Source organism: Dendropsophus ebraccatus, chromosome 13 (genome assembly GCF_027789765.1).
Source record: "Dendropsophus ebraccatus isolate aDenEbr1 chromosome 13, aDenEbr1.pat, whole genome shotgun sequence".
NCBI classification, from domain to species: Eukaryota; Metazoa; Chordata; class Amphibia; order Anura; family Hylidae; genus Dendropsophus; species Dendropsophus ebraccatus.
This window is the reverse complement of record NC_091466.1, coordinates 64,595,437-64,667,525: the sequence shown is the minus strand read 5'-3', so window position 1 is coordinate 64,667,525 and position 72,089 is coordinate 64,595,437. Positions and strand designations below refer to the sequence as shown.

Here is a 72,089-nt window from a genome sequence, read left to right as displayed (position 1 = left end):
TATCTTGGGGTGTGGTGACCATTTTGACCCCACAGGTGTTAGAGGAAAGTATTCAAAAGTAGACAGTAAAAATGAAAAACTCGAATTTCTCCAATAATATGTTCGTTTAGTTTGAAATTTCTCAATTTCACGAGGAACAAGAGAAAAAAATTACAGCACAATTTATAACGCAGGTTCTCCTGAGTACAACAGTACCCCATATGTGGGCATAAACCACTGTATGGGCACACAGCAGGGCCCAGAAGGAAGGGAGCGCCAATTAGCATTTTCAGTGCAGATTTTGCTGAAAAAGTTTCTGAGCGCCAGGTGTGTTTGCAGAGCCCCTGTAGTGCCAGCGGAGTAAAATCTCACCATAAATCACCCCATTTTGGAAAGTGCACCCCTCAGAGAATTCATTTTAGGGTGTGGTGACCATTTTGACCCCACAGGTATTAGAGGAAAGTATTCAAAAGTAGACAGTAAAAATAAAAAACTCGAATTTTTCCAATAATATATTCCTTTAGTTTGAAATTTCTCAATTTCACGAGGAACAGGAGAGAAAGTTCACCCCAAAATCTGTAACGCAGGTTCTCCTGAGTAGAACAGTACCCCATATGTGGGCATAAACCCCTGTATGGGCACACAGCCGGGCTCAGAAGGAAGGGAGCGCCAATTAGCATTTTCAGTGCAGATTTTTCTGAAGAAGTTTCTGAGCGCCAGGTGCGTTTGCAGAGCCCCTGTAGTGCCAGCGGATTAACCTCCCCCCCCCCCATAAGACACCCCATTTTGGAAAGTGCACCCCTCAAAGAATTCATCTTGGTGTGTGGTGACCATTTTGACCCAACAGGTATTGGAGGAAAGTATTCAAAATTGGCCAGTAAAAATGAAAAACTCAAATTTTTCCAATAATATGTTCATTTAGTTTGAAATTTCAAAATTTGACGAGGAACAGGAGAGAAAATGTACCCCATATGTGGGCATAAACCACTGTATGGGTACACAGCAGGGCTCAGAAGGGAAGGAGCGCCAATTTGCTGGAGCAAAACCGCAGCTAGTAATAGTTATTAGAATAGCGCAGTTACTAAAATACAATAAAGAAAATGAGATTACAGGTAACGTAAGGTGGTTACGGACAGTCTGGGGTGGTTACGGGTAATCTGGAGGTGGTTACGGACAGCCTGGGGTGGTTCCGGGTTATCTGGGGTGGATATGGACAACCTTGGGTGGTTACGGTGAACATGGGGTGGTTACGGGTAATCTGGGGTGAATACGGACAAACTGGGGTGGTTACGGTGAACATGGGGTGGTCACAGGCAACCTGGGGTGGTTACGGGCAACGTGGGGTGCATACGGACAACCTGCTGTGGTTACAGACAACCTGCTGTGGTTACAGACAATCTGGGGTGGTTACAGACAATCTGGGGTGGATATGGTCAACATGGGGTGGTCACAGGCAGCCTGGGGTGGTTACAGGCAACCTGGGGTGGTTTCGGGCAACGTGGGGTGGATACGGACAACCTGCTGTGGTTACAGACAACCTGGGGTGGTTACAGGCAATCTAGGGTGGTTACAGGCAACCTGCTGTGGTTACGGTAAACATGAGGTGGTTACAGGCAACGTGGGGTGGTTACGGGCTATCTGGGGTGGTTACGGATAAACTGAAGTGCTCATAGGTAATCTGAGGTGGGTACCTGTAATCTGGCGTGGTTACGGGCAATCTGGAGGGGGTCATTGGCAATTTGGGGTGGTCAGTGGCATGGTGCGGTGGTCAGAGGCAATGTGCGGTGGTCAGAGGCGACCTGCGGTGGTTGCGTGCAATCTGGGGGGTTACATGTAATCTGGCATGATTACGGCAACCTGCGTTGGTTACGGGCAACCTGGGGGGTTACAGACAATCTGGCATTGTTACGGATAAACTGAAGTGCTTATAGGTAATCTGGGGTGGGTACATGTAATTTGGGGTGATTACGGACAATCTGGAGGGGGTCACGGGCAACGTGCGGTGGTTACGTGCACCGTGCGGTGGTTACGGGCAACGTGCGGTGGTTACGGGCAACGTGCGGTGGTTACGGGCAACGTGCGGTGGTTATGGGCAACGTGCGGTGGTTACGGGCAATGTGCAGTGGTTACGTGTAATCTGGGGGGTTACGTTCAATCTGACATGATTACGGACAACCTGGGGGGGTTACGGGCAACCTGCGGTGGTTATGGGTAATCTGGGGGGGTTAGGGGTAATTTGGGAGTAAACTGCAATTATTACTATAATAAAAAGTGTGTGTTTTATTTTTTTGTGTGTTTGTCACTTTTTGTACATTTACACAGTCATGTTCACTGTATTTCTATGATTACTGTGATATTTTCTATCACAGTAATCATAGTTCACTGACAGAGACCAAATTGGTCTCTGTCACTTTAAATTTTTAGAGTTGGCTGGTTATGTAGCGCATGTGCACTTCATAACCAGCCTGGACACTGAAGAGGAAGGAGCTCCAGGATCAGGTAACGTATAAGGGGTAGGGGGGGGGGTGACTGGGGGACGGGGGTGACTGGGGGGTGGGGGGCGACTTGGGGGACAGACACTGACACTTTTTATTTCCTGTCACCAATCATTCATGGTGACAGGGGATAAAAAGTGCATCCCTGCACTGGGAACAGGCGATCGGCGGTATATAGTATATACCGCCGATCGCCTGTTCCGGGACCCCACAGGGGGGTCCCCGATCACTGCCCCATGCTCTCCGGTGGCGGAGAGCATGGGGTTTTAATTCATTTTTACATTTCCATCACTGTGAACAGATATACTCTGTTCACAGCGATGGGGGCTGCCATCTTGGATCCGATGGCCGCCAGGGGAGGGGGGTTAGTGACTGGCTACTAGGGGGGGGGGGCTGATCTGGGGTCTGATTCACATATTTCATCTCCCCCCACCGTGGATTCACGGTGGGGGAAGATGAAAAGCACTGCAGCGCCGGCCCATTAGTGACCGCCGTATCGGCAGTCACTAAGGGGTTAACTGCCGGGATCCGGGCTCGGCCCGGATCTCGGCAGTTGCGGCGGGTGCCCGGCTATCACTGACAGCCGGGCCCCGCCGGGGATGACAGGAGTGCAGCTCCTGCGCCCCTGTCATCCCGTAGACGTACCGTCACGTCCATCTGCAGGAACTACATGCAGATTTGGACGTGCCGGTACGTCCAAATGCAGCAAGGGGTTAAATCGTCGGTCGCCCGCCGCGCACCACTATTCCACACAGCGATGCACGGTCGGTGCCCGATGATTTTAGGTTTGCACCTAAATAAACGATCAGCCGATGACACCATCATCGGCTGATCATTGGCTCTATCCCACGGAGCGATAATCAGACCGACTCAGCCGATTATCGCTCCATGGAATAGGCCCCTATCTGTCTATTTATATATCTTATCTATTGTGATATAAGTCACTGGGATCGCCTTTGCTTGGGTCAAAGGAGACGTATCTGGTTCATCCAAATCAGACCACCAGCATAAATAGGTGCAATCTGACACATAGTCAGGTTTATTTAAAAGGTTGCAAGCAGAAAATAAAACAAAACAACAACAAAAGAAAATCCTTGCCTGTCCGGCACTTACTATACATTCAGGTATCCTGACTATCAGCTGGAGAGCTGCTCCCTGCCAGCTTACTAAACACTTAAGCAACCTTTACTACTCACACCAATCTCTCACACAGACAGGCTTTCTGTGTCTCCAGCCAGAGAGATCTATCTACCCTCCTGGCTTCCCTTATATACCCGCCCTCTGAGTAGCATCATTAATTACCCTCCAGGTGAGAGGCCTGGGCTGTTAGCTGACATAGGAGAGGAACCTAGGAGAAATATACCTCCCTTCCACAAGCATTCCTGCATAGGTGTCACACTATTTATTTATTGGTCTCATATCTACCTGTCTATCTGTCTGTCTATCTATCTGTCTGTCTATCGGTCTCATCAAGTATCCTGCCCAGGACTTTAGAAAATGAATATGGTCCTTGTATGTCCTTTATGGAATAGCCCTTACATCTCACATCTGTGGTCACAATCTATTCTGCAGGAAGTAATTTCTTGTGTTGTGGCCTCGCTGTTTGGGATGGCGTCCAGTCCTGTCCATCACATGCTCCACTAGGATGTGGGATTTGGCAGGAGGCGGCGGTACCGACAGCCAGAAATGGAGGATAAACAAGGACCTGAGAGATTTCAGGGGTGACAACTAATGGAAAGAAGAGGAAATGGCGGATACAGGAGTCGTGTACAGTACATTGCACAGCAAATAGAAAGACTCAGGATCATCTTTCTAGGAAAGTTCCTTGAATATAAAGATGCACTCACCAAACAGCGGTATCAGCTGTGACCCCATAACACTGTCAACTACCAGACCCTCAGTGATAGCCTTAAAGGATACCTATCATTTAAACATACTTCTGACATGTCATAGCTTTGTTTCGGTGGGGGTCTGGGTGCTGAGACCCCCGCCAATTGCTAGAACGAAGGGGCAGAAGCGCTTTGTAGCACGCGTTGCAACCCTTAATCTTTGCTCCCACAAGACAGGAATTATAATGGAGCATATGGAACTTCTGACGATTGTGTCTACCAGGTACATGTAGTGTCCCAGAACAGGTGTGCCACTGTTTCTATGTTATCTTTTGAAGGTACTTATGTCAGGTGTCACACTCTGGGCTAAAAGCTACTGTTGGCACTTTCACCACTAGGTGTCTCACTCTCCCCTATTATTTTGCACAGCGGAAGTGTATAAAAGTCCCCGCTAACCTCCAAGTTGCCGACCACCAGGCTCTGCAACCACCTTCCTTGACCAATTCAACACTTGGCTATTGTAATTCCTCTCAACAGATATTCCCACCATCATCATGGGTGACTTCAACATCCCCATCGTCACAACCCTGTGGTCAGTGTCCTGCCGGATTGCTGCTGGGTCCCTTGGGTTAGAGTGATCACGTATGGCCAGAGTGGTGTAGTGACCCTCCCGGACTATCGGAACCGCCTCCCACAGAAAGGGGAAATGTCCCAAGGTTGCGGTGTATGCTGTGTCATTGGATAGTCAGAAATCACGGAGTCTCTTTATCGCGAAGAAGTTTGGTTTACTTGGGGTTCCCTGCTGACACCCACGCTGCTAGAGTTCCTAGGCTTTGCGCAACTTTGCTCTATCCGGATAAGTTCCAAGCTCTTTGGCTTTAGTTGTGGATACTGTCCTGCTCTGTTACTTCTCCTAGTCCACGGCGTGGGTTGAGTTTGTCTCTGGCTTGTCCTCTCCTAAGAGGGGTTTAACAGTGCATAGTGCTGTGTAGCGTCATTAGTAAGAAAGTTGTTAGAGGTTTACTGTCTTGCTTCCTTCCCATACAGGGTTGTACAACTCCACAATTATCTCAGCTCTTGACTTTGTCACCCCTCTCGCTACAAAACAGAACACAACACATCTACAGATAGCCCTGGCACACTGACCTAACCAAACAACTAACACGCGTGTCCAGAGCTGCTGAGCGGCCCTGGAAGAACCACTCTGAAGAAGACTTCTAGACATACAGGTGAACACTCCTTGACTTCAAATCTGCACTTACCTCTGCTAAACAGGACTACTTTACTTCCCTCATATCATCCTTATCTCACAACCCTAGGCAACTGTTTAACACTCTTAACTCCCTTCTCCGTCAACTGCTGCCACCCCCCACATCTCTTACCTTTGCTGAAGACTTTGCTACATTCTTCAAACAGAAAATCGATGGCATCAAAATAAGTTTCACCTCAGCTCCCCCTCATACCTGTTCAGTACTCCTTCCCACTAACTCACCTTTCCACCATCACTGAAGATTGCCTCTCCAAATTACTCTCCACATCACACCTCACCATCTGCGCACTTGACCCAATCCCATCCCACCATATCCCCAACCTTACCTCAGCATTTGTCCCAGCACTAACTCATTTTTCAATCTATCACTAACTACTGGCATCTTCCCATCTCCATATAAACATGCAACCATCACACCCATCGTTAAAAAGCCATCCCTTGACCCTATCTCCTTATCCAGCTACTGACCCATCTCACTTCTGCCGTTTGCCTCGAAACTCCTGGAACAACATGTCTACCATGAACTATCCTCCAACTTTTCATCCAACTCGCTTTTTGACTTCCACCACTCCACAGAAACTGCCTTAACCAAAGTGGCCAATGGCCTGCTAACTGCCAAAGCTTCACGCCAATACTCTGTTCTCCTTCTCCTTGACGTATCTTCTGGCGTCGACACAGTTGACCATTTTTTCTTCCTACAAATTCTTTCATCCCTTGGCGTCACTTGCTCAGCCCTCTCCTGGATCTCCTCTTACCTCTTCAATCGCACTTTTAGTTTCCCACTCCCACACCACCTCCTCATCCCATCACTGTTGGCTTCCCCCAAGGCTCTGTACTCGGGCTTCTTCTCTTCTCCATCTATACCTCTGGCCTGGGACACATCATAGAATCCAACAGCTTCAAGTACCATCTCTACGCCGATGATATTCAGATCTACCTCTCCGGTCTGGATGTCACTTCTTTGCTATACAGGATCCCAGAGTGTCTACCAGCTATATCTTTATAAAACTCAACATGGATAAAACAGAAATAACAATCTTTCCCCCATAATTCTCCTCCCCGCCATCTTATCTGTCAATCACTATCAATGGCTGCACTCTGTCTCCCGTCCCCCAAGTCTGCTGCCTTGGAGTCACCTTTGACGGCCATTGGAGGAACCATGGTTACAGGGCTTGGTCACGTGATCCTCAGCCATTGCATACTATTGCACAGAGTTAAACACATATACAATATACAGGAACCTGAGAGTAATAGGGACTATATAGTCACAGTTGCAGTGCAAATAGTTTCCAGAACAGGCATGGCTGTAATAGCAAAAATGAACTGACAGTGAGAAACAGACAGCGTGTTCTGGGACACTGCATACCTCCCTAGCAAGTTTGAGCCGACCTCGGCGAATCTCGAGGGGTAGCAAACATGAATAGACTGGACAATTAGACAACAGGACTGAATGATGATGGTGAATGCTGAAGTGTGTGTTTCCCACGCTCAAGGCACAGGTGGCAAAGTGAAACTAAGAAGAGAGAAAACCCTGGTGGCAGGACTTCACCTAGGGGTGCCTAACGTACTCTGGTTACAGGTAGTTAGTGCGTGAACCATCTGACATGGAAGCCAGGACAACATCTTTCCCCCATATTGCTCCTCCCCGTCATCTTATCTGTCAATCACTATCAATGGCTGCACTCTGTCTCCTGTCCCCCAAGTTCGCTGCCTTGGGGTCACCTTTGACTCTGCCCTGTCTTTTAAACCATACATCCAGACCCTGACCACCTCAAAAACATTTCCAGGATCCGCTCTTTTCTCACCCCTGACTCCACAAACTGCTGGTACATGCTCTCATCTCCCGCTTGGACTACTGTAACATCCTCCTTTCTGGTCTACACTCTTCCCTCTGCCAATCCCTTCACTGTCTCCCATTGCCTAACATATTCAATTTAAATCGTTGACCATGACGTACAAGTCCATCTGCAATGCCCTGACCCGTGAGGGTCACTTCGCAGTGCAGGTGTTGTGAGCGGGCAGGAACCGGGGCAGCTGCAGGGTATAGGATTGTCACAGTATAGGGCCTGAGGATGGCACAGCTGAGGGATCGGTCTGCAGGTACTGCGCTATAATTGCTACTGGGCATGCGATTCTTCGCTGTGCCTAGTCAGGGCACCAGTAAACGGACACCAATGCCAGGGTTTAGTAACAGCGGTGGTTACACTTTTATTGTAACTGAGGTAACTGGTAGCAACAGTCTCTTCCGGATGCAACCGGGTATATAGCAGACTTGTAAAGACAGAGCTAAGGTGGTGCTACATAGGCTGAGGTGAAACGTGCCGGATGATGGGAGTAGTAGTGAGAGAGGAATAGAGGAGCTGGGTGGATTTAGATGAATCTTGACTTGATGAGGAGATGGATAACAGGAACGACACCCAGATGAGAAGATACTCCAGGCACTTGAGCAGACAGACAGCCAGGTTCTGGTACAGCAGAGCACCAGCCACTCTTCTGAAGGTGAAGAGAGACACAAACACACGATCTCCTTGCTTGGGAGCAGGGGCCGGAACTCACTAGCAAGGGGAAGTCACATGGTACTCCTGGCCAAAGCTCGACGGCCATTGGAGGAACCATGGTTACAGGGCATGGTCACGTGATCCTCAGCCATTGCATACCACTGCACAGAGTTAAACACATATACATTATGCATGAACCTGAGAGTAATAGGGACTATATAGTCACAGTTGCAGTGCAAATAGTTTCCAGAACAGGCATGGCTGTAATAGCAAAAATAAACTGACAGTGAGAAACAGACAGCGTGTTCTGGGACACTGCACATCCACAACCTGTCCCCTCTGTACATCTCTGATTTGATATCCCGCTACTATCCTTCACGCAACCTTCAATCCTCCAATGACCTCTTTTGTGCTCCCTCCTTGTTTGTACCTGACACAACCATCTCCAAGACTTTGCCCGAGCCTCCCCCATACTCTGGAACTCACTAACTCAAGATATCCCGCTCTCATACACCATCAAGACCTTCAAAAGTAACGTGAAAACCCATCTCTTCAATCTAGGCTACAACCTATAACAAATCTGCATCACACTTGCCTGGCTGCACTTTACCTCCTGTCTCTCTCCCTGTACCTTATAGATTGTAAGCCCTATGTACCAGTCGGCCATTTGCCTTCAATGTGTTTTGATCATATAATGTTCCTGTTTTTTAACCCCTATTACTTGTAAAGCGCTCTGGAATTAAGGGTGCTCTATAAATGAATAAATAACACTAATAAAAGGGACCTGGTATATAATAGGTGTATTCTGGACCTGGTCTATAACATGTATACTGGACCTGGTATATAACATTTGTATACTAGACCTAGTATATAACATGTGTATACTGGACCATGTGTACACTGGAGCTGGTATATAACATGAGCACATCATCCTCCTCCTCCTCCTGTTCCTCCATGTGACACATCTCCGCTGAGCTGTCCACATAACTTACCTTCCCCTTCGCGGTGGTGACAATGTGCTGTGCGGAGGGTTGTGGTGTCAGCTGTGTGTCCGCTATCATCATGAACGCAAACTGAACAAACGTTGCGCTGTCTCAGGCTAAAAACACTTTACAGCCGCCTGAGTGGAGTTGGAAAGAAATGTTCTCAACCTGGAGGAGGAATCTTGGCGTTATTGTGTCTTTATATTCCCTGCTAGGAAACCTTCTCCAAGAAACCAGGGATCTAATCCTGCAGATCCGCCATTTAATTCCAATGGCTTTATAGAGACTCTTGGTGGTCCCCTTGGTGCCAGGCTTAATATAAGCCCATATAGTCCTTGCCACACAGCAATAGCCATAATGCAATATAGTCCTTATAATTTCACTGTAACCCCTAAGCCAACAAGTCACATGACAGTTCAGACCTGCATCCTACAATAGGAAACCACAGCTCAACCACACTACATCTCCAAGAAAGCCTACCCACTGGGAGCCAACCAGTCCTATCACCATTCACACCTGCATTCTACAATAGGAAACCACAGCTCAACCACACTACATCTCCAAGCAAGCCTGTCCACTGGGAGCCAACCAGTCCTATCACCATTCACACCTGCATTCTACAATAGGAAACCACAGCTCAACCACACTACATCTCCAAGAAAGCCTACCCACTGGGAGCCAACCAGTCCTATCACCATTCACACCTGCATTCTACAATAGGAAACCACAGCTCAACCACACTACATCTCCAAGAAAGCCTACCCACTGGGAGCCAACCAGTCCTATCACCATTCACACCTGCATTCTACAATAGGAAACCACAGCTCAACCACACTACATCTCCAAGCAAGCCTGCCCACTGGGAGCCAACCAGTCCCATCACCATTCACACCTGCATCCTACAATAGGAAACCACAGCACAATCACACTAAATGTCCAAGCAAGCCTACCCACTGGGAGCCAAACAGTCCCATCACCATTCAGACCTGCATCCTACAATAGGAAACCACAGCTCAACCACACTCCATCTCCAAACAAGCCTGCCCACTGGGAGCCAACCAGTCCCATCACCATTTACACCTGCATCCTACAATAGGAAACCACAGCTCAACCACACAACATCTCCAAGCAAGCCTACCCACTGGAAGCCAACCAGTCCCATCACCATTCACACCTGTATCCTACAATAGGAAACCACAGCTCAACTACACTCCATCTCCAAGCAAGCCTAGCCACTGGGAGGCAACCAGTCCCATCACCATTCACACCTGCATTCTACAATAGGAAACCACAGCTCAACCACACTACATCTCCAAGCAAGCCTGTCCACTGGGAGCCCACCAGTCCCATCACCATTCACACCTGCATCCTACAATAGGAAACCACAGCTCAATCACACTACATGTCCAAGCAAGCCTACCCACTGGGAGCCAACCAGTCCCATCACCATTCACGCCTGCATTCTACAATAGGAAATCACAGCTCAACCATACTACATCTCCAGGCAAGCCTACCCACTGAGAGCCAACCAGTCCCATCACCATTTGATTTGTGCAACCAATATCAGAAGTATCTACTGTACTTTGACAGTATGCTATCTAAAATTGTATGCCACCATTTACTATGTACCATTCAAAATGGAACTCGACTTTACTGATATCTTCCCGTGCATCTGTACAATGTGTTATTTTAAATGATTAAATCCAATAAAACATGTATAAAAAAAACGTGATGTGAGCAGTCCGTGTATTTTTTCTCTCTACCATCCATTGAAGTCACCGGAGTGCACATCAACCGCAACAACCCTGACTCATACAGACACGGCACTGACACCACCACACTCTGCACACCACTAGGGAAATTATACATGGCCGCCGCCTTCTTTTACTTTGCAAAGTCTCTAAAATTATAAGCAGGACACAATGTAACAGGTTGCTCCAGAAAGGATCCTCTCTATACATTATACATGGATGATGATCGTCCCCTTATATTACAATTGACAGCAAGTTCCCCAAGTGAGAAGATGCAAAATGTTAGAAACGTTCCTGGGCTGACCACAGGCTTCCTACAATGTTGTCTACACTGTAGGGGATGGGGCCAGAACTGGGTTGTTTGACCGTACAACACTCAGAGGACTTCCTTTCCTTTAATTCTCTGTGTGAACAGAAATTAAAGGAGCCATAGCAGAATCACAGCAAGGAAAGGGTTACTGAGGCACTAAGCAGAGAAGATTACACTGCAGAGACTAATATTACAATGAATCACTGTGGAGCAGTAGGTACACTGCTACCTTTATGAAAGAAGAAAGCCTTGATTTACCTTTCCGCAAGGGAAGAGTGAGGGACATCTTCAGTAGACAAACTGGTTCAGCCTGCAGGTACATGGCCCAGGCTTTCTCTTCCCCTCACCTGAACATAGCGTGTGCTAAGTCCAGCTCCCATTTCCTGTGATCTGTCTTGCTACCTCTGTTATTAGAGACAGATCTTCCCTGAAAACAGACAGTGAACGGTACATTGCAGGAAAGGGAGACACCTAGTGGCTAGGACTTAAAGGACAACTCCACTAACAGACACAGACCCTATACTCACTATCCCTCCTAAGTCGATCACCATTCGAAAATCCCGCTGGCTGCGGTCCCTGCCAACCCTGTTCGTGTCTTCATCTTCTTCTTTACTTCCGGGGTCCCAAGGCGTTAATGAGAGAGAAAAGGCTGCCGATGCGCGTGCGCACCGGCAGTCTTTTTATTGGCTGTATCGAATCACATGGCTTTCAGCTTGCTCAGCCAATCAGAGCTGTGATGCATTCCATTCCTGATAGTAGGGCCACCAGCAACAGGAATTACTATTACCAAGAGGCCCACTGGGGGATCTTGTGACAAATTTCATTCTGACAGAAAGAAGAATAGAAAAAGTGAGTAAAATAGAGGAGGATGCAGAAAGAAAGTGATCCGGGATAAGAGTGATAGAAAGAAGAGACAAAGACAGCAGGAAGAAAGCAACAGAGGGAACAGCACAGACAGGATGCAGAACCTGAAATAAAAACCATCCAACCATGGCACAGTACGGCTGTCAGGCACTCCGCAGGTGCCAGGGTTCACACGGGAGGTCTTTCCACCCCCCTATAATCATATGACTAAAAGAGAGGAAAGAAGAGAGAAGGTAACTAAGAGAGTACTAGATTGAGGAAGAGAGGAGAAGGAGAAGTAACAGTATTTGGTCAATGAGTGTCTAATTGATTTAGAGTGTGTCCATATCTTGTCATGGGTACATATATACATATATATATATATATATATATATATATATATATATATATATATATATATATATATATATCACACACAATATATATATACACATATATACACAGTATATATATATATATATATATATATATATGCATGCCATGGTATACATCTCATTACCTTTCATCAGTATTGTAACATATAGGCACCATGTATGCTACATCCCTGATCTTATGAAAGCCTTAGCGTGACTCACACATAGGGTGTGTGAAGAGAGCGCCCAGGGCAGCACTGACTATAAATACAGTCCAGGATGTCAGCAATGGAAAAAGAGAGAGAAAGGTAAGAAAATAGACGAAGAATGATGAGAGAGAGAGAGAGAGATGGCGCTGTTATAACTGAAGGGAGAAAAGAAGGTGTAATGAGAAGGCAAAGAGAGTCATATAGAAAAGTGTAGTACAGAGAGAGTTATAGAGACGAAGCTGAGAGAGTTATAGAGAGGAAGCTGAGAGAGTTATAGAGAGGAAGCTGAGAGAGTTATAGAGAGGAAGCTCAGAGAGTTATAGAGAGGAAGCTGAGAGAGTTATAGAGAGGAAGCTCAGAGAGTTATAGAGAGGAAGCTGAGAGAGTTATAGAGAGGAAGCTCAGAGAGTTATAGAGAGGAAGCTCAGAGAATTGTAGAAAGGAAGCTCAGAGAGTTATAGAGAGGAAGCTGAAAGAGTTATAGAGAGGAAGCTCAAGAGGAAGCTGGGAGAGTTATAGAGAGGAAGCTGAGAGAGTTATAGAGAGGAAGCTGAGAGAGTTATAGAGAGGAAGCTGAGAGAGTTATAGAGAGGAAGCTCAAGAGGAAGCTGGGAGAATTATAGCGAGGAAGCTGAGAGAGTTATAGCGAGGAAGCTGAGAGTTATAAAGAGGAAGCTGAGAGAGTTATAGAGAGGAAGCTCAGAGAGTTATAGAGAGGAAGCTCAGAGAATTGTAGAAAGGAAGCTGAGAGAGGTGAGGTGAAGATATATGATGAGGAGAACAGGAGAAAGAGTGTAATGTAGAAGGGGCAGAGAGAGAGTAGGGGAAAGGAGGCTGAGCAAGGTATAAGCATAAAGGAAGAAGAGAATAATGGAATGGAGAGAGAAAGAGTGAGAGAAAGAGAGAGAGAAGAAGCTAAAAGAGAGCTGAATGACGAGGAGCCAAGAGAGAGAGATAGTAGTAGTGAGGAGAGAGAAATAGAGAGTAATAGAAGGAATGGAGACAGAAAAAGTAAAGAGAAGAAAGGAGAGAGAATGAGAGTACAGAGTAACTATAATATTAGTACTATACTTACTATACTAGATATACTAGCAGATATATTAACGCAACTGCAGTATGTATAGTAGACATGATAACAGTATATATAGTAGATATAGCAACATGACTGTAGTATATATAGTAGATATAGTAAGAATATTATAGTAGATGTAATAACAGTACTGTAGTATATAAAGTAGATGTAATTACAGTACTGTAGTATATATAGTAAATGTAATAACGATAGTATAGTACATATAACAGCTCTCTTGCAGATCCTGTAGGTGTGGGGTTATGTTTCCTGGCACAGTTCATTCTCTGCGAGATCTTATAATACTATGTGGCATCCTGGAGCAGCAGACGCCGGGGAACAGAGCGCCTCCAGCACCTCCACAGCCTTATGGGTCAGTGGGTTTCATGGCCCACTCCTGCGCCTCCTGTGATTGCCGACCAGACAAAACCCATTTATAAAACCAGGTGAAGTGCACGCTGTCAGTGATCAGGCCGCAGACTTATTCACCACGTATTTATCGGCCTGGTAGGATTCCGCATCCATGATCTCCGCTATGTGCTCGAATTAGAGTCGTTCATGCACCATCTGACTGCATCTGCTCCAAATGTGTCTGCGACCAAAGACATCCCCCATCACTGAACATCTGCTGCTCCTGAAGTAACACACAGTACAGCGGCCACTGCAGCTCTATCTGGACCCACACTGCACAGCTAGACCCATACTGCAGCTCTGCCCAGACCTACACTGCACAACTAGACCCATACTGCAGCTCTGCCCCATCCTACACTGCACAGCTAGACCCATACTGCAGCTCTGCCCAGACCTACACTGCACAGCTAGACCCATACTGCAGCTCTGCCCAGACCTACACTGCACAGCTAGACCCATACTGCAGCTCTGCCTGAACCTACACTGCACAGCTAGACCCCTACTGCAGCTCTACCTGGACCCACAATGCACAGCTAGACCCACACCGCAGCTCTGCCTGAACCTACACTGCAGCTCTGCCCGGACCTACACTGCACAGCTAAACCCATACTGCAGCTCTGCCTGGACCTACACTGCACAGCTAGACTCATACTGCAGCTCTACCTGGACCCACACTGCACAGCTAGACCCATACTGAGGCTCTACCTGGACCCACACTGCAGCTCTACCTAGACCCACACTGCACAGCTAGATCCACACTATAGCTCTGCCCGACCTACACTGCACAGCTAGAACCACACTGTAGCTCTGCCCGAACCTACACTGCACAGCTAGACCCACAGTGCACACCTAGACCCATACTGCAGCTCAGCCCGGACCTACACTGCAAACCAAGACCCATAATGCAGCTCTGCCTCAACCTACACTGCACAGCTAGACCCCTACTGCAGCTCTGCCCCAACCTACACTGCACAGCTAGACCCTTACTGCAGCTTTGCCCTAACCTACATTGCACAGCTAGACCCATACTGCAGCTCTGCCCAGATCTACACTGCACAACTAGACCCACGCTGCACAGCTAGACCCACACTGTAGCTCTGCCCCAGCCTACACTGCACAGCTAGACCCACACTGCAGCTCTTCCCGGACCTACACTGCACAGCTAGACCCCTACTGCAGCTCTGCCCAAACCTACACTGCACAGCTAGACCCCTACTGCAGCTTTGCCCCAACCTACATTGCACAGCTAGACCCATACTGCAGCTGTGCCCAGACCTACACTGCACAGCTAGACCCACACTGCAGCTCTGCCCCAACCTACACTGCACAGCTAGACCCACACTGCAGCTCTGCTCGGACCTACACTGCACAGCTAGACCCACACTGCAGCTCTGCCCCAACCTACACTGCACAGCTAGACCCACACTGCAGCTCTGCCCCAACCTACACTGCACAGCTAGACCCACACTGCAGCTCTGCTCGGACCTACACTGCACAGCTAGACCCACACTGCAGCTCTGCCCCAACCTACACTGCACAGCTAGACCCACATTGCAGCTCTATCTGGACCCACAATGCAGTTCTGCCCAGATCCACACTGCAGCTCGTCCTAGTACTTAACTAGGTGACAGTCTCTAAAATAAGTTTCTTCGTAGAAAGAATTGAGCTGAGATATGGGCAACTACCTAAGAAACACTAAGTCCAGGAAGGATTAGACTCTGCTAGCGAGGCCCTTTACAGCCTTGGCTTGACAATAGGATAAGACAAGAGAAATTCTGATTTTGCTGTCAAATGACATCGAATGGGTGTGTGCAGGAACACAGTCACCATCATGGATACTAGCTAGGTAGCTGGTACTGTTCTTTGCCTGAAGCCGGAAACAGCACAGCAGGTGGTCACTTCGGCAATTCGCACCTTCTCCAACCCATTACTTGATACTTGACAAACGATGAACCTCCCAGCATGGACTGGTGAAACCTCAGCAGTAGTCATACCCCAGGTGTTTAGCACAGCTTGGCTCTGAGATCTATGTATTATACAGTATTTCTATCTATCTATCTATCTCTCATCTATCTATTTATCTGGCTCTGTAGTTGCTATGAGGTTCTACCATATATAGGTCTTATTTTGCATACAGGTGTTTATTATGCTCCCAGTCTCTCGTATTCACACCTGCCGCAGCTCAAGGACCTTTGTATGGACCTTCGAGGGAAGAAATCTTTATCTCACATTCAAGCAGAAAATGACAGAACATTAAATAATTGATGTTGTACCCAGTGGTAATGCATTCTGTCTGACTCACATCCCTCTGTGCGGACGGCTTTAAATGGAAATGTACGGGTGAATGGAGCTTGTAAATAAGTTTTCTGTCTGCTGACGTCACAGGTTCAAAGGAGCAGAAAGTATCTAATATGGAGGATGATCAAGTGATCTGACAGGAGGCGAAACGCTGATCAATAATGTACAGAAAGTGCCTGGTCCAAAGAGACAATGTACTGAACAGAGAAGTACTGAAAACTACAACTCCAGAGAGACAAAGACATTCTGCTACATATCATGTCCTAATATATTAGGAAAGTATTATATTATTATAGTAGTATTATAGTAGTTATACTACTATTGGGGTTTGGTCCTGTGACATTGGGGTTGCAGGGCCATTCTGTGCCCTCCCTTCCCTGCTTGCGTTTGCTTTGCGGGGTTGGCGTTCACTGACCAACACAGTGTTATTTTAGTGTAGGGACTTATGTGAACCAGGAGACCTGCACGCGGTACACGGGGCAATATGGTTTGATTAAATTATATACCAACATCCTGGCGTTGGTTTTTAAATGTAGCCGAGAGGCATTAGTGTCAGCCATAGGTGTGAGGTGCAGCGCTCCATTCTCTCCATGTCCGTATTATATTAGTTATATTCCTGTATATAGGAGCAGTATTATAGTAGTTATATTCCTGTATATAGGAGCAGTATTATAGTAGTTATGCGGTTCAGGGAATAAACAGAGTGCTGCACCTCACACCTATGGCTGATACTAGTGCCCCTAGGCTAAATAAAAAACACATCAGAATTTTGTGTATGAATTGATCAAGCCATACTGCCCCATGTACCTTGTGCCGGTATCTGATACACATGGGTCCCTACACTAAGTCCACACCGTGCCAGTCAGTGGCCACCAACCCCGCAGGCGTGCACAGCCAGGGAACGGGGGCCATGGGACGGCCCTGCGACCCCCATGCCACAGGACCAGACCCAAAAACAACACACCAGAACCCGGCCAGCACTGCCGGCGGAGAAGGTCGCCCCCAAGCAGCACAAGTCTGGATAAGGAATTACACTCACCATAGCTGCAGCAAACAGAATGGGAAAAAACAGGAGGGATTAAAACCATGTGCACTCAGGTGTCTCCTGCTAATTGCGGTCATGTGGGTCTCACCAGGAGGAGTGCAAAACACGGAGAAAAGAGAGAAACAAAATGCGGTTCAGGGAAGAAACAGAGTGCTGCACCTCACACCTATGGCTGACACTAGTGCCGCTAGGCTAAATAAAAAACACATCAGAATTTTGTGTATGAATTGATCAAGCCACACTGCCCCATGTACCTCGTGCCGGTATCTGATGCACATGGGTCCCTACACTAAGTCCACACCGTGCCAGTCAGTGGCCACCAACCCCGCAGGCGTGCACAGTCAGGGAACGGGGGCCATGGGACGGCCCTGCGACCCCCATGCCACAGGACCAGACCCAAAAATGCCACACCAAAACCCAGCCAGCACCACCAGCGGAGAAAGCTGCCCCCAAACAGCACAAGTCTGGATAAGGTATTGCACTCACCATAGCTATCAAAGATAGAATGGGACAGACAGGAGGGATTAAAACCATGAGCACTCAGGTGTCTCCTGCTAATTGCGGTCATGTGGGTCTCACCAGGAGGAGTGCAAAACACGGAGAAAAGAGAGAAACAAAATACGGTTCAGGGAAGAAAAAGAGTGCTGCACCTCACACCTATGGCTGATACTTGTACCTCTCGGCTGCATTAACAACATCAGAATTCTGTATGTGAATTGATCAAGCCACACTGCCCCATGTACCGCGTGCAGGTATCTGATACACATGGGTCCCTACACTAAGTCCACACTGTGTTGGTCAGCGACCACCACCCCCGCAGGCCTGGACAGTCAGGAAAGGGAGGCCATGGAACGGCCCTGCAACCCCCATGCCACAGGACCAGACCCAAAAATGCCACACCAAAACCCAGCCAGCACCACCGGCGGAGGAAGCTGCCCCCAAACAGCACAAGTCTGGATAAGGTATTGCACTCACCATAGCTATCAAAGATAGAATGGGACAGACAGGAGGGATTAAAACCATGAGCACTCAGGTGTCTCCTGCTAATTGCGGTCATGTGGGTCTCACCAGGAGGAGTGCAAAACACGGAGAAAAGAGAGAAACAAAATACGGTTCAGGGAAGAAAAAGAGTGCTGCACCTCACACCTATGGCTGATACTTGTACCTCTCGGCTGCATTAACAACATCAGAATTCTGTATGTGAATTGATCAAGCCACACTGCCCCATGTACCGCGTGCAGGTATCTGATACACATGGGTCCCTACACTAAGTCCACACTGTGTTGGTCAGCGACCACCACCCCCGCAGGCCTGGACAGTCAGGGAAGGGAGGCCATGGAACGGCCCTGCAACCCCCATGCCACAGGACCAGACCCAAAAATGCCACACCAAAACCCAGCCAGCACCACCGGCGGAGGAAGCTGCCCCCAAACAGCACAAGTCTGGATAAGGTATTGCACTCACCATAGCTATCAAAGATAGAATGGGACAGACAGGAGGGATTAAAACCATGATCACTCAGGTGGTGGCGGTCTTTGGCACCAAGCATCCCAAGCGATCGCTTGGGGCCCCCAACATCCAGGGGGGCCCCCACGCCCCGCTCTTGTGCTCAAGACCGCTGGACAGGGCCGCTGCCCCGCTCTCTGCTGCCATCTGAACTGTAACTATGAGCACTCGTAATGAGCGCTCATAGTTACATGCAGCAGCACTGACAGGGCGGGAGACATTGGCCCCCTTCCTGTCAGTCACTCTTGTGGCCGCAGGAAGGGTTTTCCCTGCGGTCACAAGTGGCAGCTTTGTCCTTGTGGTGCCGGTGTTCGAGTGACATCACTGGAGCATCGGCGCCAGGACAAGGGGAGTGCAGCCTCTTGTGATCGCAGGGAAAACCCTTCCTGCGGCCACAAGAGTGAAGAGAAGAGGAGACGCCCGGACCCAGGTGAGTATAAGTGTTTCTTTTATTGTGTTATATGCTATATGGGAGGGGGAGCACACAGGGGTCTGTTTAGCTGGGGGAGCGCACATCGAGGGTCTATATAAATGGGGGGATCACACAGGGGGGCTATAGACTACTGGGGCTTCACAGAGGCGTCTCTATACTACTGGTGCAGCACACAGGGGGTCTATATACTACTTGGGGCAGCAGAATGGGGTCTATATACAACTTGGAGAGCATACAGGAGGTCTATATCCAAGTGGGGGAGCACACATGGGGGCTATATACTACTGGGGGGACACACAGGGGTCTATATACTACTGGGGGAACATATAGGGGGTCTATATACTACTTGTGAGGCACACAGGTGGTCTATATATAACTGGGGGAGCACACAGGGGTCTGTATACTACTGGGGCAGCACACAAGGGGTCTATATAATACTGGTGGGGCACACAGGGGGTCTATATACTACTGGGGGAACCACACAGGGGGTTATATACTACTGGAGGAGCACACAGGGTCTATATCCAAGTGGGGGAGCACACAGGAGGTCTATATCCAAGTGGGGGAGCACACAGGGGGGCTAAATACCCCTGAGGGAGCACACAGGGGGCCTATATACTAGTGGGGGAGCACACAGGGGGTATATACAACTGGGGGCAGCACACAGGGGGTCTATATACAACTGGGGCAGCACACAGGAGGTCTATATACTTTTGGGGGAACACACGGGGGGCTATATATAACTGGGGGAACACACAGGGGTCTATATACTACTGGGGGAAGCAAACAAGGGGTATATACTACTGGGGACAGGACACAAGGGGTATATACTATTGGGGGCAGCACACAAGGAGTATATATTACTGGCGGTAGCGCACAAACAGCGGTCTATTGTTTTGGAACGCGTGTCGAGGGGGGGGGGGCCCAGACATAACTTTGCTTGGGGCCCCAGAAATGCCAAGACCGCCCCTGCACTCAGGTGTCTCCTGCTAATTGCGGTCATGTGGGTCTCACCAGGAGGAGTGCAAAACACGGAGAAAAGAGAGAAACAAAATACGGTTAAGGGAAGAAAAAGAGTGCTGCACCTCACACCTATGGCTGATACTTGTACCTCTCGGCTGCATTAACAACATCAGAATTCTGTATGTGAATTGATCAAGCCACACTGCCCCATGTACCGCGTGCAGGTATCTGATACACATGGGTCCCTACACTAAGTCCACACTGTGCCGGTCAGCGACCACCACCCCCGCAGGCCTGCACAGTCAGGGAAGGGAGGCCATGGAACGGCCCTGCAACCCCCATGCCACAGGACCAGACCCAAAAATACCACACCAAAACCCAGCCAGCACCACCGGCGGAGGAAGCTGCCCCCAAACAGCACAAGTCTGGATAAGGTATTGCACTCACCATAGCTATCAAAGATAGAATGGGACAGACAGGAGGGATTAAAACCATGAGCACTCAGGTGTCTCCTGCTAACTGCGGTCATGTGGGTCTCACCAGGAGGAGTGCAAAACACGGAGAAAAGAGAGAAACAAAATACGGTTCAGGGAAGAAAAAGAGTGCTGCACCTCACACCTATGGCTGATACTTGTACCTCTCGGCTGCATTAACAACATCAGAATTCTGTATGTGAATTGATCAAGCCACACTGCCCCATGTACCGCGTATTATAGTAGTTATATTCTTATATATAGGAGCAGTATTATAGTAGTATATTCTTTTATATAGGAGCAGTATTATAGTAGTTATATTCCTGTATATATACGAGCAGTATTATAGTGGTTATATTCCCGTATATAGGAGCAGTATTATAGTAGTTATATTCCTGTATATAGGAGCAGTATTATAGTGGTTATATTCCTGTATATAGGAGCAGTATTATAGTTATATTCTTGTATATAGGAGCAGTATTATAGTGGTTATATTCCTGTATATAGGAGCTGTATTTAGTAATCATACTCTTGTACATACTGTAGGAGCCATATTCTTGGAAATTTGCTGGTCTTATATGTCTGTTTTGATCCTTTATGTCTCACATCCTGTCGCTGTTGTTGGTTCAGCCTTTATATAATTGAAGATTTTAATATGTATAGTAATCTTGGCACATTTTTCCCTTTTCACTATTTCCCCTCATAGAAGGAAAATCCTGTATCTGCAGCAGATGTTTCTCTGCCGTCTCCTGCCTTCTGCCAATTTAATTTGCTTTACCCATGTTCTATCATTGGAATAACACTGACGCACTGATTTCAATGTCACACTGGCAGCTGAGCTCTGAATGGGCATCACAGGGCAGAACTGCTCGCCTTATGTAATATTCCAGCCAGACACACACATTGTGACTTACACATCCCCCAACATCTCTTCGGTGGTCCGGGAATCATCGCTATAATTCCTGCAGTAAAGCAAATTTTATAAATGATAACCAGAAATGTCATCTATACAATTGGAATATCACTCACACAAGGCCTGCAGTGCTGTAACATCCCCATAATCTCATCACTGTGATCTATGATTGAGATTTGCAATTCAGTTTTCTCACCATAGGCTTCCAGTCTATCTCCAAGGTCGTAACTGTGTACACATAACATCATCTGTATTGCAGAATGTTCTGGTATTCATGTGTCTTTCTCTTATTTATAGGTTTTACTTATGTAGGATACTCAAAATCATCCTGACTTGTCTTTAGACCCGCCCATGAGGAGGCAGAAACATCCTACGCCTAATAGAAACACATGCACAGTGCAGCCATATCGCTCCTCTCACTGGGGATGTACACATATCAGTAGAGATAAAGCATATAGGGGGAGATTTATCAAACTGGAGTAAAGTAGAATTGTCTCAGTTGCCCCTAGCAACCAATCAGATTCCATCTTTCATTTATCACAGGTCCTTTGGAAAATAAAAGGTGGAATCTGATTGGTTGCTAGGGGCAACTGAGACAATTCTACTTTACTCCAGTTTGATAAATCTCCCCCATAGAGTTCATCCAGTCAGGAACTTTTCTTGCAGTTCTCTAAGGACCCCCCCATCCTGACTTTAGACCCGCCCATGAGGAGGCAGACACATCCCAAACCTTATACAAATACATGCACAGTGCAGCCATGTCGCTCCTCTCCTCTCACTATAGGTGCACACATCAGTAGAGATTAAGTGTATACAGTTTATCCAATCAGGAGCTTTTCTTACACGTGCAGTTCTCAAAGGACCGCCCACCAGGAGCCAGGGAACAAGACAAAGTGCTGCGGAATCTGTTGGCGCTATATAAATAAAAATTATTATTAATAAAATTATTATTAAGATGAGTAAATTTATATTAAATGTTATTTATTCGATTAATTAAAGTGTTGTCTCTCATATAGTTGCCAGGATTGCCCTTAGGGCCAGTGCTAGAAAATTTTAAACTGTGGGCCACTATGCCAGACCCAAAGGTGTAACATAAAGCTTCAAAATTTGTAACAAATTACAAAATTACTACAAAAGTAGTTACGGAGTAGTAGTCTCCCCCTTAGCCTCCACCCCTTAGCCTAATGGGCTATGCATTTGACCAAGCCTCCTAATAATATAAATTTGAACACACCGGTTATTGCCTTTATTTTTAATGCATTGAAATTAAAGAGGTACTCTAAAGAAAAAAAAGAAAAAATCTCCAGTCTTCCAGTACTTATCAGATGCTGTATGTCCTGCATGAAGTAGTGCTCTCTGCTGCCACCTCTGTCCATGTCAGGAACTGTCCAGAGCAGAGGAGATTTTCTATGGGGATTTGCTGCTTCTCTGGACAGTTCCTGACATGGACAGAGGTGGCAGCAGAGAACACTGTGTCAGACTGAAAACAATACACCACTTCCTGCAGGACATACAGCAGCTGATAAGTTTTGGAAGCCTTAAGATTTTCAAATAGAAGCCATTTACAAATCCCCCTCCGGAGTACCCCTTTAAGTGACAACCCTCTAGGACGGGTATTTTTTGAAGAAGGAATTCCTCAAAATTCTCAAAGTGCCCCTAAAGCAATGCACAGGGATACAGAATTGCTTAACCACCAGTGAAATCACACCCTCGCAGTAGAGAAGGCAGGGCTGTGATTGTATACACCAGACAATACATGTTTCCATTTGGATAGAATCGCTTTTACCTCCATTGAATTAGATTTCCTTTTTAGAACCAATTTGGAAACATTTCATTAGAAGACGGAAATCTGCGTTCCTCCAAGACATCATGTTAAATATTGATCGTCCTCAGAGAGAACATCAAAGATGCAAGTAATCAATTAAACATTACGGCTGAAGAGGCGGCCGGCGGCTTCGTGAAAGCCCTTATGGCCAGATGTATGTGCGATTATGGGAACGTGATTCGTCTTGCTGGATACAAAGGAATTTCCTTCATTACGTATTTATGATGTACTTGGATCCTTATTGCGTATGACATTTAAAGGGGAACTCCACTTAAAGTTTAAAATCCTATCGCCGTGTACGTCATAAGGATATATTTGGTGAGGATTCCCTGAGCCGGAATAAAAGAGAGTGGAGAACTTCTGATCCATTCTGACACTGCTTAGAGGTTTCTTCCATTTTGAATTAAAATTAAAGGGAATTCTGCTGGGGAAAAAAATTGCACTCTATTACGCAGAGTGTACATTGTTATTAAAGTCTTTATTGTTTTTTTATTGGATTATATACATAGACACGAAAATACGGTAAAAATTTCATAATTAACAGCACATTTAAAAAAAAAAATCAATTACATGACCTGAAAGTACATTAACCCCTTAATTGCTAGGAATATTTCAAAGTAGAGATTTGGGGAATCCAATGGCAGTGTTGGCACACCATGGTGCTGTGTTGAGGTTTCTTCGAATTATAGTTTTCCTTTATTAAAGAATGAGGAAATGGGGTAAGAATTTAGGCTAAATTGCTGATTCATAAAATAAAAATCACAAAATACGTAAAAACACAAAGAAATTGTAACACTGTTTTGGCGCCTTTAAGGAGTACGTGTGGTACCAGCCCATAATCACTTATATTATTATTATTATTTTATTTATTTTTTTATTCTTTTTTTTTTTTTATACTAAGGCTTGGTTCACACTACGTTTTTGCAATCAGTTTTTTTTCATCCATTTTTTGCAAAAATGGATAAAAAAACGGATGAAAAAAACTGATACATTTGTGTGCATGCGTTTTGATTCGTTTTTCCATTGATTTCCATTATAAGAGAAAAAGGATGCGTTTTGATCCCTTTTTTTTTTATAATGGAAGTCAATGGAAAAATGGATTAAAACGGATGCATACAAATGTATCAGTTTTTTTATCCGTTTTTTATCTTTTTTTTTTTTGCAAAAAAAAAGGATGAAAAAAATTAATTGCAAAAACTTAGTGTGAACCCCTAACTTTAGTACTACTACTACTATTATTATTATTACTACTATATATTTATATTTATAACCGATTTTTCTGTAAGACCTTAGGTAACAACTAAAACAATCCATGTTCTCAACCAATTTTTAGAAACCACCCTTTTCTGATTCTTCTCTCTGGCTATGGGAGACCCCCTTTATGATATTTATGTGCCCTTTTTAAATTGAAGCCCTGCTGGAGATATGTGGTATTACACCCCAACCAGTCAAATAAGTGACAAGCTCTATTAAAGTAACCAATCACAGCTCAGCTTTCATTTCTCCTCCATAGATAAGCTGCAGTGCCCCAATGTCCACATTCAATGGTGGAACTGAAACTTCTGGGCCCTAATGCAAAGTCTATAATGTGGCCCCCACCTACCATGCGTCATTCACAGTACTGGCGTCTTCTTCTGTGTTAGAGAAGCTATTGGGGTCCCTGATCGGTAGATCTCTTCATTTTGGCCTTTACTATGGCTCATTTACTGCACTGCACAAAGACGGCAGCAAAGGGTGGTAGAGGTGGTCCAACGATGGACTGTGCTGCCCTTCCTATACAATAGTCTAGCCTAGTAATAGGCTTGACAAATGAGTGCCGATCTATAAGACTGGCCCTAAGGCACCAGGGTCCATTGCTACCATTGAAACCCTATTGCTACACCCCTGATGATGCTCACACAAAGAGTTTTTGGGACTATGCACAGCTCTCGTTGGTAGGGTTGAGTGGAGATTTCGAACTGTTCAGGTTTGGCAATGTTCTTCAAACCCAAATGCCAGAGATATGGCTGTATCCATGTTTTCCAGGACACTCTAGGGCTTTATTCAACTTCTGCAGCCAAATGCCGAGTGTTCCGGTTCGGAGGGCGTTGCTAAATACGTACAGTTCAGCATCTCTGCTCAACCCTACTTATTGGAAAGAGCAAAGTCATAACAAGGATTTCCTCCACTCCTCTCCCTGCCCTAGCCCAGTATCTAAATGCCCTAGACAATGCACACTTGCAGGTGGGCTACCCCCTAAAAGAAGCACACATGGCACATGCCAGGCCTGTTATGCCCAAATAGCTATGGATTTGGAGACACTAACAAGTTCCCAGTGTTTCAAAAATAAGATGCCTGGAACGACCCATTGAGCTGAGGGACCCATCAAGATCTAGGCCCATACTATATGCTTGTCAGGCTATGGTATAATAATGGTATAGACATTGGGCTCAAAGTTAGGGCCCCATTACATGGAGCGATAATTCGGCCGATATCACTCCGTGTAATAGAGACAACGATCAACTGATGAAAAAGATCATCGGTTGATCGTTGGTTTAGGTTTGGACCCAAAATAGTCAGGCGTTGTGTAATAGCAATGTGTGGCCAATGGCTGACGTTTGCCCAAATACCTAATACCTTTCCTCTCCCCGCTCCCGGTCTTCTCTCCTGTTCTCCGCAGCTTCCCGGTCGTGGCGGCAGCGGTGTCTGACCGGCTTGTCAGCTGACAGGCTGCTCAGAAGCTACTGCCGCCGGGACTGGGAAGCAGCCGAGCACAGGAGAGGAGACCGGGAGTGGGAGGAGGTAAGGTTTCAGGTGTTTGGGCAAGGGCTGCATGGACATTGCTAACAATGTCCATGCAGCCCTTACTGCCCGATTATGGGGCCGTCCACTAGGTTCAGTAAACGAGCGCCTATCTGAGTGGCCTGTCAGCTGACAAGCTGCTTAGCCTATCGCAGGCCGTGGCAGGAAGCTGCGAAGCACAGGAGAGAAGGCAGGAGCGAGAGAGGTAAGGTATCAGGTGTTTGGGCAAGGGCTGCATGGACATCGCTAACGATGTTCATGCAGCCCTTACTGCCCAATTAACAGGGCGTCTAATAGGTCCAGTAAACTAAAATGATCGGTCCGTAGTTGGCCCTTGTAATAGGACCCTTACACTGCTGCCCAAAGAAACAAGTATGCACAGGGCATGACTGCAAGGGTTGATTGATTGATTTATATAATAAATTGGGTTTTTTTTTTCATGTTTTATTTTACAATTTTCTCAATTTCACTAAGATCATAAGAATATGACAACAGAACACACAACTGTAGCTTTGGTCTCTAATGATCGAGTTGGGATTAGTAATAATAATAATAATAATATATGCACCTTAATTTCTATAGTTAATAAATTATCTCATAAAATTCTATACTTCCAATATTCAACGTCATCATTCCTCAAAAACTCTTCAAAATTAGAAAAATTTTTGAATATGGATAATAATAATTGTTTTTGTCATTAATCATTATTCCTAGAAAAACATATTTATTCTTCCAATGTCCAATTTCTTTATAACGTTAAAAACAAGTTTTATTTTAAGCAATTTACAAAAAAAACCTCATAAGCATATAATACAATGACCCTGTAAAGCCTTCTGCGTCCTCTATAGTTACCTGGCATAGAAAATATCCCAGACAAGAAAGAAAAAAGCCCTTGATCATCTTCTACAAATTGGCTTTAGAAGAAATTAATTATTTTTCTCGGCAAAATGACATCAATCAGGGGAAGGACTAGTGACATCATCGGGAACGGTGACATCACTTATTGACACAGGGGGAGATTTATCAAACTGGTGTAAATTTGAATTGTCTCAGTTGCCCCTAGCAACCAATCAGATTCCAACTTTTATTCCTCACAGATTCGTTGAAAAATGAAAGGTGGAATCTGATTGGTTGCTAGGGGCAACTGAGACAAATTCTACCTTACACCAGTTTGATAAATCTCCCCCATAGTATCAAAATCTGTAGGTGACGTGGATAGATTCTTCCTACTCCACTGATTGTACCGGACAGGGACCCATTGCTGGGGTCCCCCTATTGGCATGGGGCAGAATAGAGACCCCACAGATGCTGGACCCTCAGGCACGGCTGCTTTCTACACACCTGACATTCTACCTTAGTACCGTGTAAGAACAGTATCTCACATGACATTCTTCTATCTGACCGTTTTGTCGTTTTTCTTGGAGCCAAATAAGTAAACCGTCACACATGTTTTCCTTCATCCACAGATGGAAATTCTCTTCATTAATAAAAATTCCATTGAGATTTTCCAAAAATAAATTTGTTTCAAAATATTTGTTCTGCGGACTGATTAAAGCCATGTGGTTAACCCCCTCCTCATATTAGTTCATCCCTCCTCATGTCGATTCACCCCTCTTCGTATTACTTCGCCCCTCCGAGTGTTGGTTGACCCCACCTTATATTAGTTCACTCCTCCTTGTGTAGGTTCAGCTCTCCGAGCGTTGGTTGACCCTTCCTCGTATTAGTTCACCCTTTCTGAGTGTTGGTTGACCCCTCCGCATGTTGGTTCACCCCTCCTCCTGTTGTTCACCCCTCTTTGTATTAGTTCACCCCTCCGTGTGTTGGTTCACCCTTCTCATGTTGGTTTACCCCTCTTCTTATTAGTTTAGCTCTCCGAGTGTTGGTTGACCCTTCCTCGTATTGGTTAACCCTTTCCGAGTTTTGGTTGACCCCTCCGCATGTTGGTTGACCCCTCCCCATGTTGGTTCACCCCTATTTGTATTAGTTCACCCCTCCACGTGTTGGTTCACGCTTTTTCATGTTGGTTCACCCCTCTTCTTATTAGTTCATCCCTCCGATTGTTGGTTGACTCCTCTTCGTATTAGTTCACCCCTCCGAGTGTTGGTTTACCCCACCTCATATTAGTTCACTCCTCCTTCTGTAGGTTCACCCCTCAAAGTGTTGGTTCACCCCTCCTCATATAAGTTCATCCCTCTGAGTTTTGGTTAACGGCACCTTGTATTAGTTCACCCCTCTGCTTGTTGGTTCACCCCTCCTGGTGCTAGTTCACCCCTTTACAGTGCTTGTAGTACAGAAAAATAGCACAAGCATTGGGTTGTGTTCACCCCTTCTTTCCCCCATGGCCGTGCCTAAAAAGATGATTTACTTGTACAAAAGAATAGGGTCACCCCGACCCATTGTTCCCTCTTCATGGCCCCCATAAGATCCACAGGGGTCATTTCATTGGCATATATTGCTTAGTCTATAATAATACAACTATAATGCAGTCATTGGTGGCAGTCGGTTCCACTGATGACGGTGCGGTCCCCGCATAGCACTTTAACTTATTTCCTTTGTACAGAGAAACATTGTTTCTTTTTATTAAATGTTTCATGATCTTTTCTTTTTCGGTCTGACAGGATGTAAATTATGAACACAGAAAGAACATCAATAAAAAATAGTCTGCGGCTTGAAGAGTCAGTGTCATCCTTCTCAAAAAGTAAAGGCGTAGACCACTCCGACCACCACAATATTTCCAATGGTGGCAATAATGGCAATCCATAACAATATAGCGTCATTGGAGGACCGCGACGGCTCCTCGGGGGGGCTCTGGACGAATGAAGCAGCATGGACGTTGGCCGATGAATTGAATAGGGAATATTCTGTTCCAAATTCTTCGTTCGGAGAGTCCATAAAAGCTCCTCCCATAACAGGGAGCTGTGGAGGGAAATAGACAGGAGATCAGCATGGCATATAAACTGGAAAACTGCGCGTAAATATAAAAATATACAAAATATAAATTATATTCTCATTGAGTGGTCTCCAGCGTGTGGGTCTATATATATTGCATAACTATTCCTAAGAGGTGTAGTGTTCTGACAACTAGAGAGCCAAAGGGTGGAGACCATAGTCCTATAAGTGTAGTTATATTCCTGTATATAGGAGCAGTAGTATAGTAGTTATATTCTTATATATAGGAGGCAGTATTATAGTAGTTATATTCTTGTATATAGGGGCAGTATTATAGTAGTTATATTCTTGTATATAGGGGGCAGTATTATAGTAGTTATATTCTTGTATATAGGGGGCAGTATTATAGTAGTTATATTCTTTTACATAGGAGCAGTATTATAGTAGTTATATTCTTGTATATAGGAGCAGTGTTATAGTAGTTATATTCTTGTACATAGGAGCAGTATTATAGTAGTTATATTCTTGTATATAGGAGCAGTATTATAGTAGTTATATTCTTGTATATAGGAGCAGTATTATAGTAGTTATATTCTTGTATATAGGAGCAGTATTATAGTAGTTATATTCTTGTATATAGGAGCAGTATTATAGTAGTTATATACTTGTATATAGGGGACAGTATTATAGTAGTTATATATTTGTATATAGGGGACAGTATTATAGTAGTTATATACTTGTATATAGGGGCAGTATTATAGTAGTTATATTGTTGTATATTGGATCAGTATTATAGTAGTTATATTCTTGTATATAGGTGCAGTATTATAGTAGTTATATTCTTGTATATTGGATCAGTATTATAGTAGTTATATTCTTGTATATAGGGGCAGCATTATAGTAGTTATATTCTTGTACATAGAGGTGATATTCTTGAACATGAGGGCATTATAACTACATTTCTATCCATAGTTGTTACAGTTGATCTTTAATACTAAGCGGACACCATTATGGAAATGATCCTGTTGTGTACATTCGGGATCGGGCTGTCTGTCAGTTATTCCAGGAAATCAATAGAAGTTTCTGTTTTGGTAGACAGTGAGTTTTTGAAAACCAAATTAAAATGCGTTTCTCTCTATCGCACCATGAAATGTTTACTGCTCCTGTCTGATGTGCTAATATCCACCTCACCGCCAGATACTATGAATATTTCATCTCTCTGCTAACAGCTTCCAACCTTTGACAGAAAAAATAAATCATGTAAATGACAGCAAAATCCATGACCCCAAAGCTGTGTTTTCTCTTTTTTGCTGAAGGAAAATAATTTCCATAAATTGCTCCTTAAAATAAAAAATGAGAACCGAGGGCAACTTGTTACCATGCAAGTAAGCAGACCATAGAAGAGGCCATGTGGCTGACATAGGCATCCGGGAAAGGTGGAGATCCAGCTCAGTTTGGTGCGCACCACCATTGTGCATCTCTAGACAGCGCTGCTCCTCTCCAGCATTTGGGGTCCTAACAGGTCTACACAATGCACGGACATCACTCCAGATTGGCTAATACTAGAAGTGGGTGCTATTGCAACAGTAGATATAAAAGGGTCATTTAAATGAGTCCCCACTATGCCTCCAGGCTTGGCACCCAGAACAGAGGGTTTATGTGCCTTAACCCTTTATGACCCTTATACCAATTCCCTCTCCCCTTATTTTCTATGAGAGCAGATGGTCTGGTGTAGGGTTTTCAACAAAGCCTCTTAAGAAAATTGAATGGAACCAGCGTGGCCCCTGACTCTAAGGGTCCTATTCCACGGGCCAATTGGGCCCGATCAATAATGTAAACGAGAGCCGATCAGCTAGATCGGCACACGTTTACTGGGCCTATTACAAGGCCCTATAATTGTTTAACGAGGGCTGCAGGGACATCGTTACCAATGTCCTTGCAGCCCTTGCCACCACACTTTACCTAAGCATGTTGCAGGGCTTCTCCCGCGCTCCTTCTTCCTCCCGGTCCTGCGTGCAGCAGCAGCTTCGGAGCGGCCTGTCTGAGCTCACAGACTGCTCAGCCAATCACTGGTCGCGGCAGTCCTGGCCAGTGATTGGCTGATTGGTCCATCAGCTAAGACAGGCCGCACCGAAGCTGCTGCTGCACATGGGACCGGGAGGAAGAAGGAGCGCAGGAGAAGACCTGCAACATGCTAGGTAAAGTAGGGTGCCTGTGGAATTGTCAGTAGCCCGCCGCACATCGCTATTCTGCGCAGCGATGCACAGTCTGTGCCCGATAATTTTAGGTTTGAACTTAAATAAACGATCAGCCGATTACATAATAAATAATAATAATAATAATAATAATAATAATAATAATAATGTAAATCACCTCTATTAAAAAAATCTCCAGTCTTCCAGTACTTATCAGCTGCCATATGTCCTGCAGGAAGTGGTGTATTCCTTCCAGTTTGACACAGTGCTCTCTGCTGCCCCCTCTGTCCATGTCAGGAACAAATCCCTATAGAAAACCTCTCTTGCTCTGGACAGTTCCTGACATGGACAGAGGTGGCAGCAGAGAGCACTGTGACAGACTAGAAAGAATACACTACTTCCTGCATGACACACAGCAGCTGATAAGTACTGGAAAACTGAAGTTGTTTTTTTTTACACAAATCTGTATAACGTTTTACCCCTTTAAGCTTGGCCTTTTTACCAAGAGTCACTATGCTCTAATAGGAATGAGAATATCACTGAAGTCTTCACTCAATTTCTTTGCATGTATTTGTATATACACAGGTGTATACACATACACATCCAGTTTATCATTTCATGCAGTATTCAACCCTGCATTTACACAGGGGAATCCACAGCCTCCGCCTCTTGCTTTGCCTTTCTCAGATAGAGATAATGCTCATAAATCATTTCCATCAGTAAAGTACTATAATAACCGAACATTGTGTCCCCTCCCCCGTAATTAGCCGGGCTTATTTTTAATGTAACTGGAGCACTCCAGCTGGAGTCTCACATCCCAATCACCCAGCGTAATGATGCCGCCTGGTACCTGATCCTTTGTGCTGCTCTGTATTATTCTGATTGAAGCCAGCGCTGGTATTATGTGGGCAAGTGAAATGATTCTGATTGTATCATTTAGATTTTTTAATTTTTTTTCTCTTTTTTTTTTTTGCAGTACAGGATGTTCCCTTCCCTTCTGTGGCCAAGATTTTCCTATTATTAATTTGCAAACCTCTAAAAAGAACAGGACAAAATGTATTGTATTTCTCCATACAGATTGCACATAGACGTTACATAGAATGAGAAAAAGAGAAAGGTAGCAATCCGTTAGGCTAAAGAGTCCATCTTTTTATGGTTGACTCCTTTCCTGGATAGAAAGTCAGTAATATGGAAAATGATTTAGCTTTACTGGATAAGTCGTCAAATCTATGGAAACCGCAGTTCAATGTTTCCAAATGTAAAATAATGCACTTGGGGAGGAGGAATCCTCTATCTGAGTATTATATCGGCAGTTCTGTGTTGGCAAAGACTTCAGGAGAGAAGGATTTAGGGGAAGCGATTTCTGACAACCTTAAAATGAGTCACCAGTGCAACCAGGTGGTGGGGAAAGTAAATTGTATGTTGGGCTGTATAAATATATATGTGGTGTCCTACCATGGGTATTACAGTTATATACACCCTTTGCAAAAGTCTGTATTTATTGTACTTGTGTGGTGATGAAAGTGGTACTTAAGTTTGCCACTAGATGTCGCTGTATTGTGTATGTGTATTTGGAAGCTGCACAGCTGAAGGATGTAACGGGTTATTGTTTTTCTATGTGTCACCTAAAACTGCAGACCAGTAGGAATCTGTTTTTCTTCTTTGCTATCAACTCTGTCCTTATTTCTTCTGTTGCACTCTTCTTCCACTCACAGCGCACATTAGTTACGCTAGGGAAGTAAGTCACATGAGTGGCGGAGGAGCAAAGGTCTTTTGTGTTAGGCATTATGGAGGAAGGACACTAGCTAGATGGCTCTCCACAGTGGTCTTATCTGAGCCCTGGCCCTCTGCCAGGTCCCCCTTCTCAAGTCAGTCTTAGCCAGAACCCCATATGGGAAGGAAGCAAGACAGTACAGCTCTAACAACTTTCTGACTAGTAACGCTACACGGCACTATGCACTGTTAAACCCATCTTGAAATAGGAGAAATAACAGAGCAGGACAGTATCCACAACTAAGCCAAAGAGCTAGTAACTGATCCGCATAGAGCAAAGTTGCGATAAGCCTATGAACTTTATCTCGCAGTGCAGGTGTCAGCAGGGAACCCTCAGCATTCCGCTCATCCCAGCAGGGATGTAACTACCACTGTAGCAGCCATAGCGGCTGATATGGGGCCCACCACACTAGGGGGCCCCATGGCCTGCTCCTGCAATACACTAGGCCCCCTGAGCTGTAATAATTTGCAGCACCAGGTGACCAAACGGGCCTCTCGGGTTCTGCAAAGCACTCCTTACAAATGCTTGCAGTTATGACTACACTTGATGGCTTAGTGGTCAGCCGGGAAGGAGGAGGGGCCCCAATCAAAAGTTTCCTATGGGGCCCAGCCATTTCTAGTTATGCCCCTGCATCCCAGGTAATAAGGTATGGGGCCTGTGTCATCCTCTAGGAAGGTTCAGCCAAGTCTAGTGGGCATAAGATGGTGCGAAGACTAATTCAAGGTCAATAAACGGGCACAGGTGTTCTTCTTCTTCTTCAAAGTATTCTAACTCATCCTCCAACATCCACAGAGCACAGTACTACATGGGTTGTGACTCTCATAGCATCCTCCTCTCTGCTACTCTGCTTCTTCGTACCACTCAGCACACTACCGAGTTGGCACGACTATATCCTACACTGCATTGTCTACTCTTTATTGTCACGGATTTGTCTGAAACTACAGAAATACTACTGTATTACCTGGTGCTTTATCAAAAGAGACATTATAATCTTGCAACCTACTCCAACCAAACACTTTCTAGTAAAATCCAAGCTTATTTAAGTTAAAGAGACTCTGTGATTTTTTGCTTTCCACTGACACAGCACACACCACAACCTTGGGACACTTCCCCTTTCTGTGGGTGGTGGTTCCGATAGTCCGGGAAGGTCACTACACCACTCTGGCCATCTGTGAACACACTAACCTAAGGGATCCCGTAGCAACCCGGCAGGACACTGACCACAGGGGAAGGTACAACGGCCGTGTTAACTAAGAGCAGACGTGCCATCACACCTGTGTGCATTCCCGACACTGGGGTCACAAAGTAACACTCCAAGGCCCGGCTGTATCTCGGCCAACCACCTCCGGTGTGGAGTCACACCTCACCACCTAGCAAGTGACCGGCCACTCCTCTGATATAACATCACACTGGGGGTACACTATATATATAATGGTATGCTGGGCTGTGTGTATATATAAATATAATGATATGCTGGTGCTGGGCTGTATATATATATATATATATATATATATAATGGTATGCTGGGCTGTATGTATATATATAATGGTAGGTTGGGCTGTATATATATATAATTGTATGCTAGGCTATATATATATATTATTTTATGCTGGGCTCTATATATAATGGTATGCTGGGCTGTATATATTAGCGCGGATTAGGTGAGTAGGATGTTTATTATTTTAGGGGCACCTCTGGGGGCATTATTAGTATATGGGGGCACCTCTGGGGGCATTATTAGTATATGGGGGCACCTCTGGGGGCATTATTAGCTCATGGGGGCACCTCTGGGGGGCATTATTAGTATATGGGGGCACCTCTGGGGGCATTATTAGTATATGGGGGCACCTCTGGGGGCATTATTAGCTCATGGGGGCACCTCTGGGGGCATTATTAGTTCATGGGGGCACCTCTGGGGGCATTATTAGTATATGGGGGCACCTCTGGGGGCATTATTAGTATATGGGGGCACCTCTGGGGGCATTATTAGCTCATGGGGGCACCTCTGGGGGCATTATTAGTTCATGGGGGCACCTCCGGGGGCATTATTAGTTCATGGGGGCACCTCCGGGGGCATTATTAGCTCATGGGGGCACCTCTGGGGGCATTATTAGTATATGGGGGCACCTCTGGGGGCATTATTAGTATATGGGGGCACCTCTGGGGGCATTATTAGCTCATGGGGGCACCTCTGGGGGCATTATTAGCTCATGGGGGCACCTCTGGGGGCATTATTAGCTCATGGGGGCACCTCTGGGGGCATTATTAGTTCATGGGGGCACCTTTGGGGGCATTATTAGCTCATCGGGGCACCTCTTGGGGCATTATTAGTATATAGGGGCACCTCTGGGGGCATTATTAGCTCATGGGGGCACCTCTGTGGGCATTATTAGTATATGGGGGCACCTCTGGGGGCATTATTAGCTCATGGGGGCACCTCTGGGGGCATTATTAGTTCATGGGGGCACCTCTGGGGGCTTTATTAGTTCACGGGGGCACCTCCGGGGGCATTATTAGTATATGGGGGCACCTCCGGGGGAATTATTAGTTCATGGGGGCTCCTCTGAGGGCATTATTAGTTCATGGGGGCACCTCTGGGGGCCTTATTAGTATATGGGGGCACCTCTGGGGGCATTATTAGTATATGGGGGCACCTCTGGGGGCATTATTAGTATATGGGGGCACCTCTGGGGGCATTATTAGTATATGGGGGCACCTCTGGGGGCATTATTAGTATATGGGGGCACCTCTGGGGGCATTGTTAACTCATGGGGGCATCTCTGGGGGCATTATTAGTGTATGGGGGCACCTCTGGGGGCATTATTAGCTAATGGGGGCACCTCTGGGGGCATTTTTAGTTCATGGGGGCACCTCTGGGGGCATTATTAGCTCATGGGGGCACAGCAGGGGGCATTATTAGTTCCTGGGGGCACAGCAGGAGATCCTACATACACGGGGCATCCCACATTTCTAGCATTATTAGTGTATGGGGGTACCTCTGGGGGCATTATTAGCTCATGGGGGGCACCTCTGGGGGCATTATTAGTATATGGGGGCACCTCTGGGGGCATTATTAGTGTATCGGGGTACCTCTGAGGGCATTATTAGTTCATGGGGGCACTTCTGGGGGCATTATTAGTTCATGGGGGCACCTCTGGGGGCATTATTAGCTCATGGGGGCACAGCAGGGAATCCTACATACAGGGGGCATCCCACACAGCGCAGTTACTATGGGAGCCTACAGGGGGGAGAAAGGAAAGGAAGCTGCTAGAAATGTGCGGAGCCTAAATTGTTTGTCTCGCAGGTTCTAAGGGGATGAAACGTATCTGGAAGAAATCATCATGGAGGTCTGGGCCGGATGGAGAGGAAAAGGGAAAGTGACGCCTCAGATCAAAGAAGACGTCACCTGTGAGTCCCTGTATGACGGTTTTCTTATTTTGTAGAACATCATTTAGTAGGGGCGCCCCGAGGTGACAGCTACTACATTATCTGTACTCAGAGATATCACTGTGTTATCTGTGGTGTTACATAGGACTGCAGGTGACATCTACATAATCTGTACTCAGAGATATCGCTGTGTTATCTGTGGTGTTACATAGGACTGCAGGTGACAGCTACTACATTATCTGTACTCAGAGATATCGCTGTGTTATCTGTGGTGTTACATAGGACTGCAGGTGACATCTACATTATCTGTACTGAGAGATATCACTGTGTTATCTGTGCTGTTACATAGGACTGCAGGTGACTACTAAATTATCTGTACTCAGAGGGATATCACTGTGTTATCTGTGCTGTTACATAGGACTGCAGGTGACATCTACTACATGATCTATACTCAGAAATATCACTGTGTTATCTGTGCTGTTACATAGGACTGCAGGTGAAATCTACTACATTATCTGTACTCAGAGATACCACTGTGTTATGTGGTGTTACATAGGACTGCAGGTGATATCACTGTGATTTCTCCAGGTTGCAGAAGTTCAAACTTCATCGTGCCCTGCTGACAGTTTATTATGGGAGTTGTAGTTTTGCAGCATGTGGCTCTTCAGGTTGCAGCACTACAACCCCCATCGTTTCCAACTGGCAGTTCATGATGAGAGTTGTAGTTTTTCAGCTGGAGAGTCAAAGATTGGAATACAATGATTAGACAATGACACAGTACAGTCCATTAATTATAGGGGGCAGTAGTGCAGTACATGAGGTGGAGGCAGTTACAGGGCATTAGAACATGGTGGCACATTAGAGTAATTGGATATAACGTTAGATAGGACTTTGCCTGATCGGGTGAGATGGGGGGCCCCAAGCTAACATTTTGCACCAGGGCCCATCAGCCTTTAGCTACGCCCCTGGGTACAGCTGTCAGGGGCCCGAGCTCAAACAAGGATCCAGGGGGGCCCGGCCATCCAGCCTCCCTGCATACAGGCTCCTGACAGCTGTACCGCACAGGCAAGAAGCAGTAGAGACACAGGGCCCCACCCCTCACTATCTCCTCTTCCTGCTTTCACTTGTGCTGGGATGTCGGAGAAGGAGGGGGAGGGGCGGGGAGCCGCTGTGTGAGGAGAGGGACTGCAGCACCTGGGACCTGGAGCTTCCCTGGTCAGAGTAAGTGTGTGTCTGTGTGTTTATAAATACATGTGTGCTGGTGTCTGTGTGTTTATATATACATGTGTGCTGGTGTCTGTATGTGTGTATACATGTGTGCTGGTGTCTGTATTCATGTGTGCTAGTGTCTGTATACATGTGTGCTGGTGTCTGTATGTGTGTATACATGTGTGCTGGTGTCTGTATACATGTGTGCTGGTGTCTGTGTGTGAGATCAATTCTAGACAACTGGCTCATATATCCCATTTTCCCCAGTGGCTTAAAATGTAACCTCTGTTATACAGTTATAAAATTGTAGAACCTAAATGTGAACAAGGTGCAATTCAAATAGACACTTACTTGTATAGCTGTCTCTTGTGCTCTGTACGCAGTGCATTATATTCACCCTTGCAACGTACAATTTATAGCGTGTCTACAAGCCCAGCGGGGCTCATTATGATGGAGACTAAAACTTATACAAGAGTGGGGTAGGGGTTCCCCTGTATTCAGAATGCTGTTGAGTGCTAGGCAATGCCCCGTCTGGGATTATTGAATTTCGAGGGTCTATGCAGAGCAGGATAAAGACACCTCTGCTGCACAAACAGGATCTCCTAGAAAGCGTTCTCACCGCCATGTATTCGCTACCACTGGCTTGGGTGAGCTAAACTAGTCTGCCTGGGGGAGGGGGTGATTTGTATATGCTCACTAACATGGAACAGCCTCATTATATTAGCCTTATCAACATATTCTGTTAGTGAGCATACCGGGGGGGGGGGGGGGGGGGGGATATTGGTGAACATATACAAATCAAACAGCCCCCCAGACCCTCGAAATTCAATAACCCCAAACGGGGCATTGCCTAGTACTCAACAGCATTCTGAATACAGGGGAACCCCTGCCCCACTCTTGTATAAGTTTTAGTCTCCATCATAATGAGCCCCGCTGGGCTTGTAGACACGCTATAAATTGTACGTTGCAGGGGTGAATATAATGCACTGCATACAGAGCCCAAGAGGCAGCTATACAAGTAAGTGTCTGTATGGTGATATTTAAATTGCACCTTGTTCACATTTAGTTTCTACAATTTTATAACTGTATAACAGAGGTTACATTTTAAGCCACTGAGGAAAATGGGGTATATGAGCCAGTTCTCTAGAATTGATCGGAACCAAATTATACCTCCCAGCAAGGCGTGGGGCGAACACACTATTTTTTTTTTATTAATGTGGGGGGCCCAGACACTTTGGTTGTATGGGGCCCCGAAATTCCTGATGGCGGCCCTGCTCCTATGTGTCTGACTATAACTAGTAGAGTATTCTGCTCGTGTTCCGGCTCTCTCTATTCCGTGTATCTGCAGGAGATCTGATGGCAGAATCTGATTTGAGACGAGAGGTTGTGTGAGTTGGAAACATTGTGAATTATGTATAAAGGCTCAAAGGATCTTTTCACATTCCATTACATCAGTGTTCGGAGTCTCTGGTATTTTAATGAGGAGGAGTACGTGGAATCTGATTTAATAAAACAGATGGTTGATTCTCTATCTGGAGCCATGTGAGCAGCTCATTGGTTGGACGGGATACAAACCCAAACAGTTCCTGGACTCCCTCAGTCTATACAGTATGTTAGGTCACATAGCTAATACATGTCTCGTTTTGCCTACTGTTTTTCCCAATTACCCAGAATTCCACTTCCTGGTTACAAATTATTCAAAAAAAAAAAAGTTGTCCAATCCTGTGTGAATTAGCAACTTTCTATTGTTTATAAGGACCTCCAGATTTCCGATGCTTCATCTCTCCCCATCGAGATATATTCCCTCTTCTTATTAAAAGGATTGTTCACAAAAAAAAATTCTTCCATATCAACTGGTGCCAGAAAGTGCCAGAGATTTGTAAATTACTTTTATTAAAAAATCTCAAATCTTCCAGTACTTATCAGCTGCTGTATGTCCTGCAGGAAGTGGTGTATTCTTTCCAGTCTGGAGGGCAGGAGAGGTTTTCTATAGGGCAGAGGTCCTAAACTGGCTGAGAAAGCCAGCTGTTCGGACCCTGGCTGCAGAGCTGCTCCCCTTTGCACAGTAACTATGAGCGCTCCTAACAAGCGCTCTTGGTTATCGTGCAGCAGCGGCACAGACAGAGAGGGAGCTATTGGCTCCCTCTCTGTCAGTCACTCTTGTGACCGCAGGGGTCAGCGGAGGCCGCTCTCCATCTTTGGTGTAAGCGCTCGAGTGACGTCACTGCGCAAGCGCCAGAATAAAGGGAGAGCGGCCTCTTGTGACCGCTGCAGTGCGGCCACAAGAGTGAAAAGAAGAGGAGATGCCCAGACCAGGGTGAGTATAATTGTTTGGTTTTTTATGTTATATGAGAGGGGGAGCACAGGGGGGGCTATATACTACTGGGGAGCACACAGCGGGGTCTCTGTACAAACGGGGGGAGCACACAGGGGGTCGCTATACAAACAGGGGGCTGCTATACAAATGGGGGGAGCCCACAGGGGGTTGCTATACAAACGGGGGGAGCACACAAGGGGTCGCAATACAAACGGGATGAGCACACAAGGGGTCGCAATACAAACGGGGGGAGCACACAGTGAGTCTATATACTACTGGGGAAGTGCACAGGGGGACTATATACTACTGGGGGAGTGCACAGGGGGGGCTATATGGGAGGGGGAGCACACAAGGGGTCTTTATACTACTGGGGAGTACAAAGCATGTGGCTATATACTACTGGGGGCGCACATGGGAGCTATATACTACTGGGGGAGCGCACAGGGGGGCTATATACTACTGGGGGAGTGCACAGTGGGGCTATATACTACTATGGGAGCACATAGGGGGACTATCAACTACTGGGGGAGCGCACAGGGGGGCTAAATAGGGGCTGGTGATAAAGAAAAAATTGCAGTTTTCCCACTAACAAGCATCAATTCTGTATGTAAATAGTTCAACAACGTTTGTGAAAAGTAACAAAACACATTTCCTACTGACGTTCAGCTCGGACCTTCACTTGACAATAGACCCCGCTAAGTGGACCTCTACTAAAAGTTGTTGAGTACCCCTGCTATAGGGATTTGCTGCTGCTCTGGACAGTTCCTGACATAGACAGAGGTGGCAGCAGAGAGCATTGTGTCAGACTGGAGAGAATACACCACTTCCTGCAGGACATACAGCAGCTGATAAGTACTGGAATACTTGAGATTTTTTTTTTTATAGAAGTAAATTACAAATCTCTGGCACTTTCTGGTACTAGTTGACTTGAAAGAAAAAAAATGTTGGTGATCAACCCCTTTAAGAATACATGTCCGCTTTGCAGAACTGCGCATGCATGTGTAGAAGCAAAAAGCAGTTTTCCGGTCCCAAGTGTCATTTTTCGACACAACAAATGAGGTGCTCCTGCGAGCAGCCTGTGTGTCCTATATGTGTTACTATGACCTGCAGCATCCATGGACTCTGGAAGTCATTGCTACAAAAACATGGCCACTTTCCCCCTCTCTTGCCATTGAGCTCCATTTACTTCAATGGAAATGAGTTTGAAACCCCACCCAATCTGGATTCAAGTGAGGGGGGAAAAGTGGCCATGTTTTTGTAGCACTGGATAACCCCTTTAAATAAATCAAGAATTTTGAATATTTAGCCCCCATTTTTGTTCACCTATCACTGACATTGATCCTGTTGCGATGTTAATGTTGAGAACTATTAAATGTAAACCCGTGTGTATATCCCTTTAAGAGCGTTTCATTTTGAGTGCAATATTTTATATATAAACACCTGGAAGCCTTAGGTGCAGGGAGTCTGTGAGCCGGGGGAGCAGGGGGCCGCATGGCACTAAGACAGTGACCAGTCATAATGCATAGTGTCACAATAAATCCTGCAGAATACCACAAAAGAAACAAACACTATATACTCTATCAGGGGCGGGCTGGGCCGGGGGGCAGGGGGGCATATGCCCCCCAGGCCGGTCTTCCCCCAGTTGTCAGGGCCGCATGGCTGCTGACAGCTGGCTGGAGTCCTCAGTGCCTCCCCTGCTTACAGCCCCGCCCCTCTTCAGTCATATTTACCTGTGGCTGTGGATCCGGACTGTGATGGAAGCGGCCGCTGAAGCCCCGCCCCCATGACGGTAAGCCCCGCCCCCTTTATGGCCATTATGCTTTCTATAAGCCTATGAGGCTTATGGTAAAAAGCAAACTGCTGTACGCAGTATCTTCCTCCGGCCACCAGAGGCCGCTCTCTCCTCCCAGCTGGTTCTCCTGTGTCTGGGCTAGAAGAGCCTGAAGACCGAGAAGATGGTGTCTGCAGGAAGCCAGGTACCTACACAGAAGGAGATCTACACAGCAGGCCATAGAGCAGGGGGAGGGAACCAAGGCTCTCCAGATGTTGCAAAACTACAACTCCCATCATACCTGGGCAGCCATAGGCTTACCATAGATGATGGGAGTTGTAGTTTTGCAACAGCTGAAGAGCCAAGGTTCCCTATTCCTGACATAGAGGATACATATATACAGGAGGATACATATATACAGGAGACCTACACAGGAGGATACATATATACAGGAGACCTACACAGGAGGATACATATATACAGGAGGAGACATACAGAGGAGTATATAGAGGATACATATATACAGGAGGAGACATACACAGCAGTACATAGAGGATACATACAGAGGAGTATATAGAGGATACATATATACAGGAGGAGACATACACAGCAGTACATAGAGGATACATACAGAGGAGTATATAGAGGATACATATATACAGGAGGAGACATACACAGCAGTACATAGAGGATACATATATACAGGAGGAGACATACACAGGAGTATATAGAGGATACATATGTACAGGAGGAGACATACACAGGAGTATATAGAGGATACATATATACAGGAGGAGACATACACAGCAGTACATAGAGGATACATACAGAGGAGTATATAGAGGATACATATATACAGGAGGAGACATACACAGCAGTACATAGAGGATACATATATACAGGAGGAGACATACAGAGGAGTATATAGAGGAGACATATATACAGGAGGAGACATATATACAGGGGTACATAGAGTATACATATATACAGGAGGAGACATACAGAGGAGTATATAGAGGAGACATATATACAGGAGGAGACATATATACAGGGGTACATAGAGTATACATATATACAGGAGGAGACATACAGAGGAGTTAGGGCTGGGCGATTAATCAAATAAATTTGCCCAGAAGGTTATAATCGATTTAGATTAAAATCATAAATTAAATTTTCACAAAAAATCACTGCAGGCAGAGCAGCGTAGAGTGATGGGTTGGCGGCTGGGCTGGAGTTGCAGGTCAAGCAGGCGGCGCGGAGGTGAGGTGCATGGTGGGCGGCGGTGCGTGGAGTGTCGCGCCGGAGGTGAGGTGCAGGGCAGTCGGGCAGTCCGCCTAACAGAGCCGCGACTGACCTGCCCCAGCTATACATATCACGTCCAGTTCCCCTCCCGGCCACACGTGCAGGTCCCTGGTCTCTGGAGGAGGCTGCAGGAACTGTAGTGGTGATAGCGTCGCTTCAGGTCCTGGAGCTGAACAGCGGGATCTGCATCCCCCGATCCCGCTGTACAGCTCCAGTAATGGCAGTGACGCTATCACCACTAGAGTCCCTGCGGCCAGGGCCGTATTTACCACTAGGCACCCGTGGTCCGGTGCCTAGGGCAGCACCTTGCAGGGGGGCAGCACCAGGGAGCAGGGGGACAGAAAAAACTAATTCTTTTGTTTTTATTTTTTTAGTTTCCCTTCTCCCGTTCAGACTTGCCAGTAAATCTGGTGTCTTTTCCAGGGGGGTGGGGGGTATGGTGGTATTGGTCAGGTCTGGTATCGCCAATAGGTGCGTGTAGATGGGGTGTCTTCAGGTTTAGTGCCTAGGGCAGCAGCAGCTGTTAATACAGCCCTGCCTGCGGCCTCCTCCAGAGACCGGGGACCTGCACGTGTGGCCGGGAGGGGAACCTGTGTGCCGGGGTGAGAGGAGGAGGGATATGTGCACTCCTGCCCCAATCACGCCCAGCTGCCCCAGTTTCCCCCAGTATGCCCCTGTCACCTCTCATTTATACCTTTATTACTACTTCACCCCTCATCTTTACCTGTTCTACTACTACTACTACTTCTACTACACCCCTCATCTATACCTGTACTACTACAGCCCACATCTATACCTGTACTACTAATTCCCCTCATCTTTACTACTAATACACCCCTCATCTTTACCTGTACTACTACTAATCCCCCTCATCTGTATTACTAATACACCCCATATCTATACCTGTACTACTACACCCCTTATCCACTATACATCCACTACTACACTCTACCTAGATGGAGGCATGTGCCCCGCTATCCCCACCCCCACCCCCTCGCTTATCCCGGAAATGCCCCTGCCTGCATGTGTCCCTGCTACATAGAGGATACATATATACAGCAGTACATAGAGGATACATATATACAGGGGGAGGCATATATACAGTAGTACATAGAGGATACATATATATACAAGAGTACATAGAGGAGACATATTTACAGGAGTACATAGAGGAGACATATATACAGAAGAACATCGAGTGATATAAACTATTGTAAAAATACAGTAACCCCAGCTTTCCCAGCATCTTATACTCAGTATGATAGAGGTCACCCAGCTCTCCAGCATCTTATACTCAGTATGATAGAGGTCACCCAGCTTTCCTAGCATCTGTCTATGGGACCGTTTTGTGTCATCACTGAGCCGCCCCATAGACTTATACAGGAAAGTGAGTTCTGACCCTTTCACAGGGCACAGTAGGATATTTGGTCACCAATGACTGGAAGGACCGAAGATGTTATAGGTAAGAGGTTAGAGGCCAGAGTGGTCCTTTAAGGATGGGCCGTCAGCCTGCTACTCATGGGCCAGTGCTGTGTACTTGCCCCCCGGGCTAAAATTTGCCAGCCAGCCCCTGTACTCTATATACTCCAGCTCAGAATCAAACCCAGCACCCCCCTGTAAGTGTGTGGGGGGGAAGGGGGGGGGGAGACAACAGAGAGACACAGACTAACTAATACATTTATTCACCCCCTAACAGCGGCAGTATTTAATTCAGAGGGTTCAGTGTGTGGCAGTATATTAGAGAGTGCAGTGTGTGGCAGTATATCAGAGGGTTCAGTGTGTGGCAGTATATTAGAGGGTGCAGTGTGTGGCAGTATATCAGAGGGTTCAGTGTGTGGCAGTATATTAGAGGGTGCAGTGTGTGGCAGTATATCAGAGGGTGTAGTGTGTGGCAGTATATTAGAGGGTGCAGTGTGTGGCAGTATATTAGAGGGTGCAGTGTGTGGCAGTATATCAGAGGGTTCAGTGTGTGGCAGTATATTAGAGGGTGCAGTGTGTGGCAGTATATCAGAGGGTTCAGTGTGTGGCAGTATATTAGAGGGTGCAGTGTGTGGCAGTATATTAGAGGGTGCAGTGTGTGGCAGTATATTAGAGGGTGCAGTGTGTGGCAGTATATTAGAGAGTTCAGTGTGTGGCAGTATATCAGAGGGTGCAGTGTGTGGCAGTATATTAGAGAGTGCAGTGTGTGGCAGTATATCAGAGGGTTCAGTGTGTGGCAGTATATTAGAGGGTGCAGTGTGTGGCAGAATATCAGAGGGTGCAGTGTGTGGTAGTATATCAGAGTGTGCAGTGTGTGGCAGTATATTAGAGGGTGCAGTGTGTGGCAGTATATTAGAGAGTGCAGTGTGTGGCAGTATATCAGAGGGTGCAGTGTGTGGCAGTATATTAGAGAGTGCAGTGTGTGGCAGTATATCAGAGGGTGCAGTGTGTGGCAGTATATCAGAGGGTGCAGTGTGTGGCAGTATATCAGAGGATGCAGTGTGTGGCAGTATATTAGAGGGTGCAGTGTGTGGTAGTATATTAGAGAGTGCAGTGTGTGGTAGTATATCAGAGGGTGCAGTGTGTGGCAGTATATTAGAGGGTGCAGTGTGTGGCAGTATATCAGAGGGTGCAGTGTGTGGCAGTATATTAGAGGGTGCAGTGTGTGGCAGTATATTAGAGGGTGCAGTGTGTGGCAGTATATCAGAGGGTGCAGTGTGTGGCAGTATATTAGAGAGTGCAGTGTGTGGCAGTATATTAGAGAGTGCAGTGTGTGGCAGTATATCAGAGGGTTCAGTGTGTGGCAGTATATTAGAGGGTGCAGTGTGTGGCAGAATATCAGAGGGTGCAGTGTGTGGTAGTATATCAGAGTGTGCAGTGTGTGGCAGTATATTAGAGGGTGCAGTGTGTGGCAGTATATTAGAGAGTGCAGTGTGTGGCAGTATATTAGAGGGTGCAGTGTGTGGCAGTATATTAGAGAGTGCAGTGTGTGGCAGTATATTAGAGGGTGCAGTGTGTGGCAGTATATTAGAGAGTGCAGTGTGTGGCAGTATATTAGAGGGTGCAGTGTGTGGCAGTATATACAGAGGCTTTAGAATATGGCCATATTACAAGTGGTAAGTGTGTGGCAGTATTATATTTTTAGGGTTTAGTATGTATCAGTATTATATTCAGAGGGTGCAGTGTATGGCAGTATTACATTAAGGGGTAAATGTGTGGCAGCACTATCCAGCGGCACAGTGTATTAAGCTGTTGTCTGTAGAGAGCATGGTGTGCGGCACTATTAGATAATATTGAAGATGAGGATCTCCTGTGGAAGCGAGGAGCCAGTGATCTCTGGGAATCAAACTTTGTAGAGGTGAAAACAAACCGAACGAAAACCCAGAGGTCTGGACCAGATGGGGGAGAACCTGGCGGACAAGTGTGTAAGGTGAGTAAGAAATATGGCGCAAATCACATGAGTCAAGTTTTATATAAACTGCAACAAAATCCAGGTGGAAGTGGAATCTGGGCCATTGTGTATGGCGCCTCTGCCTGTGCCGCATCAGTATTGCACTCTCTACTGCTTCTATCCTACTGCACTCTGCCCCATAAGCGTCCATCATGGTAAATGTGTATGGTGTCCCTGAGAGAAGGGGGGGAGGGGGGTAAGGTTCATCTATGGAAGGGGTATAGGTGACTTTACATGCAGAAAATCTGCAAGAGATAACTGGTGCAAAGAGAAATGGAGCAGTCACCCAGAGCTGTGGGGTCTCGGGCTTTATCATCCCAAGGGTCTTCTGGGAGCTGCAATCTCATTGGTTGCTTTAGATACATTATCTGCTTCACTTTTCCAATAAACAACTTTTGATAAATCTCTAACTTTTTATTCAGCAAAGCACTGCTGCAACTTTCTACATATCATCAGACATATCAAAAATGTATCATTAGTAGGCTCTCTAGCAATACCCCGAAAATATTATCTCGAAGTATAATTAAATCACAAGTAAATATGTATATATAACACTTTATCTAAATCAAAATTAAAATTCATAAAAACATATAAACAAATGAACATGTAACTACAAGCTTACAAAAAAAATCTCTGTATATAAATCTCATGCGGTTGCAAATGGTATAATACAGGATATAGACTTGATTATTTGTAGGTTAAAATACATATAATGCGGTTAAAATTAATATAGTACGGTTAAGTCCGCATGTAGTTGTTGCATACGGTGCGGTTAAGAGAGCACTGTGTGTACATCACTTCCTGCAGGACATACAGCAGTTGATAAGTACTGGAAGACTGAAGATCTTATTTAATAGAAGTGAATTACAAATCTCTGGCACAAGTCAATTTGAAAGATTTTTTTGTTTTGTGAACAACCCCTTTAAACTCTTTGAGGGTCTTTCCTTCTGGGTCACCAATACAAGATTCTGACTTGCAATATACTGACTACCAACATTTTCAAGATCTCTTCTAGTTCTCAATGAACACATACATTCCTGTTTGCACAAAGTCTAAGGATCTGTCATGTAACAAGCCATGTACCTGTGTAAATAGCTCACATGGCTCAGGTTTATACAGCTCTCATTGAACTCAATATTATATCTGTCTGCAGTGAGCTCATAAGCTCCCCCTAGTGGTGGCTGCTAACAGACATAATTTTACTTGAGATTTTTAAAAAGTAAAGAATAAAAGTGATAGCATGCTCAGTGTACAATATCAGATGTATAGATAACTAGTACAAGCTACTGATGTGTCTGCTGGAGGATTCCTGGCACAATGGAGACATTGTGGAGATCTCTGCTTGCTGACAGTGAATAGTAACTTTCCTCCTTGCTCAGCTATTGTAAGCGGCTCCATTCATCTTACACCTGTTGCATTGCTGATCACATAACACAGCGAGCCCATTGTGAAGCCCCTCACGACTTCCACTTCTCCTTCCCTGTAATCTGTGTACTGTTCATTTAGTAGCGTGATAAAGAGCTGACAGTGTGAATCGCGTCTTGTCGGCAGCCCCCACTCCGGCCCGCAATGTGATGCATATAGAGAAAGACACCAAAGGCTTCAGCTTCAGGAAAAGAGCTTGTAAATTAGAGGGAGGGATATGGAGCCGAATGTAAAGGACGTTCTCCTGAGTGGAATTTTTATTATCCTCCCTCTTCCTGCACAGGGTTAATGGTGAATGATAGATTACAGCGTCTACGAGAAATGGCACTTTGGGGATCACTGATGTTCTCCATTGTGGTGATCAAGGACGAACGGTGTTAAGTCATGCGCTGGGATTTTATGTAAAAATACACAGAATTATTTGCTTTTAGGACTTAATAGTGCTCCCCCTGCCATTTTTGGTAATGATAAAAATGGTCTTCCTTCAATTGCCACTAGAGGGAGCTCAATGCACACTTCTTTGTACAGATCCCATTAAAGGGGAAGCTCTTTCAAATCAATTGGTGCCAGAAAGTGCCAGAGATTTGTAATGTACTTCAATTAAAAAAATCTCAAGACTTTCAGTACTTATCAGTTGCTGTGTGTTCTGCAGGAAGTGGTGTATTCTTTCCAGTCTGGAGAGGAGGTGAGATTTTATATGAGGATTTGCTGCTGCTCTTGACAGTTCCTGACATGGACAGAGGTGGCAGCAGAGAGCGCTGTGTCAGACTGAAAAGAATACACCACTTTCCGCAGGACATACAGCAGCTGATAAGTACTGGAAGACTGGAAATTTTAGAAGTGAATTACAAATCTCTGGCACCAGTTGATTTGATTTTTTTTCTTTTATTTGTAAACAACCCCTTTAAACTCTTTGAGGGTCTTTCCTTCCGGGTCACCAATACAAGATTCTGACTTGCAATCTACTGACTACTAACATTTTCAAGATCTCTTCTAGCTCTCAATGAACACATACATTCCTGTTTGCATGAAGGCTAAGGATCTGCCATGAACCTGTGTGAATACGTCACATGGCTCAGGTTTATACAGCTCTCATTGAACTCAATATTATATCTGTCTGCAGTGAGCTCATAAGCTCCCCCTAGTGGTGGCTGCATATAGACATATTTTTACAATTTTACTTTTATAGCTGTGGGCAACTAAACAAATAGGAATATTTTTGAATATTACATTGATGACCACTGGCTGACTAAGGGGCCATGGTTTTTAACCATTTACCACCCACAGCCACACTTTTTATAGTGGCAGGGCTTGGTACTGCAGCTTAGTCTGAGTCAACTGAGCTGCAATACCAAGCACAGCCACTAGCAAAAGAATGGCGCTGTGACTCATAAACCTTTAAAAAGGTGTCGCTGTGCTCTCCCAGCAGGAACTCCTTAAATCAGCCCAGAATATAGAAATATAGTCATAGAGAAGGTTCACTGTATCATTGTCTTGTAAGAAGTTATCTACAAAATGTGTAGCCCCTTCCCATGAATAGATCTTGTAAGGTTTTACATATAATGATTTATAGATATATAGCACCGCCCCATGGGAATCTATTTTTATAGCGTATAAGGGACATATGTTGGCTTCATCTAAAAGAATGGCAGCCCTCATAAAATATTCACGGCATGTTGGATGCTCATGACGTCCATTGAACATCAGCTCCATCTGGCCGGGGCTTTACAGCGTTCAGTCTGGTAGTGAGGGCCGACGCTCTCCGTAATATCATTATTTGATGGCCTGTCAGTTGGCATCACTGTTTGTTAAAGTGAACTTGTCACCCGTGTTTTACATCACTTAAAGGGGCTGTCCATTTGTGTTTCCTTTACATTAAGCAATTAGCTCTCCCCTTGACTTGCAGTTCAGTCATTGACCCCTCCTTCCCTCTTATAGGATCCAGGCTGTTGACAAGAAGTGACCCCCCCCCCCCCCAAACAGATGTGCGCGGCTGGAGGCCATGTAGGATGCAGAATATAGAAAGCCCTGTGTTTGGTATCAGGACATTGACAGTAAAGATCATGTGACTGCTCAGGCAGATTGGGCGCCTACACGCTGGGGTGCGGCCTCTGCTTCTGACGTCTCACAGTCTGGTGTCTTCCTCCGTGATATATTCCTGCCCCTTGTCTATTACTTTGTCTCTATATGTTACACATTTTTAGATTCTACCTAAAACACGGAGCCCGGAAAACACTCCGATAAACCTGCCGGTGACTACTTGTTGGGCAACCTGAATTATAGCAGTAAGAAGGTGGGGTCTGTAAGAGGAGAAAACTGAGGTTCTACTGGGGTCTGTATACTCATTATTATGGTAGTCTTATCTGGTGTTTTTGAGACGAACAGAAGAAATTCCATTAAACTCTATGGGAGACGATAGATAGATAGATAGATAGATAGATAGATAGATAGATAGATAGGTAGATAGATAGATAGATAGGAGATAGATAGATAGATAGATAGGAGATAGATAGATAGATAGATAGATAGATAGATAGATAGATAGAAGATAGATAGCAGATAGATAGATAGGAGATAGATAGATAGATAGATAGATAGATAGATAGATAGATAGATAGGAGATAGATAGATAGATAGATAGATAGGAGATAGATAGATAGATAGATAGATAGAACATAGATAGATAGATAGATAGATAGATAGATAGATAGGAGATAGATAGATAGATAGATAGATAGATAGGAGATAGATAGGAGATAGGTAGATAGATAGATAGATAGGAGATAGATAGATAGATAGATAGATAGATAGATAGATAGATAGGAGATAGGTAGATAGATAGATAGATAGATAGATAGATAGATAGATAGGAGATAGGTAGATAGATAGATAGATAGATAGATAGATAGGAGATAGATAGATAGATAGATAGATAGATAGATAGATAGATAGGAGATAGATAGATAGATAGATAGATAGGAGATAGATAGATAGATAGATAGGAGATAGATAGATAGATAGATAGATAGGAGATAGATAGATAGATAAATAGATAGATAGGAGATAGATAGATAGATAGATAGATAGATAGATAGATAGGAGATAGATAGATAGATAGATAGATAGATAGATAGATAGGAGATAGATAGATAGATAGATAGATAGATAGATAGATAGATAGGAGATAGATAGATAGATAGATAGATAGGAGATAGATAGGAGATAGATAGATAGATAGATAGATAGATAGGAGATAGATAGGAGATAGATAGATAGATAGATAGATAGATAGATAGATAGGAGATAGATAGATAGGAGATAGATAGGAGATAGATAGATAGATAGATAGATAGATAGATAGATAGATAGATAGGAGATAGATAGATAGATAGATAGATAGATAGATAGATAGATAGATAGATAGGAGATAGATAGATAGGAGATAGATAGATAGGAGATAGATAGATAGATAGATAGATAGATAGATAGATAGATAGGAGATAGATAGATAGATAGATAGATAGATATTAGATAGATGGATAGATAGATATGAGATAGATAGATAGATAGATAGATAGATAGATAGATAGGAGATAGATAGATAGGAGATAGATAGATAGGAGATAGATAGATAGATAGATAGATAGATAGATAGATAGATAGATAGGAGATAGATAGATAGAAGATAGATAGATAGATAGATAGATAGATAGATAGATAGATAGATAGGGAATAGATAGATTCTCTGTGACTCTATGACTGATAATATAGGTAATTACTGATGGACTCTGGATAAGGTCATCTATAGGACCAGGTTCACACAGTTTTCATTTACTTGTTTTTTCAGCTGTAAATAGCAGAAAGACCCAAGTAATTTCCCTCCATATACGGCGGAAGAAACGGGCGATAAATAAGCGTGCGGCTGCTCATGGGAGTCATTAGTCTGCGGATTAATTCATCCAGACAAATGATAAATAAGGGGGCGGGGCTGTGACACCTGACTATGGCCACGTGCTGAAGGGAGGCTTCATGTGCCCTTGTTTTGATTTTTTTTTTTTCCTAATGAAATCACCAAAAGAAATAAGGGGTTAATGAGACCCCAGCTCTGTGTCCCGTCATTGTACGGTAATATACTGCATGATACCATGACTGACTGCCCCTATAAAACATATAGTATGTCCTATACTAATCTATTGTAATACTCTGATATTCTACCACACTGTGCTCCTATTATCACTGCCTGTACTGTAACATAATAGGATACACTATACTGCTCTGTACTATCATATTATATATATGCATATACCATCTGCTAAGGTAAACTATACTACCCTGTCCCATCTCTATATGACACTATATAATATAATGCACTATGCTGCTAGAGCATCCTCTAATCCACTGCCCTATGTTATTATATACAGTGTTTTATAAAGCACTATACTATAATGTAGTATAGTGCACTGTACTATTATAATCAGGACACCATTTCTATAAACAGATCATAATATTATAATATAACATCTAACTATCTGCACTCCATCATGATATAATATATCTTAACGTACGGTACTATAATATAACATAGTGCCCTATGCTAATTTACACTTGACTATGATACTATAATAACCCCTACTATAATGTAATATAGTGCACTGTGCTATGGACACCATTTCTATGTACAGTTCACAATGTTATAATATAACATCTAACTATCTGCACTCCATCATGATATAATATATCTTAACATACGGTACTATAATATAACATAGTGCTCTATGCTATTATACACTTGACTATGATGCTATAATAATAACCCCTACTATAATGTAATATAGTGCACTGTGCTATTATAACCTGGACAGCATTTCTATATACAGTTCACAATGTTATAACATCTAACAATCTGGACTCCACCATGATATAATATATCTTAACCTATGATACTATGATATAACATATATACTATTATACACTTCACTACGACGCTATAATAATAATTACCACTACTTTAGTGTGACGTTACGCCTGGAGGCGGCTGTATTACTTTCTATTATACAAGTTTCCTGAACTAATCACATCATCATCATCCGGTAATAGTTATATAGTATAATGGTCACATGTGATGTCATAATACTATGTATTTGTTATAATCCTAGTAGATCCTATAAGACATGCTCCTGAGATCTTCCTGATCTTCGCTGATCCTGCACGTTGCTCATTTTACAAGTCATATAGGACAGAATGAAGCGATGGGTTGTAAGATATATTATATATAATAAGATAAGATATATTGTATGTTAAGATATATTATATATAATAAGATAAGATATATTATATAAAATAACATAATATATATGTTAAGATATATTATATATAATAATGTGATGTATTATATGTTAAGATATATTATATTTAATAAGATAAGATATATTATATATAATTATATGATATATTATATTATGATATATAATATATCTTAACATATAAGATATATTATATGTTAAGATATATTATATATCCTAATATAAGATATATTATATATAATAACATCAGTGATAAGATTGGACATCATCCAGTCCTTACCTGAGCTGCCATGAAGGAGAGGTCCATGGTGGCTTGCGAAGTAGATCCCTTCTACAGATCCAGAGCGACCTCAGCTGAGCTCATCCTCCCAGGCTCCGTTATGTTGTTACACGAGGGGTGGGCATCGACTGGTACTAAGACCTGGACCACCCAACCTGCTGCTGCCAGGCTCATCCCCAGCACTGACCACCCCTGAGCGTGCACACACTGTCTTGTGCTCGCAGTGATCCGATAGGGGTAAGACTCCCGCTTAAGTGGCAGCAGTGCCAGCCGAGGTTAACCCCTTACCTCCCACCCTTATAGCACCCATACATACCAACGAGGAGAAAAAGGGGGGAAACAGATGCAGGGCTTATGTATTATCCATGGCGAGCTATTCTAGTGTGAACGCCTTGGCACAGATTTGTGTGTGTCGGTGGCGGAATATTATGCAGCCAGTTTCATTTATAAAGTGATGCGATGGTTAAAGGGGTTCCTATGGCAACAAAAGCTCCTTAGGGACCAAACGAATGAGCGGAGCGACTGACAGGGAAGTTTCCGGCAGATGCAGCCTGCGCCTGGAAGTTGGTGACGGTCAGAGTTTTGGGCTGAGATGAAGGGTTAAAAAACAAGAGGATAGCTATAGAGCAGGGGTAGGGAACCATGGCTCTCTAGCTGTTGCAAAACTACAACTCCCATCATGCCTGGACAGCCAAAGCTTTAGCTTTGGCTGTCCAGGCATGATGGGAGTTGTAGTTTTGCAACAGCTGGAGAGTCAAGGTACTCTACCCTATAGAGGGTGAAGAGGAAGCAGTCATATTGGGATTCTAGAGCTGGTGGGGGCCATGACCCCCATTGTTATAAATAGCACCTATTACATAGGGGGCGCTTACATTGGGGACCAAATGCTTTAAAAGGAAGCAAAAATAAAATTTTGGAAAGTTACACAGATTTGTTATTTACTTCTATTTAAAAATCTCCAATCTTCCAGTACTTATCAGCTGCTGTATGTCCTGCAGGAAGTGGTGTATTCTCTCCAGTCTGACACAGCGCTCTCTGCTGACACCTCTGTCCCTGTCAGGAACTTTCCAGAACAGTTAGCTCACAGCACATTTCTCTGCACAGATCCAAAAAAAAAATCTTTCAAATCAAAGGTTGCCAGATTTGCAATTTAATTCTATTAAAAAAAATATATAAATTTTCCAGTACTTATCAGCTGCGGTATGTTATGTAGAAAGTAGTGTATTGTTCCCAGTCTGGAGAGCAGGAGAGATTTGCTATGGGTATTTGCTACTACTTTAAACAGTTCCTGACATGGACAGAGGTGGCAGCAGAGAGCACTGTGTCAGACTTGAAACAATACACCACTTCCTGCAGAACATACAACAGCTGATAAGTACTGGAAGACTTGAGGTTTTTTTTTTTTAAATAGAACCAAATTACAAATCTATAAAACTGGCACTAATTGATTTGAAAATAAATAATCGCCGGAGTACCCCTTTAAGCTACATTTCTATTTAGAAAATGCAGGATTGAATTAAGTGAAAATAAACGTATTTTAGTGCAAAATGTTGTTGTAACTTTATATTCTTAAACTACAACTCCCAGGGCATACTGGGGAACCAAAGGCTTGAAAGCAATGCTCTAGAGATCGGTACCAATGACTCTCTAAAAATATTAGGGGCTCGTCCGGAGAAAAATATATATATATTTTTTATTTTTTTTTTCAGTTAAAGGGGTTAGCCACTTTGAAGAAAAATTTCTCATTGTACAGTATCAGTAAGTGTACTCACTGTATATACTGACAGCAGCTCCCTGTGTACCTCATAAAGCTGAACTCAGGCTCCCCTCCTCTAGGCTGTGCTGTCCTGCTCTGTGGCGGGTCTGTCCATAAGATGGCCGACATGGAGGAACATGTGACCGTGCTCCGCCCCAGTGTCCTCCATAGGCATATACAGGCTCAGTGGTGGACACTTGGGGGACGGGGCATGGTCACATGCTCCTCCATGTCGGCCATCTTATGGACAGAATCACCACAGAGCAGGACAGCACAGCCTGGAGGAGGGGAATCTGATTTTAGCTCTATGAGGGGTCAGTATATACAGTGAGTACACCTACTAATACTATACACAGAGCAAATTTACTATAAAGTGGCCAACCCCTTTAACATAGAATTCTTCCTCTAATTGAGGCTTCCACAAGTTAGAGCTTACAAGATGTTACGCAGCTATCGCTCCCAATATACCCTGACAGCAGTCATTCATTAGGTCATACTGGGAGTAGTAGTTCTACAACAGCTGATGAGTCACCAAGTTGGGAGACTCTACTGTAAATGAAGCCAATCGGGATGTGACAAGGTGAAGTGTTTACCATGCAGAGAGCGGGGCCTTATATATTATCCAGGGTGATGTATGCGGCGCAGCTGCTCCCTGCCTGCTCTAGTTTTATGCTGTTGAGTAATAAATCTGCCCCAATGTGTCAAGCGTAAGAAGTCTGCATGGAAACCCGGCTATTATTACAATCATATTGATTCCGAGGAAAAGCGAATGGAAAAACCTAGAGATAAAAAGTGTCAAATCCTGGAAATAGAAAGAAAGCAAAAAAAAAATCAATTCTTTAATGATGTGATCTGGACGTCACCATCGATCTGCCGGGTCCATATAGAGACGTCTCACCTAATCTTATCACTAGCAAGATGGAAGAATCCAGAAGAAGACTCTGCCTGATGTTCCGATCCAAATAATTCACCAGAAGTGACATCATAGTAGTTATATTCTTGTATATAGGGGCAGTATTATAGTGGTTATATTCCTATATATAGGGGCAGTATTATAGTAGTTATATTCCTGTATATAGGGGCAGTATTATAGTGGTTATATTCCTATATATAGGGGCAGTATTATAGTAGTTATATTCCTGTATATAGGAGCAGTATTATAGTAGTTTTATTCCTGTATATAGGAGGAGTATTATAGTAGTTATATTCTTGTATATAGGAGCAGTATTATAGTAGTTATATTCTTGTATATAGGAGCAGTATTATAGTAGTTATATTCTTGTATATAGGAGCAGTATTATAGTAGTTATATTCTTGTATATAGGAGCAGTGTTATAGTAGTTATATTCCTGTATATAGGATCAGTATTATAGTAGTTATATCCTTGTATATAGAAGCAGTATTATAGTAGTTATATTCTTGTATATAGGAGCAGTATATATAGGAGCAGTATTATAATAGTGATGTACAGTTGTGGGAAGTATTAGTTCTCAACTTTTGCATGTAAACTGGACATCAAGTACAGATCTATAATACAGGTGGAGAGGGCCTATAACACTTTCAGTCTATGTTCACACATTGTACGAACAAAGTCTGGAAATAATTGACAACTCAATTATTTCCAAAGCCATGGCGAACGCCCATTGTTCAATAAACTGTGTGAGCAACAGCCACTGTTTACATTGAGTTCAATGGAACACCTATTTTTATGACAAGAACGGCCATTGTTTAATTGCAAAACACAGCCGTTCTTGTCATTAAAAAATATATTGTGTGACCATATCTGTACACAGTATATTAGCATTTGGCTGAACTTTCCATGACACCATTATGAAGCTTTTATGACATACAGATTGGGGAGCAGCAGTCACCTCTATAATAAACTATTACAGAAACCTTAGGACTAGGCTGTATACCCACACACCTCCATTGTAGTCTTGCGGAGTGTTTCCTGCCTCTTATAATTGATGCTCTACTTAGCTTCACACGTTTGTTATTAGCAGGCACCTCTGTGTGCGGAGGATGGGAGGAGGATGGGAGAAGGACTGGAGGAGGATGGGAGGAGAACCGGTTTCCAATAAAGATGGAAATTTTTTGGAACTCTTTCTAATTCTTGCAGCACTTTACATTGAGTCTTTACTGAAGCAAATAATACATCTCCGCAAGACGCTGGCAGGAGAAGGGCGAAGTGTGGTTTTAATAGGGAAACCATTTAAAGGCAACTTTATTTAGAGCAATTATTCTCCCGCTGCTCCTGTTACATTTAATAGAAGGGAATGGAGACACCAGCGCTTGTTAGAGGAGTTTGCAGAAGCCATTAAAGAGAGGAAAACAGCTAAAAAGTAGTATACATGGCACTGAATGCCGGGCGTGAGTGGGTGGAAATCTATCCAAACAGCTATACTGCAAAGTGAATGGAAAACATTGAATTGTCAGACACTCCCATAGGATGGACAATGCCAGGAGCTGCAGCACTTCCTTATGTTAAAGGGAAACTCTGGAGAAAATGAAAGGTTTTAAGATCAGCTATATAGATTTGTAATTTACCTCTATTTAAAAATCTCAAATCTTCCAGTACTTATCAGCTGCTGTATGTCTTGCAGGAAGTGGTGTATTCTTTCCAGTTTGACACAGTGCTCCATGCCGCCACCTCTGTCCATGACATGAACTGTCCAGAGCAGGGGAGATTTTTTACTGCTCTAGACAGTTCCTGACATGGACAGAGGTGGCAGCAGAGAGGAATGTGTCGGACTGGAAAGAATACACCACTTCCTGCAGCACATACAGCAACTGATAAGTACTGGAAGACTGGAGATTTTTAAATGGAAGTAATTTACAAATCTATATCACTTTCTGACACCAATTGACCGTTTTTTTGCCCCTTTAAGGCGTCCTGAGCTTCCTGGTTCAGGATTGGACGGCAAGGTGACACCCATGGATGAGACATTTTATTAGAAAGCTGGATAAAACCCTATGGACAGTATAATATTTCCTTCTACTCGTACCTGCTCTACCTTGGAGAGATGAAGATGTATTCATTCAATTTTATCATGGTCCTTAAAGGGGTTGTCCAGTAATTAGCCCTTTAAATTTATTCGTTTGTTCTTGAAGAATATGGGGGCTTGTCAATCCCTATTGTAAAGTAAGCGCCAAGGCTGATCTAGTGTCCCACCTCCTGCACGGCTTGTACTCTGTAATGGAGACCAGTGGACTCATCACAATCCCTCTCCTTGCAATGTCTGGGTGTTCAGTACATTGCACAATCTGTCAGGGGAGATCATGTACGGACTTAAGCCTCGCAGCAACGTTTACACGCAGCAGAGCTCAGTCCAGTGGGCGCTGTAAAAAGGGAGGGGGGATGGGTTGTAACAGACGGTATAGGATAGGACCTTCCATTCTTCAAGAACCAGAGGCCCATGTTATTTTTTTCAATTTTTCAGACAAACCCTTTAACGTGCACCCATGTAGTTCTATCACATGTGACCATTTAAAGGGGTTTTCCAGGTGTATAATATATAACTCATCCACTGCTCAGGGATGGACAACAGAACCCCAGCGCCATCTACTCTGTAGTGGTGGGGCCGGGTTACTGCAGTTCCTATTGAATTGAATGGGAGCTGAGATTCAGTATCTCACGCCACAGCTACACAGTAGACAGCACAGGGCTTTAGATACTATGTATGGAAGCTGATTGGCCAGGGTGCAGATGGGTGGGATTTAGACCTTGACTAATATCTATAATAATAATAATAATCACACAGTGAAGTTGGACATGGCAAATAAAATATGTAAAAAAAGTTTTATATATATATATATATATATATATATATATATATATACACTACCGTTCAAAAGTTTGGGGTCACATTGAAATGTCCTTATTTTTGAAGGAAAAGCACTGTACTTTTCAATTTTAAACTTTAAACTAGTCCTAACTTTAAACAAATACACTCTATACATTGCTAATGTGGTAAATGACTATTCTAGCTGCAAATGTCTGGTTTTTGGTGCAATATCTACATAGGTGTATAGAGGCCCATTTCCAGCAACTATCACTCCAGTGTTCTAATGGTACAATGTGTTTGCTCATTGGCTCAGAAGGCTAATTGATGATTAGAAAACCCTTGTACAATCATGTTCACACATCTGAAAACAGTCTAGCTCGTTACAGAGGAAGACTGGAAAAAAGTGTTGTGGACGGATGAATCCAAGTTTGAGGTGTTTGGATCACAAAGAAGAACGTTTGTGAGACGCAGAAGAAATGAAAAGATGCTGGAAGAATGCCTGACGCCATCTGTTAAGCATGGTGGGGGTCATGTGATGGTCTGGGGTTGCTTTGGTGCTGGTAAGGTGGGAGATTTGTACAGGGTAAAAGGGATTCTGAATAAGGAAGGCTATCACTCTGCTCCGCCATGCCATACCCAGTGGACAGCGCTTGATTGGAGCCAATTTCATCCTACAACAGGACAATGACCCTAAACACACCTCCAAATTGTGCAAGAACTATTTACAGCAGAAGCAGCAGCTGGTATTCTATCATAGGTAATGGAGTGGCCAGCGCAGTCACCAGGTCTGAACCCCATTGAGCTGTTGTGGGAGCAGCTTGACCGTATGGTACGCCAGAAGTGCCCATCCACCCAATCCAACTTGTGGGAGCTGCTTCTAGAAGCGTGGGGGCAATTTCTCCAGCTTACCTCAACAGATTAATAGCTAGAATGCCAAAGGTGTGCAATGCTGGAATTGCTGCAAAGGAGGATTCTTTGACGAAAGCGAAGTGTGATGTAAGAACAATGTTATTTCACATACAAATCATTATTTCTAACCTTGTCAATGTCTTGACTCTATTTTCTATTCATTTCAAAACGTCTGGTGGTGAAGAAGTGTGACTTTTCATGAAAAACACAAAATTGTTTGGGTGACCCCAAACTTTTGAACAGTAGTATATATATATATATAGTGGTGCCTTGGATTATGAGCATAATTCGTTCCGGGACCGCGCCTGTAATCCAAATACACTCTTAAACCAAAGCAATTTTCCCATAAGAAATCATAGAAATGCAGACAATTGGTTCCAAACCCCAAAAATAATGATTTATTATTCTGAATAAGATGTAAAACAGATGAAACAAACATTCAGAAACAGCAGAATATGTGATATTATAAGTTACTGTACAGTAATGGAGAGGATGGGAAACACAAGGACTGACAGAGACTGCAGGGAGCATGAAGGAATGAGCAGGACAGATGTGGGTACATACATGCAGCGCTCTCTGTCCGGGGAGAGAGGGGTTACAGCTATGAAGAGATTACCCCCACAGTCCTGTCCCCTGATGTAAGCCCCAGCCTGAAGTGGATCTGCTATGATTTGGAAGGTGAGAGAGACTTCCTGGGCCAGAGTACAGGGCTGTAGACCCCGCTATGCAGACCATGCCCCTCCTCTACTCGCCCTCCCACCCAGTACAGAGAGATCTTACACCAAAGCAATGCTCTTAAACCAAGTCACAATTTTGAAAATCTGTGAGCTCTTAAACCAAAAGGCTCTTAAACCAAGTTACTCTTAAACCAAGGTACCACTATATATATATATATATATATATATATATATATATATATATATATACACAGTATGTGTTGTGTTTCTTGTGTATGGGGTAAACCAGTTATGTAAGTTGCTTGTGAAGCGATAGTCTCGTGTAGATCACCCTGCAACTAGGTTACCATAGGAACCCGTCTCCTCCTCATTATCCTGGAGGTGTAAGGTGCAGTCAGTTGTCACACTCCTCCAGCAGCAAAACTCACATAGAAGATCTCAGAGGAAAAAATATTCCTATATGTCTGACAATGATACGTAGGGTCCACAACCCCCATGTCTATAGCAGCTGTACCCTACAGAGAGACGCTCTCATCCTCATCCTCCTCTGCATTGCTGTATGTTCTGTCTCTGAGTTTACAATGGGCCAAAGCTTCAGTCTGGTAGCCCGGGCTCTAAGTGGCCAATATAGTCACCGGCTCAAGAGCCCAGAGCATCAGTAATGTTCATAATCACTGGATTCCCAAATGTTCACAACTGAACAAGCAACTTCTGCGTGTTCAGTGTCTGCATAGTCTATGTACACAGTGACCCCACCAGCAGAATAGTGAGTGCAGCTCTGGAGTATAATACAGAATGTAACTCAGGATCAGTAATGTAATGTATATACACAATGACCTCACCAGCAGAATAGTGAGTGCAGCTCTGGAGTATAATACAGGATGTAACACAGGATCAGTAATGTATGTACACAGTGACCCCACCAGCAGAATAGTGAGTGCAGCTCTGGAGTATAATATAGGATGTAACTCAGGATCAGTACAGGATCAGTAATGTAATGTATATACACAGTTACTCCACCAGCAGAATAGTGAGTGCAGCTCTGGAGTATAATACAGGATGTAATTCAGCATCAGTAATGTAATGTATGTACACAGTGACCCCACCAGCAGAATAGTGAGTGCAGCTCTGGAGTATAATACAGGATGTAACTCAGGTTCTCGGATTATTTTCTCTATATTATCTATATTTAATCTGTGCAATGGTAAATAGGGATAAAAGCAGTTCTCTGCAGCCTTATAGCTGTATACCACATCTGGAGTATTACTACTGTAGCATAGGACCATGCTGGGACATTTCGGTACTCATGTATACATAATGAGCGGCTTCCACGCAACCTCGGATGTAACAGACCCAGAAATGTTGTTAATGGATTAAAATCAATCAGGGCACATTTTCGTCTGTGGAAGGGGAACACACGCCGGGGGGCAGTGGGCCACCAGCCAATGTCTTCCGTGCCTTGCAGAATCACTAAGTCACATAGCATAAAGCAGGAGACATAACACAGTTTGGGAAACATTTCAAGTATTACGTGTCATAGAAAGCTATGCTGTGACCTTGTCTGAGCAACAACATTCAAGGACAAGTCTTCTGATATTAAAGGGGGTGTCTAAGGGAACACAATGTGGTCCCTACTAGGACAGGTTCATGTCATTGCAGCCCTCTACACTGGAACAGGATCATCCCCCTCTGACTTATTTCTTAATGTTTATACAGATGAGACATCAGAGCAGTCTCCTACTATTCATATAAAGAGGGGTCCTGGCTCTAACGTCTTATGTCTTCCTTTATTTGGCTTATAACACTAAATATTCTGCAACAATAAAAATGTTTTCATCTGCATCCACCACTAGGGGGCACTAACTGAAGACACATCCTGACTGAGATTAATAGTGATCATACATTTGTATACATTGAGCTCACAAACCTGCAGTCTCACTGTTGGGGTCTATTCACATAGATACAGTCATATGAGACAACAGTGAGTGCAGCTCTGGAGTATAATACAGGGTGTAACTGTGACCAAATGTTGCATTTTTGGTAATTTTTTTATTAAATTTTAATGTAATAATATGCACAAATGTGAACAGACAGCGATCCGGCAGAGTCCTGAGTGGGGAGTAAGAACTGATTTCAGCACCAGCTCTCTGGACAGCTCCAAGTGCTGAATCCCTATAGATATATTTAGAGATATATAACTACCGGCTCATCAGGAGGTACTACAAGGCTCAGCATACCTTCTGCCAGGAGATATTAGGTCGCTCCCTGGTCCTAAAAAAAACTTCGTACCCCAGGAAAGTGATGAGCACACACCCGGCTGTCCACATAATGGAGAACCTGACCTTCTTCTATTGCTCCATGTTTAGTTCTCCATCACAGACACTACTGGGGTGGACAGGGACTACTGGGATATGACTGGTCTGCAGGGCCCCATACATCTCATGTGTGATCTGACTCCTTTCTACCATAGCCAGCAGGAATAATTTTTATAATACAGGATGTAACTCAGGATCAGTAATGTAATGTATGTACACAGTGACCCCACCAGCAGAATAGTGAGTGCAGCTCTGGGGTATAATACAGGATGTAACTCAGGATCAGTAATGTAATGTATATACACGGTGACCCCACCAGCAGAATAATGAGTGCAGCTCTGGAGTATAATACAGGATGTAACTTAGGATCAGTACTGGATAAGTAATGTAATGTATGTACACAGTGACCCCACCAGCAGAATAGTGAGTACAGCTCTGGAGCAACTGGGCCAGGAGATTCACATTTAGTTATTTATATAGGTGTATAGTATATAGTGTTGTATTGTATATAGTAGGGTATATAGTAGTGCATATAGGTGTGTTTATAGGTGTATAGTATATAGTAGTATATATAGATTTGTATATAGTAGTGTATATAGTTTATTAATATGTTTAGCTAAATAGTTTATATTGTGTATATATTGTATATAGGTATATGGGTTGTCTGTGTGGAGGAATGAGTTTGGGGATGGACCGGTGGTTTATGTTATGGTTTAATTTTTCTATTTATTATTTTGTTCTGGTTAGATATGGTTATTTCTGTATTTATTTATTGTTATGTTTAAAATTTTAATAAAAGAAATACAGGATGTAACTCAGGATCAGTACAGGATAAGTAATGTATGTACAATGACCCCACCAGCAGAATAGCGAGCGCAGCTCTGGACTATAATACAGGATGTAACTCAGGATCAGTACAGGATCAGTAATGTATGTACACAGTGACCTCACCAGCAGAATAGTGAGTGCAGCTCTGGGGTATAATACGGGATGTAACTCAGGATCAGTACAGGATCAGTAATGTAATGTATGTACACAGTGACCCCACCAGCAGAATAGTGAGTGCAGCTCCGGAGTATAGTACAGGATGTAACTCAGGATCATTACAGGATAAGTAATGTAATGTATGTACATAGTGACCCCACCAGCAGAATAGTGAGTGCAGCTCCGGAGTATAATACACCTTTGTTCATAGGCTGAGACTGGTATTGCAGTTTAGCCCCATTTGACACTACAGATGACATGTAAGTTCTCTCTCCTGCTTGGAGTATACAAGTCTCTGTTATGGGTGAATGTGGGTCAGCAGCTGTGGCCGCTCTCGGCCTCTTAGAGGTTTCTTTACCTCTAGGATGAGATTTGACAAGTTGATTTCAGATGAAGAAACTTCAATGAAGCTGCGGGATCAATACTCGCCAACCTCGTCTTTAATAAATAATGGTGCGTGGGAGCCTGGGAAGATGCCCCTAGGCGGCTGCCCCCATGGCCACCGCTCCTGCCGGGGATCACCGGGAAGTGAAGGATCCGGTTTAATCTTCTATATCTAATTGTGTACTGTAAAATCTGTGCTGTGTTTCCTTGGAGACAACGATTCAGCTCATTTACATCTCACCTTGTTTCCAGGCTGAAAATAACCCAAAAAAGCAGGTGAAAATATACAGGATATGAGTGATGGCACCCAGCTTTCCCAGACCTCTGCATGACACAGCAGCCCAGGGATTGTATATTCATTGTAGGAGTCTGGGAAAGCTGGGTGACAAGGCATGGAGGAGCTGTAGTAATACTCTCTCACATCCTGCTATCCCACATAATCCGATGTATTACTGAAACATAGATAGGAGATGGATAGGAGATAGATAGATAGATAGATAGATAGATGGATAGATAGGAGATAGATGGATAGGAGATAGATAGATAGATAGGAGATAGATAGATAGATAGATAGATAGAAAGAAAGAATCTGGCAGATATATATGTAAACATAGAATAACAACATTACCACCATAGTACAATAATATCTGCACTCTACATCCCCACAAGCACACCATCCACCTGCTCCAGCCTCCAGTATATAGACTTATAGAGAGAACAGATTTTTCTTATAGGATATGCTGCCCTCTTGTGGTACAAATGTAGAACTAAAACTGGGATGATGCACTGCTGTTTTTTCTTTGTTTTTTTACATATAACTATAGCACTAAAGCGTTACCCCAGATCACTGCACTCATGCACGCTACAATGGTCGGGATAGGAGATAACTCCAGTCTTGTCTGTTTAACTCTTTGAGGTTGGGTAAATAGTGAAGTGGTTATAAAGACCATTGACTGATGGACCACTATTTCTCCATGGCAGTCATGTAGCTTATTGCATGGGCTCATACCTATGTACAGTGCTGGATATTCCCACCTTTAGTGTTACCTACTGGATTTGCATGGGGCTTCCTTGCTGCATTGATAGAGCCATGAGCGCTCATGCCCACAGCACCCTGTCACATGTCATCATAGTCACTTGGTGGAAAAGTTTATGGGCTATGCTAAAATCTGCTGATAGAGAAGGGCAGAGGGGCGTCAGCATGTCTTCACTGACTCTCTGGTAAGGCATATTACTCCCTTTCTGTGACAAGCTAATATCCATTGCCTTCTCGTGGATGGTCTGCAGTGGGAATAGTCTGACCTGTCTATGTCAGTATACAATGTATACCCCATGTCCAGTTTACTAGAAAGGGGCTAAGTGGGGATGTCCAGCACAGTGTGCCCAGCCCAGCAACCAAGGGGTTAAGTGACAGATCAGGGTCAGGAGCAGTACACTCAGCACAGTGGGTGGGTGGCACTGCCCCTGGTGCTGAGAGGAAGGGGTTAAGTGACTTAATTTCTTCCTTGCTTGGTCAAATATAGTTGACTCAGCACAGCAGATGGGCACCACTATACTTGGCCCAGCAAGGAAGGAGTTAAGTCCCTCAATGCCCTTTCTTGCTGGACTGGGTGCAGTTCACTCTGCACAACCAGTGGAGGGCAGTAGCAATTGTTACTTGCTGCCCATGGTGAGACAAACAATTCCTTCTATTCGGTCTCCTTCCCCCATTTCTCAGCAGCTGCTTGCTGTTTAAAACACAAAAATCTGTGTGTGATCCTTTCTCTCCATCTCCCCCCTCCATTCTGAGACGGATGATATAAACAAGTCCCTGGCAGGCTTTATCTGCAACATTGTAGCTTCTTTGTAATGCTGGGAGGATTAATAACAGTGAGTTCATCAGCAGCGTTACCTCAGAATAACCCTCCCGGCATTACAAAAAAAAACCTACAATGTCTATCTGTTTTCATAATCTGTCTCAGAAGGGAGTGGGGAGGAGGAGGAGGAGACAGAAAGAAAGGTTCACACACAAATTTTTCTGTTTTCAGCAGAAAACAGCAGCTTAGAACTGGGGGAAGGAGACTGAATAGAGAATAACAAGTATGAAAGGAATTGTTAGTCTCACCATGGGCGGCAACATATCAAAAGTTATGTTTGAGTGGAATACCCCTTTAAGTAGGAGTGCATAACTTTTTAGTACATTGCGGACACTATTCCCTGCTGCACGTGTGGCCACCACACATGGTCATGAACTATAGGTGGGATCTGAACTTGCAAGCAGCAGGTACCCATGTACCATTTATAATCCTGAGGTTTTATTATGTGAACCCCAAGACCCCGGGGCTACCTCTGCACTCACATAGATGATGCTATTTTGAAGTATGACTGGTGCTGTTGTGTGCAATCATAATTGAGCAGTAGGGGGCAGCAGAGCACCATCATCTCTATATATTTGTAATAATAATATTTATTTGTATAGCGCCAACAGATTCCGCATCGCTTATTCGTAGTCTGTATATGATGACTACCTGCAGTGTTACAATACTATTATAATAAAGTTGCATTTGTATTCCCTCTGACGATCCTCACACTTTACATATTGCTGCAAATGAAATGACTTTTGGCTGCGGTGAATGATCTCCCATCTGTATTCCGTTTGTCAGGATTCCTGAGATTCGCCATCACCCCGAACCTCACATCTCCAGTGATTTCATCCATCTACCTGATCATGTATAATAGATTGCATTTCGTGATCTCCGGATTCACAATTACTTCTGAAGGTTCTAAGTATTCTGGATTGTGAAAACTTTTCCTAGTTCGCCCCCTACAGGATAGATAAGGTAGAACAAGTCAAATCAAGAAGGAAATGTCATCTAGTTATCTGTGAGCTCCCTGTAGAACTGTTTGAGGTGAGAGGAAATATGAAACCTATGAAAACCCTTTTTTTAAAGGTTTTAAACTCATTTAAAGGGGTTTTCCATAGCGGAGGACTGGAGAAGTAAGTTATAAATCTGTATGACATTCTGGTACCAGTTGATTTAAAAAAAAAAATAATAATAAATAAATAACTAAAAATATCAGCTGCTATATGCCCTGCAGGAAGTGGTGTATTCTTTCCAGTCTAACACAGTGCTTTCTGCTGCCACCTCTGTCCGTGTCAGGAACTGTCCAGAGCAGCAGCAAATTCCCATAGAAAACCTCTTCTGCTCTGGACAGTTCCTGGCATGGACAGAGGTGGCAGCAGAGAGCACTGTGTCAGACTGGAGAGAATACCTGCAGGACATACAGCAGCTGATAAGTACCGGAACAACTTTTAAATAGTTATATATATAATTTTTTCCCTTTTTTTTTTTGCTGGAGTGCCCCTTTAAGTAGTAGTCAGCAGCACAGTAGTCAGCAGCACAGAGTATGTCAGGAAAGAATCCTGGTTACTGGAAGGAATGTGCATATAAGCTCTCCTTCAGAACGAAAAAAACTGTCTTCTAGTGCAGTGTCTTCCGTCCTGTGCAAAACTACAACTCCCATCATGCTCTGACAACCTTCAGAGGGGATGCTGGTATTTTGCAACAGCTGGAAGCCACAGGATGGCGGGCACAATACTATTCAACAACCTACCTGGCGTAACCAGAAAACTGTAAGAAATCTGTCTCTTTACTGCCCCCTGGATCTCCTCATTGATAACCAGTTACCCCTCCCCTTACATCCGCAATTATGTTGCTCTATTAGTGAGTTGCTATTCTTGATTCTGTTACCTTTAAGTAGTGTTACATGCTCTGTGTGTTTTGCTTTGTGACTGTCTACATGTCATACTGCTTGGCTCTACTATAAGTCCTAGGGGTATCTGAGTACTGGGAGCCACGGTTAGGACCAAGGAAAGGTGATTGCCATCTAGTGACCAGTCAGCATTATTACAAGTGTATATTGTAAATGTTCAACAGCTAAAGTCCTGGTGTACAGAGGCCAATACAGTTTTCTATGAGAACAACCCTACATATAAAAAAAACTGACTAATTCTTAGAGGGATTGTCTATATCTTATCATCCTGAAGACTGGGAGCTACATAGTTAAAAGAGCAAGAGGAAATTACAGCTTCAAAGTTTAAAAGGGCAAAATGAGGGTCCTAAAGCAGCACAGAGTATTTCAGGATAGGAGTGTACTGATCTGGTCATAAGTCACAGACTTAAGAGTTATCTACTTGAAGGGATAGGGCCTCCCAGCAGCACAGAGTATTTCAGGAGAGAAGTGTACTGATCTCATAGGAGTTTATAGACCGAGAGTTACATATTGAAAGGAGTTTGCAATCTAGATCCCCTCCCGAAGACACGGTGTTACATAGTTAAAATGAGGAGGATATGGCAAGATGAGGGTCCCCCAGCAGCACAGAGTATTTCAGGAGAGGAATGTAATGATCGTATGGAAAGTCACAGACTGAGTGGAACAGGGCCTCCCAGCAGTGCAGAGTATTTTAGGAGAGGAGTGTACTGATCTTATAGAAAGTCACAGACTGAGTGGAACAGGGCCTCCCAGCAGTACAGAGTATTTCAGGAGAGGAGTGTACTGATCTCAAGGAAGGTTATAGACTGAAATTTAGTTTTTGGAAGGAGTGTGCAAACTGGACCCCCTCCCAAAGTCTAGGAGTTGAAAGAGCAAGAGTGGGGTAGGGCAAAATGAGGGTCCTCCAGCAGCACAGAGTATTTCAGGAGCAGAGTGTAATGATCTTATGGAAGGTTATAGACTGAAATTTAGATATTGGAAGAAGTGTCCAAACTAGACTCCCTCCAGAAAGAATAAAATAGTCTCTTTAGGGTAAAGATACATGAGCTGTCAGCCACATATGGCGGGAATGCGGCAACCAATCAGTGTACGAGTTGTCAGCGTATCTGTGTGCTGATTGGCTGCCACATTGTACCAACTTATACCTCTTTAGCTATTGCAAAACCCCAATTCCCATCCTGCCCTGACACCCTTTGGTCTTTGTCTCTCTGGGCATGTTGGGAGTCGTAGTTATGCAACACATGATGGGATGGATGATGACGCCTATGAATGATGCTGGTGACGATAGTCATTGAGTGACCTTCCATGGCCGATTTATAATAAGGAAACAATTAATCCTAGAATCAAACAAGTCGCTATTTGCTGTCAAATCTCCAAGATGGAGGGAGGGGCAGGAGATCATACAGCGAGCAAACACGGAGCGAAACACATCACAGGAAACAATCTCCCAATTACTTATGCAAATCGTCCCGTAGTTCAGAAAACGTGAACTCAGCAAAGCGAATGACAGACGAAGGGCGCGCTTTGAATTGCGAAGTTCTGGGCCGTTTGATGCCTCCTTGAGGCTTTCCCGTCTGTGACGCCACCGTCATCCTCTATGAATGAGACGTTACCTTTACATCTCAGATGAGAACATTAAAGGTGACCTTTGAATAACCTACAATTAGACGACTTTAATAAATATCACTGTCGGGAGGTTTCTGACAAGTAGCACAATGGAGACCCCGCTGAGCGGAGGAGGGGGATGGGGGGGGGAGCAACCTGTTTCATTAGTCTCAAGTTCTGTATTGTGGAATATTGGAATAAAAGCTAATGAAAACCAAAAACTAATACAAAAAGTTCTGGCAATATCCCGAGTAACCACCATGTGCAGCACGGACAGCAGATAGACAGGCCAGGAATTACTCTGTAAGGTCTTGGTAGGTGTCGCAGGTATCCGGAGCCATGCTGACTGTATCCCACAGCTGTTGGAGGGTCCATAGAGCCAACACCGCCATCAAGGTGGTCCTATAGGTTCTCAGTTGGGTTCAGGTCTGGAGAATTAGGGGCTAAGGTAATACTGGAAAGTCTTAGTCTCACTCTTTCAACCACATCTGGACATTTATAGCGATGTGACATGTCGTATTGTGTTGTTGGAAGATCCCATCCACCCAGGGGAGACAATCAGCATGTATGGGTGTATGTGATCTGCACAGATGGATTTATACACAGTTCGACTGAGAGCGCCTTCACATGGATGAGTGGCCAAGGGAATGCCATGTTAACATCCCCCCAACCAAAACACTGCCACCACCAGCTTGTGTTCTTCCAGCAATGGCTGCAGAGTGATCGTTCTGTGATGTTTCTTCCCTAACATGCCAATGTCCATCTGTACAAGAAGACAACCCTTTACCAACCAGTGGAGAGGACAACCCTTTACCAACCAGTGGAGAGGACAACCCTTTACCAACCAGTGGAGAGGACAACCCTTTACCAACCAGTGGAGAGGACAACCCTTTACCAATCATCAATGAAGAAAACCCTTAACCACCCAGTGGAGAGGAAAACCCTTTACTAATCAGAAAGAAGACAATCTTTTACCAACCAGCAGAGAAGACAATCCTTTACTAATAAGTGGAGGAGACAACCATTTCTAATCAGAGGAGAAGACAACCCTTTACCAACCAGTGGAGAAAACAATCTTTTACCAACCAGCGGAAAAGGCAGCCCTTTACTAACCAGCAGATGAGACAGCCCTTTACTGACCAGCAGAGAAGCAGCCCTTTACCAACCAGCGGAGAAGACAGCCCTTTACCAATCAGCAGAGAAGACAACCCTTTACCAATCAGCAGAAGAGACAACCCTTTACCAACCAGCAGAGAAGACAACCCTTTACCAACCAGCGGGGGAGACAACCCTTTACCAACCAGCGGAGGAGACAACCCTTAACCAACCAGCAGAGAAGACAACCCTTTACCAACCAGCAAATGAGATAGCCTTTACCAACCAGCGGAGGAGACAACCCTTTACCAACCAGCGGAGGAGACAACCCTTTACCAACCAGCGGAGGAGACAACCCTTTACTTTACCAACCAGCGGAGGAGACAACCCTTTACCAACCAGCGGAGGAGACAACCCTTTACCAATCAACAGAAGTCTACAGCTTCAACATCACTTATTTATCATGGTGCCATTTATCCACTCAGACCAACACTGACGCCTCTACTAGTACTAGTATTGTCAAATGGATTTTGTACTAAATATCTGGAGAAAACTACCCAAGTGTTCTCCAGGGCTGGCGGTTATAATAAACAAGCTATACTCCAATCCCCGTCTGCCGCTGTGTCTCGATCCTCTGCTGGTCACCACTTCTTCCAGGTTGCCATCAGGGGCGTAACTACCACTGTAGCAGCCACAGCGGCCGCTATGAGGATGTCATCAGTGGGCCTATCCCTGCAATACACTAGGCCTCCTGAGCTGTCATCATACTACCAAGGTAAATGCCTACCATGGGGGACATTATGTAGTGGTGTAGGATAGTAGGTGAGATGTCTATTTTGGGGGCCACTATGTACATAGAATACAAGGAGAGATGTCTACCAAGGGGGGAAACTAGGGGAGATGTCTACCATGGCGGGAACTAGGAAAGATGTCTACCATGGCGGGCACTAGGGGAGAAGTCTACCATGGCGGGAACAAGCGGAGATGCCTACCATGGGGGAAACTAGGGGAGATGCCTACGATGGGGGACACTAGGCGAGATGCCTACCATAGGGGACACTAGGGGAGATGCCTACAATGGGGGACACTAAGGGAGATGCCTACAATGGGGGACACTAGGGGAGATGTTTACCATGGGGGCACTATCTACTATGGAGATACCAGGTGAGATGCCTAACCTATGCTATCTACTGGGAAGAGAGCTAAGAAACAGGGGGATTATCTACAGTGGGATGGGGGGAGAAGAGGGGGGCCAATCAAAAGTTTGCTATGGGGCCCAGTCCTTT

At 44.4% G+C, this 72,089-nt stretch overlaps 1 protein-coding gene across 1 annotated transcript; it reads right to left on the bottom strand.

Annotated features, from left to right (window-relative positions):
- Positions 1 to 28,170: 28,170 nt before the first annotated feature.
- C13H14orf132 (chromosome 13 C14orf132 homolog) lies at positions 28,171 to 53,698 on the bottom strand. The gene is made up of 2 exons (XM_069950671.1): positions 53,541 to 53,698; positions 28,171 to 29,174 (listed from the first exon to the last, which is right to left on the bottom strand). The coding sequence occupies exons 1-2, from the start codon at positions 53,565 to 53,567 to the stop codon at positions 28,950 to 28,952; spliced, it is 252 nt and encodes an 83-aa protein (XP_069806772.1). The 5' UTR covers positions 53,568 to 53,698; the 3' UTR covers positions 28,171 to 28,949.
- Positions 53,699 to 72,089: the final 18,391 nt, after the last annotated feature.

What these genes read in the sequence shown, in the direction of transcription:
- C13H14orf132 (XM_069950671.1), bottom strand. Translation starts at nt 53,567, where the DNA reads ATGGACCTCTCCTTCATGGCAGCTCAG. An exon ending in TCTCCTTCATGGCAGCTCAG is followed by an intron (nt 29,175 to 53,540) that starts GTAAGGACTGGA and finishes TTCCCTCCACAG; the next exon opens with CTCCCTGTTATGGGAGGAGC.